Source organism: Pseudopodoces humilis, chromosome 20, assembly GCF_049639895.1.
Source record: "Pseudopodoces humilis isolate 2021_Gansu_Grassland_sample_001 chromosome 20, ASM4963989v1, whole genome shotgun sequence".
NCBI classification, from domain to species: Eukaryota; Metazoa; Chordata; class Aves; order Passeriformes; family Paridae; genus Pseudopodoces; species Pseudopodoces humilis.
This window is the reverse complement of record NC_142219.1, coordinates 1-70,777: the sequence shown is the minus strand read 5'-3', so window position 1 is coordinate 70,777 and position 70,777 is coordinate 1. Positions and strand designations below refer to the sequence as shown.

General features: G+C 46.3%; 2 protein-coding genes across 4 annotated transcripts; both read left to right on the top strand.

The window, feature by feature from the left end:
• The first annotated feature begins 21,879 nt into the window (after positions 1-21,879).
• On the top strand, positions 21,880-64,793 carry MMP17 (matrix metallopeptidase 17). 3 transcript variants are annotated; one of them, XR_015774279.1, is made up of 11 exons: positions 21,880-22,381; positions 42,222-42,354; positions 44,009-44,135; positions 50,129-50,412; positions 53,312-53,488; positions 53,621-53,720; positions 55,328-55,410; positions 58,940-59,092; positions 60,484-60,741; positions 61,960-63,371; positions 63,983-64,793. XR_015774279.1 is itself a non-coding variant. In XM_088065237.1 (11 exons), exons 1-11 carry the CDS (start codon positions 22,253-22,255, stop codon positions 62,338-62,340), a joined length of 1,692 nt encoding a protein of 563 aa, XP_087921363.1. In that variant the 5' UTR covers positions 21,880-22,252; the 3' UTR covers positions 62,341-64,793. The 3 variants fall into 3 exon arrangements, 2 of the variants coding, with proteins under 2 accessions (XP_087921363.1, XP_014109122.2); XM_088065237.1 differs by having other exon boundaries at positions 61,960-62,171; positions 62,305-64,793; XM_014253647.2 differs by having other exon boundaries at positions 61,960-64,793.
• A 5-nt stretch (positions 64,794-64,798) lies between these two features.
• Positions 64,799-69,143, top strand: LOC148182725 (nucleolar pre-ribosomal-associated protein 1-like; the record flags this gene model as incomplete). Its single annotated transcript, XM_088064900.1, has 3 exons — positions 64,799-65,191; positions 66,224-66,795; positions 68,964-69,143. Coding segments are annotated over exons 1-3 (1,032 nt in total), but the record flags the coding sequence as incomplete, so codon positions are not given.
• Between the last annotated feature and the right edge of the window lie 1,634 nt (positions 69,144-70,777).

The window sequence follows — 70,777 nt, the reverse complement described above, 5'->3', positions numbered from 1 at the left end:
CTTGGGTAGAAGCAATCCTGGTATGCAAGGCTGGAGGAGGGCAAGTGCTGATCTTCCCAGACAGCACAGAGTGGTAGATATGATGCCTCACTGCAGGGAAACTGCTGTTATCTGGGAATCTCAAGGTTTTTCTTTTCCTGTTTCCTGTAAAATAAATTCTAAGGATGGATTTTTCCAGGGAGAAGTTCCATATATGCTTATATTTCCTCTATTAAAATGTAAGAGGATTTGGGGTTTCTCTTTAAAATGCAATCCAAAGATGTGTATCTGCAACATTATTTATTAGGATATGTCAACTGGGGTGATTGTGGCACTCTAAGTTAAATTACTGCTTTGGCTTGTTATAACAGCTTTACTCCTCCAAAAAGGCTAAAGCTTGAAAAAAACCTACCCATAACTGATCAAGAAATAGAGGGTTTGCTATAACAAGAAAGGGAGCAAAATCTGTAACATTAGCTCCTCCTTTCTGAAACTAATTCATTTTCTAAGATAAAATGAAAAGTCAAAATTCATATTGTAAGGACTGATGAAAAGATGAGCATTTTTCTACCTTTAGTCAAATAAGTGAGAGGTGATATTTCAGCCTTAAGCTGTTGAGACACTCAAAAGTACACTGTCTGCAGGTCTTTGAGTTTTTTAGCTTATGCACAGTGAAGATGCATCACCAAGTACAGCGATTAAAAGTTTATCAGAATCATAAGGTGTTGCTTTAAAAAAATGGTGGGCTGGGTGAAGCCTGCGTTACAATGGTATCATTGCAGTTCTTTTTTGGTAAGATGTCTGTGCTTCAAGAGAAATTAGAGAGCTTTATTACCTTAACCTCAGCTGGAAACCTTCTCCCAGTGGATACTCAACACAGAGTGAAAAGACATCTACTCCAGAGATACAGTCCTATCTGTAGACCTCTTACTCCCTTGGAGTCTTACGGTAAAATGTGTGGGAATTAAGTGTAATGGTGTAATAATGACAGAAAGAGGAATGAAGGTTCTTTAGGTGCCCCAGTGTATTGTTTTATATTCCCAGAACAAAACACTTAATGTATTTGCATAATAAGAAGCCAGCAGTTTACTCATTTTAATCATGAGTTGTGAAAGCCTGTGAATTTGTAAGTTAATAGTTTTCTTGGAATTGTCATTGCAAGCAATAGATGATCTTGTGTGGCTTCCTTCTTCGTTTGGATTCACACTGGCCCTGAGAGTTGTGCTGCTGTTTATCAGTGGGGAGATATTTCCAGCTCATCTGTGTTCCCTCACAGGGCTCTGGATGCGGGAATAGACCTTAATAGTCCTGACCAGACTCTGTGAGACCTTTACCCACTGATCCCAGGTGCCCTTCCCAGGTTCACAGGGCTGTGCTCAGGCTGGAGAGGTCTCTGCCTTGCCACCTGCATTGCTGTGCTGAGCTCCCAGCTCCCTCCTCCAGGGCCCTCATGCTCTGTGACCCTTGTTGCTCGAGTCTAATTCACTGGCTGCTGTCATTGTCCACAGAGGGTCTGTTTGCTCCCATATGCATATCCTCAATGAAGCTGTCACCTTGTCTTTGGACAAGCTTAGCAGGGATATGTTAAGTCCCAAGCTGAATGCCCTGTATCTTACTACAACAGGCAATAGAAATTGTCTAGACAAAAACAGTAAATTTATGTAGCTTTTATTGAACTCATTCCCCTTCATAAAAGTTATATTTAGAAATAATATCCAGTGTAATCTGGGAAATCTCTTAGCTGAACACTGTCAGCTTTGTGATCCAATTAAAACACTCCCTGAATCCACACATCCCATTGCCAAAAATTTCTTATGCTTTAAACCTTTGTACATCACATAACAATTTGTCTTCAGTTGCATCTTCTATTTGTACTTCTGAAATTGGTATAAGCTTGCCTGACATTTTTTAATCAGGAAATGGTATAAATTGACAGCCTCAAGCTGTCACTGCACACAAAAACACTGAGACGTGTATCTCTTAATTCTGCAGAAGGAGCACGTTAAATTCCCACTGTTCATAATCTCCTGTTGGAACCAATACTGGCTAGTGGCTTTAATGGTATCACAGTTGGCAAAAATTAAACACATCTTTCATCCTTTCCTAAAGCTATTTCTGTTTCAAGGCAGTGTAGATAAGGAGACAAAGTTGACAAAGAGTGATATTATGTGTTGAACTTACGAGAATACGTAAAAATGAGTGAGCTACGCTGGCAAATCTGATGGAGGTTGTCCAATGTTTCTCCACTGGTAAAAAGTCATTCACTCAAGTCTGACAACCAAATGGTTTTGATGACATTGTGATAGTTTTTTGAGCTTGGGCACAATAAGGGGTGCTGAAAAGCTGTTGTTCTCATACTGTGACAGTGAAAGTTTAGTGGATTTTAAGGCCAGTGCAACTTTGCCAACAAATGAAGTCTTATATCTTCAGAGGCAGAAGCAATTCTGTGTTTTCTTCCCAGGATAATGACTACGTGGAGCTGTGGATAGCATGCAATCAGACTTTCTTTGCAGAAATGATGGAACTACTGGCATTCAGAATCATTGCACTTTTCTTTCTAACAATGCTTCCAGCCTAAGGCAGAGGTTCTGATTTAGGAAAGCTAGGAATATGCTTTCTGTAACATCTGAGTTAGGTAGGTTCTTTTTTGGCAAGGGCAAATAATTTGGATGCCATTTAGTAGGCAGGGGGTTGGTTTAATTTTCTGTGTCTCTATTTGAAGCAAGAAGCAGTTTAGTCTTGGTATGGGTAAGTGGTGACATCTCACAGAGAGACAGAAATAGAAGCAGATATTGAGGATGCAAGAGTGGATATGTATGAACAGGAAAATAAAGACAGTTATGACTATCCCCATAACAATTTATACCATTGTTACAACCGTCAAAAACTTACTGCCTGCTTGTTCTTACTCTTCTGAAAGTTAATTGTTTTCTGACAAAGCTCTTTATATGCATCATTCATGTAAGTCCAGCAGTCTGTGCTTATTTTACTCTTGCAGATCTTACTGGAACACTCCAGGGACATCCATTTATCAGGTCCAAAGCAAAGCTTTGTTTTTTCCTCTCTTTCCTGACTAAAAGCCATCAGTAGGTGCCAGTGTTCAGAATCTGATGTTCTCAGGACCCTGTTGTTCTGTCATATTCCTGACAGCTTTCAGTGAGTGACAAATGGCTGCCACCTTCATCTTCACATGTGTGTGATATTAACAGCAGATCTGGTGGCCCTCACATCTCTCAATGTGTCTCTCTAGAATTGAAGCAAAAGACACAATTTTTCCGGGAGAGAGACCAGATGAGCGACTCAGTGGAAAAGTCCACCCACTCCTCTGTACAAATACTTCCGTAGCTGCTGGTAAATTTACACAGGCCGATGAACTGAGAGCAGTGTGCCAGGACTGGAGCCTGATTCAGTGGTTTAAGCATTCTCCAAATGCTTCTGTCTGAGCAAAGACGACCTGGAACACCTAGCACATTCCTGGCCGCTGGAGGCAACCTGAGCAGTTCAAGTGCCTTTTTATGACACTTCCTTTTCTTGTAAAATAGATATCTGATTCTTTCTCAGTAATAAAATCCCCTCCAGAACTCCAGGGATTCACTGAAATTGCTGGCAGGTTTTCATGTGGCCAAAATTCTTGGGGAGTGGAAGCTGGTGGTGGTATGGCTGCAGTCCCTGCTGGGCTCCCCAGTAACATCCATCACATTTGTATTGAGACCCAGAGTGAGCCACTGATGGAGGGCTGGGAGGGAGCTAAGTTCCCAGATCTTTTTCTGCATGTATTTTGCAGCAGCAACAGTTGGGTTTCTTTCTGTATTATGAGATTTTGGGTGTGTAGGAGGGACATCAAGGCATGGTGATGCTCATAGGCGACTCTGCTGCTCATGCCAGCAGTCAGAACTGAGCTAAGGGGCTTGGTGTGGCAAGGGGGCAAGGACACTGAGTGGATGTGCAGTCTAGCCCAGTGTGTGAAGGCAGGGAGGGGAACTGTGGTGGTGCCTAATGGATTGTCCTTCAGAAATGCAGCATTTGCCTCTGGGAATGACAGTTGCACGGCTGAGCCAGGAGTACTTCAAGTGAATTAGGCTGTATAATTTCAGGTTGCCTGTGAGTCAAAGAAAGTTTTTGGAAATTCATTCTTTATTGATGTGTTTTCTTTTGATTCAGAGAAAGAAAAGGAAATTTCCGGCAAGATGGAAAAAAACCCAGTTTCCATCCTGCTTGTAAAAAGTGCCTCAAGGTTTTTACAAATTCTTCTTTACAGATTGCCAACAAAGTTAATTGAAAGACCAGACAAAAACCGAGATTTTTTTTTTAAATTTTTTTTTTAATCTGAATTCTTGCCGGTGCTTTGCCTAAGAGCACTCAGTGCCTGCACTATTGAATGTGTCCGTGTGCAAAATGAAAATGGCTTGCTGTTGGAAAGTTAAAGAAAAAAGCAACAAAAAGTAACCTTGAATTGCTCAAAATAATTTTTGCATTATATCTTGTTGGCTTAAGGCTGACAGTACCTCAGATGAGCAAAACCAACAATGCAGCCCTTCTTTCTCTGATAAATTGGAGAAGTAAGTGAAGAGAAGCTTTTGTTATGCCTTCGGTCCTGGATGGCAGTGAAGATGCCCATGTTCTGTGCTTCCCTATTGCTAATTGGGGTGGCCTCTTCCCGCTGGGGATCTGTTCCACACCAGCAGCAGGAAGTCCTGGAGCTTTTGAGAACCTTCCATGCCAGTTTGTGCCTGCATCTTCTCACAGCAGAGTGGCAAATTTATAGAGCACCTCTGCTGGGAAACCACTGGCCTTTCTTTTGGTCTGTCTCTCACAGTGCTGGAAGGAACAATGATCCGTGTTGAGAACAGGAGGGAACAGCTTCCAATGTGCTTTACTGTGTGAGAATGTCAATGGCACGGCAGCTGTTATCATTCACTGAGGGCTCAGAGGCTGGCTCCATGGAGGGACACCGCTGAGGTGAAATCTGCTCCATTATTTTCAATAAGAGATGTGCAGAGCATAAACAGGTCAGTATCTTTGACACGATCAGCAAAACAGTGCTGGATTAACTCCTGTGTAATGCCCTGCTTTATTGACAGCAGCTCTGGATGTGTGCTCATGTAACAAATGTCCCCACGTTTAAAAAGTGTCCCCACCTGCAGTGTGGCCAGTGGCCCTGACCTGCTCACACTGTGGCTGGGGAATCACAGGTACAGCAGTAAATTGGCATCATTCCTCAGGCTCCTCTCTTGGTTCATCCCAAGGTCTGTGCAATTGATGTCATCCTTTGTCAAACAGCTTCCACACCAATAAACCAGCAAAAATAACTCCTGTCTCCTGCCTGCTGGCTGATGAAGGTTTTTAGGGTCAGAATTCTCTCTTAGTAGCTGTCCTGTAATTGCTACAGTACAGTCTGGTCTTAATCAAGCCCTTTCAAGGCTGTTCCTGTACCAGTGAGTACAATCCAGGTTGGTTTGGGACTGGATGTTACCGTTATATCCCAGTCACATTCCTGAATGGCAGACAAGGTTCCCTGCCTGGTAAAGAAAATATATAGCAGTAAGTTTTATGACTTACTGAAGCTACAGATAGAATGCAAGGTGGCAAGTTTTTCATAAGTGTGCACTGCATTTTAAAGTAAAAAGATCATCAAATTTCCTTATGTGCTGGAAAGCACAGAGAATCAGAGGATATCTGAGTTGGAAAGGACCCATCAGAATCATTGAGTCCTACTTCTGGGCTTACACAGGACACCCCAAAAATACCACCATGTGCCTGAGTGCATTGTCCAAATGCTTCTTGAACTCAGGCCTGGTGCTTTGACCATTTTCATGGGGACCCTGTTCCAGAGGCTTCAAATCCCAGAAAGGGGTGTATTTTGTAGTGTGAGGCAACTCTCATCTTCTGCTGAGTGTCGCTGCCAGGGCTAACAGCTCACTGACTCACCTGCAGTTCAGCAGCCAGACCCTGTTAATGTGCCCAGCACACCCCGAGCTGCTCCTTCTCCCCCCAGGCAGCAAGGCTGCTGGCACGGCCTGGATGGAAGCCTGGGACCCCCATGGGGAGAGCACATTTGGAGGGAGGGGGAGAAGGAGGACACATGAAAGGTGGAGGGCTCAGTATCACAGTCCAGCAACCACAGGATTAATGCTCAGTTGCTTTTTGTCTTGCATGAAATACCCAAGAGATGGGGACTTAAGGGAACCGAGTGGTGACTGTGAGTGAGTGGTACTGACATGGTGAAATCAGTTGTGTCAGTGGTTTTTGAGCACGATTGGAGCCATCAGCTGGGTGCTGGGGAAAGGGCAGGGGAAGAAACATGGGTCTGATCATGCCCCTGGGGCCACTGCCCTGAGCCCTGTGCTGATGTGCACAGGCTGTGATGTGCAGGAGGCAGTCGAACAGGCACAGCCTGCCAGCACAGTGGCTTCAGAACATAGGGGCACCAGTGCCCAAGGACTAAAAGCCTCATGGTGGAACAATATCCAACCTGGACCCTACAGATACCACTGTCCTCTGTTATGGATCTGCTCATTTACCTCTGGGCTCGTGGTTTTGAGACAGCTTGGCCTGGACTGGACACACCAGATGAGCTGAAGTGCCTTGTTTGATATTAACATAGTTGGGTCTTGGAATAACTTCTGCCACACGTTCATCATCTGTGTGCTGATTGCTGATATTCTCTTTCCTTAGGCCCAAGCGAGTTGCAAGAAGCCTGTAATCCTTTTCTCTCAGCACGTTAGTGTAAAGCCTCATGAATCTCTATTAAATTTGAGAGAGAACATGAAGCTAGTTTGCAGATGCCTTGTTGATTTTGTATTTCCTCTCATTTCAGTGCCTTGCCATGAAGCTGAGAATTAAATGGCTAATAAGGCATCTGCTCCAAGCAGGAGTCTCAAGATTGTGACAAAAACAGCTTACATCAGGGTTTGGGTTATTGATTTTTCTTGCTATCATATAATCATGTTATTAAAATCATTAGGGATACCTGATTAGGGGTAGTGACTGTCAAAGGCAGCTTAGCTGGCAGAGCAGGTAAGCAGATGTCTTCCAGACTTAGCTGTGTGCTGGAGCTATGTCTGAGAGGTGGCTGGAGCTCTGGGGCTGGGCAGCATCCACAGGCAGAGGACTGGAGGCACAGAGGCCCAGCTGGCTGCTGCTCTCTGCATAATCTTTGATGGATAAGCTGAAATCGTTGAAGAAATGGACTCTGAAAGAAACACGAGTGTGCTCTGTTTTTGGGTGGCAGATAGAAAATGCACTAAAACACTAAACACCCCCCAGTCTTCATGTGGAATAGTTATGCCCAAAGGGAAAGGAACCCATTCTGGGAGCAGAAGGCAGTATCAGGGTCAGATTTACTGTCAGACAGGGAGTTGGCTGTGGGCCTGGGAAGTGGCAGCAGTCCTGTGGCATTCTGCACTCATCCCATAAGGACCCCCATGCTCTGCACAGACCTGAGTATGTCTTCTCATGGGCAGGGGATAAGGCTGAGCCAGCTGAACTGGGGACAGAGAGACTTACTAGCAAACCAGAGCTGATGGGGCAGGAATCACAAAGCCACTGCTCCAGTGATGGGCCTAGGAACGATAAAACTTTTTTTCTTGCTAATGAAATACAGAATATTTTCATTAGAATGTTTATTTTCTTTTTTTTTTTTTTTCTTTATGGAAATTTGTTGTAGACCAATAGCATTGGCCTACATTTTTAAAGACGAGGTGCAGGCACTGATGCACCCAACTGCCATTACAGGCCAAATGGACATTGGCTCATGGCTGTCAGAAATAGGGATGCTTTGGCTTTCTGTGTTAAAAAAAAACACATTAGCAACAGAGCAACGATCATCCCATGTGTGAAACACAGCTGGTTCCATTCTGCATTGTGGATGGTTTTGTACAAAGACCTGTCTGCTGGGGACTTCCAAACTTGGATGTTCCTTGTCATGTTTAACTCTCTTCCCAATGTCTTGGCTGTGGTACCCAGAGATGCCAAGATGTCCCTGCTGCTACAGGGGCCGTGCAGACAAACTTCACAGTCATTCTAGTGATTAAGTCTTCATGGAAGTTCACCTTTACCATCTTCAGCCCCTACTTTTTTTAGTACTGTTATAATTAACTCTTAAATGAAGACTTATCTCTAATAGGCAACTGTATTTGCTGGGTCTTTGGCTAAACTGGAATCAAACTGAAGCATATGGATATTTTTATTCTTTGCTTTCCCACCTCCTCAGGCTTAGCAGGCAGGCTCATCTCAAGTGTAATGTCACCAGTTTCAGGGATTAATTAAACTCACATTTTGTGGTATAGTTAAAATACTATTTTAAAAAGCAAACAAAAAACCCACAAATGAACAACAACAATAACAAAAATAAAACAACTCTGCAAGAGATTTTCTGCTCTGCTCTAAACCTCTAGTGTTGTGTGAATGATAGAGACACATTTGTACCAGCAAAGACAATTTGACAATTGACTGATGGATTGGTGTGATTTGGAACTTACTTGGTTTTTTTTATTTCTTCCCTGTAGATGAAGTTCACTCTTAAAATTAGGATTTGCTGTGTTAGAAATCATTCCAAGGCACAACCTTAGCCCCTGCTTTTGAATTTTTCCACATAAACACCAATAGACTAGTGGTGACTGATTTTGTGGAGGACTTGCCTGCCTTCTGGATCCTGCAGAAGGGTTCAATCCCTTCTGCTCTGTAGGTTCCTACTCCTCTTTCTCCCCTCTAGTAGTTACCACAGAATGATTAAGTGCTGTACATTTCACCTCTATAAAATGCTCAGGATGGAAAGAACAGTGTGCTTGTCCTCTCACAGCTACTCAAACACTATTGCCTCTGTTTGTGGCATGTTCCAACTCTTCCTCTGGGCTTTTCTTCCCCCTCTCCTTGGAAAGGGAGAGCTACTAAAATTTATAGAATTGTTTCCAGGATGTAGGAGATTGTAGGATCATTTCCAGAACACTTCAGAACAGGGGCTTCAGGTGAATTTTTTTGTCTCAAGCACCTTGGTATCAGCACCAAGCTGAGAACTTGTGCATGCTGGGCTTGTCCTCCCTTCATCTTCACTTGAGATAGTCCTGCCATAACCTGACCCTCAAATGCTACTTATGCAAATCCTCCTTTGCATCGCTAATGGCTGCTTATTGATGCTAAACTGACCAAAATAAGTCATTGCTTATTAAAACTGCATTGCCTTCCCCTGGCCTTGAATTTATCCTTGAAGACTAATTTTAAAAGATACTAAGAGTCCCTGAGTGACTGTTGTCTTGGCTCATAGTTTTCAAAGTGGCTACAAAGTTTTCCCAGTGACCTGACCATACTGTGCAAGCTGCTTTTGCTGGTTTTTTACTCTGAGTCTTCCATGAACATATTGCCACGTTTCTCATGCTACTGTTAACTCCACCAGACCAGTGGCTGTCCGTGTGTTCTCAGCCAAGAGTCTTCGTGCCGCAGTTGTGTTCTGGGAGATGGAGGCACATGTCTAAGACGTCCACACCCGCATGCCTGAAACAGGTACTCACTTCACTTCCATTTTAAACATCTAATTCTACCTCCAGCAAGGTTGGTCTTCACCCTTTCCCCTTTTCTCCCATCAAGTTAGTGTTAAACACCTTCCATGTCTTGTCCCTTTTGGTTTTAACATGCTCAGATTAACAATGACCATGTTCAGTGGGTAGGAAAGAATCTATCTATTCCACTTGACTTTGCTAGTGCTGTTGAGGTCAATAGGAAGAAATTTTTCTGGTGACAAAGGGAAAGGCCATTTAAAAATAAAGCTGTGACAGCCAGTGCTGCTAGCACATGAACTGAAAGGATGAGTTCATTTTGGGAATGTTACTTTCCCTCCTAAAATACTTCACTACCTGCTTCTAGTCACAGCAGGTACATTTGGCCCCAGCCAGCCTCAGAGAGCTGGGTGATGTTGATGCCCAACACAAAGAGCAATGGAGAGTCTCTAAAGATCAGGAGAACTCATTTTCCAGGTCTGCCACAAAACCCTGGGTTGATACCTCAGTTTGGAGGAGTCTTGTGTTCTGCAGGCAATGGCCCCAGGCAGGGAACATCTGGCTCAGGGGAACAGAGACTCCTGGAGCTGACCCTGATGTGTGGGCAGCCAAGACAAGACTGGGGCTGCAAAGGCTACTGGACACCTGTGGTGGGGCAAGAGTTGAGCTGCTTTACCCTGGTAAAGATGTAGCTTGTTCTTCTATTGCCATAAAGACAGATGATCTCCTCACAGAGTTTGAGATCACTTCCTTGTTGCTTCTTGCAGACATTTTTCTTTTCTCTTCCCCTCCCAACACCTACATTTTTGTGGGGTAGGATGTTAACGGAAAAGAAAATCATGACATGGCCGGACCAGAGGCAGCGACATTGGGACAAAACTCCCACAAAGGGCTGAAACCAGTGAAATTCTGCCTTGCTGGCCTTATGAGAACATCCTGACAGCATCAGGTGAGAGGAGAGAATCAAGTGAGGGATGAGTCATGTCAGGCATGACCAAGAGCCAGATATGGGGCTGACTTGAACTGGGACAAAATGCTCTGTGACCCTGGGGGGCAGTAGAATCAGGAGTCCTCTGCTCCACTGCATTGCTGTGATCTGCCCTCAGGTGTACTGGAGAAGACAGGAGAAAAGGCACAATTCAACCCTGCTCCATATCACTGGAACACTGTGGAAACAGCTGGAACAATGATAAAATGCCTGTCAGGAACACTTCTTGAACAGTATCGGGCGCAGGAGAGCTGCTGGATGCTGCAGTCTGCTTCATGCTGGGATAGGGACCGATTCCACTCCCTGCTGCACTGGAAAGTAGTTTGCTCAGGCTCTGCAAGGTGGCGATTGCCGGAGCTCTGCAATGTTGCAGCGGCTTGTAAAGGTCAAGACAAAATCTCTGAGCCCTGCGTTTGGTTTGCTTGTCACTGCCTGGGCTGCCAGGGCTGCCCTGCAACATGGGGATCTCTGTGTAACCCCCAGGATGGTGTCCTGGCTGTGCGTGCGAGCTGCACTGCTGTTTGACAGGGCAGAAGCTGAAACCCTTTTTTCAGAGGTACAAAACCTAGTTCGTAAAAACCCACACAGTCACGCCAAATCCCTATTAAGACCATAAAGCAAGACTAGAAGAACCCCCAACACAACTGACCTATACAGTTAAGCTTCATTTTTGCCTCACTGCCAGTGTTCAAGTTCAGCACAGTCGTTTCCTACAGCTCCACACTCATTGTTCACATTGGGAGCAGAGATGTTGCAGGACCTGGAAGATGCCCAGGATAACAAGATAGAAGAAGGTACCTCAGTATGAGGCCAGCTAAGAGTCCTGGGGGTCATCATACAATTAAATGAGACTTGTACCTTAAGCACCTGAAAGTCTCATCAAACAGAACCGGCTCATGAAGGATTTGCAATTTATGTTGAAGTCTCTGAATGTAGAAAGTCTTAAACTTTTGGGGATCAGCCTGATGTTCCCTCTAAGGATATCTCAACCACATGTCACATACTGCATTACAATAGGATTCAACAGGATTTAAATTAGCTTCAGCGCTATAATCATGTTGTTTCTATAACAGCAGCAAGATAACTCCCATTGGTTATGTAGCCTCTGAGGGAAAGAGATTTCAGATGTGTTCAGCAGAAATGCACCGTGTGAGCCACGGTTATAATTTCATTAACAGGATGCTACTCAGCTCCTACTGGGACTTGGAGGAGATTAGCATTATAATGGGGATCAGGCGCCATTCCTTGTGTTCACACCGATCTCCAGCCTGCAGGAGGATGAGCTGTTGTGATCCTCAGACCTCTAGCCCTGTATTTGACACAAACTTGAGGCTTCTCAGAACATGCTGAGCTCTGCACAGCCCCTGCCTGGGGAGGCAGTCCTGCTGCCAACTGGGGGTTGGGACGTTTGCTGTGCTAGCATCCCATGCTCCATGAGGGGTTGTTCCCATCCTCATGAGCTGGCAGCGAGGCCAGACTTACAGTAATGGTCAGGGCAGCTGGGGACTGGTTTCAGTGGGACATAGTGGGATGTTGTGTGGGAGGTGAGGAGCCAAGTACCAGCATGATGTGCCTGCCATCCCTCACTTCCTTGGAACTGCCTGTCCCATGGCAGAGGTTTGCTCCTCAAAGCCCAAGGCGCATCCCTTGCAGGACAAGGGATTTAGTAAAGCTTTAGTAAACACTCAGGCACATCCAGCTAGATTTGAGCTGCTTACAGAGTCAAGAAGCCTAGGGTGACTGTCCAGGTACCTCCAGCGTCCTGGAAACCTTCAGGTTGCCTCCTCCTTCCTAAGCTTGGGGACTGCAGTGCCCAGCTTTGGGGTTGAACAGGTGGTATCCATGCACTGAAAGGTCTGGAAGCTTGCCAAGGGAGACTTACAAGCACTGACATTTAACTCCCTGCCTGCTCTCTAGACAGGAAAATGTAGCCCCAGCGTACCTGAGCTGTACAAGGCTGACATTTCCAAAAGCCCTGAACACCTCTTGCTCAGATTATTGTGTTATCCCTGGCTGTGAACACTGTGCCGCACACTCAGCATGCATCCTGTGGGAAACCCAAAGAGCAGCTGGATTCGTTAGCATCACTGACTACACACATGGGAAATACACGCACAGCCCATGCTCAGCAGGCAGGAGAACTGGGACAGCTTAGCCGGGGTGGCCCCTTCCCAGAATCACCAGACTGGCAGCTTCCCACAGCCCAGGTCCCAGCCTTGCCACCAGCCTGGGCATACTGCAGACAGCAGTGGGAAGGAAAGGCCTATAGATGTCTCCTCTAACAGATCTGCACCAAAACTGGCACACAGTCGGCATGGGTTTCCACAGCTGCATTTAACCTTTGTAACACAGCAGTGACTGGCATCCCCACACACCTGCAGTCAGAATGGAGGCAGGAGTTTTCCAGGAGCTTTCAAGCAGTTCCTGAGCTTTTTCAAAGATCACAGCAGCCCAGTCCCAGCACAGGCTGTGCACATGTTTACACACAACCTCCACAGGAGCAGTGGGACTATGGGAGGGGACAGGGACATACAAGAATGGCAGCAGGCCCAGGGCACAAAGCTCTCTGTACCCCTATTCCTATTGCTTTTTTAAGTGGTCCAAGTTTAAACAAGGTTTCTGTGGGATTTCTCCTGGAATTCCACTGTTTCTCCATCTCTATGGCACCATCTCAAATCCTTTCATGTACAGGAGGCCCTGAGGCAGTTGGTTTTGCCGAGCAGATTTCTCACCTTATCACTTACTCCCATTTCCTCAGCTCCTTTTATGCATTACAGCTCAAAACACAAGATTTAATTCAACCTGTCAGTGTCAGGATCAGACCCAGCAGGTTCACCCCAGCTTGGGACTCTCTCTGGGAGCCATTATCCCAGGAAAGAGCTGGCACAGCTCCGCACCAACTGGAACACCAGGGCTGAGATATCCTTGGAGGCATTTCCTGTCTTTCAGCAGTGCTGGGCACAATGTGGTTCTTGACTTGGTCTTTGCATTTGAGATATTTAACTTTCTTCCCAGTCACCTCTGCTACTGGCTGCTCTGCACCTGATGGATGGGATCCCATCACAGCTGATGCCCCAGGTGCTGACCTCTTCAGCAATCCCCTGCTTGGGAGGTGCTTCTTTCCTCTCCCAGATGAAATCATTTAGAAAGCCAAACTTAAAAAAGAAAGTGATAAAGCTTGATTCAACTCTCTCATTTCTTTGGGGGAAAAAAAAATAAAAATTTAAATATAAATGTGCTCAGCATCTCAAACTTTGCGTGCTCTTGCCCTACCTGTACAGCTAGAGATGTAAGTTCAGAGATCATGATGGAGCCCAGCTGCTCTGGGGCAGAGGGAAAACACCCTGAGAATTCCCAGTAAACTGCTGAGAGCACATTATGTGCCTGGTGCTCTCTTCATTCTCTACCTTGACTGGTTAGACCCTGCACAACAGGAGAGGGGAGGCATGAAGCAGGTGTGGAAATGTGGGAGAACTTGTCTCAGGGAAATGGTAGAGGTGAAACTGAATATGTGTGTTGTTTAATTTTTACAGGTGTGTGAAGTGTGAGGGTCAGTGTGAAAGCAAGATGGGAAAGGGGAAAAGTGATCTGGAAGTGCAGTTATTAAGGGACCAGAAAATGAAGTAGCTCTAAGTAACTCTGTTTTTTAGGATGGACTATTTTTTTTCTAGATGTATGGGGTTGTCCTTTAAAGAAAATGATTAAGAAAATTACTAAAGCTTTAAAAAGTTTTTTGTTTGTTTGCTTGTTTGTTTTTTCCCAAAGGGGGTTTCTTCTCAAGCATCTAACACTCTCAGATAAAAAAAACCCAAAACTTTAAACTAGGTTCTTAGCATGTCAGGTACTTTTTTTCTGCAAACTCTGCACATGGTTTCACGGTTGTGTTTCCTGTTGTTTTGTCATTTGGTTCTTTCTGGCGCTGGTCACTGGCTGTTACGGTGGTGACACACCTGACAGCTCCTTCCCTGGAGCACTCCAGAACAGTGGAGCCTCTTCCCTCTCCGGGGATTAGGGTGCTTGAAGCAAGATGTATCTTGTTTGGGAACCAGGCAGAACTGTGCCTGGACTGGAGTGACAGGACCACAGCTCTGCCCAAGCAAAAGGACACCTGGGTGCTGAGAAGTTGCAGGAACCTTATTATTTCACCACTGCTTCCTCATCCAGTTCTGGTAAACTAGAAAAATCCTACAAGGGCAGCTTTTCTCATGCCATCAGGTGGTCTGGGGTGTTCCTAGGTATGTGACACAGGGTGTCCCCGAGTGTGTAACATGCTGCCTCCCTGACACCACTCTGGAGCAGCCAGTGCTGTGTCCCATTACCAGTCTGGGTAATTGCCATTTCTTTGGCTTCCTTAGGATGTCAGATCCCTTGCAGGCAGCTGGGAGGGAATGCCTGGTGCTGGCCGCATGGCGAGTCAGTCAACTGAGTTTGGGGTTTCTAAAGCCTCAGTGCTGAGTGATCCAGACCTGAACTCATCACACCTGAACAGCCAGAAGAGAGCTGCCAGTAGGCAGGAGGCTCAAAACTGCTCTGCTCATTACTGTCCCTATTTTGTTCTGGCAATGGGCAGCTACATGGTGTGGGAGCAGGGTGAAGGTGGCTGAGCAGGTGGCACTTTGGCTCAGAGATGTCATGTGAGATTGGGCACAACCAGCAGTGCCCAGTCACCTGAGTCTGACAGCAGCATCGTGTCTCCAAGTGGCTCCCTGAGGAAGATACAGGACAGAGGTCGAGATGTTCGGTTAACATGGTCTATGGGGAGGAAGAAGGCTGCTGCAGCAAAGGTCTGGGGTCTCACATCCACTGGCTTTCAGGAAACACCCTGGAACTCAACACCCCAGTGGATGATCGTGCTCTGCTCAGCTGGCCTGGGTGCGAGAGAAGCCAGAGTGTGCATGGACAGGGATGTGGGGGCTCAGTGGGGGGTGTGCTGCTTCCCAGCACCTCAACACACACCTTCTGCCCCACAGCATGCACATTGTCCCCAATACCGACCCCTGCCATAGCCATCCCTCAGGAGCTCTCGGCGAACACAAGTCCTCACCCGGGGGACAGGAGCAACTTTCCCTGCCCAGGACAAGTGGACAGTTTCCTGATAGTAAACCATACTAATTGCTGTCTGGTACAATTCAGCTTATTCTTACTTGTAATGCAATTTATGTGGGAATGCTGGCTCAGCACAGGAATTCACCTGCATTTGCGGCTCCTTCCACGAGTGGCACTTTGTAGTCACTCAGAGAGTGGCAGTGACACAGCTCTGTCTCATCCCTCCTGGAACAATGCTCCAAGGGCACAAGGAACCGGGACATGCCCAGCCCTGCCCTGGGGGGGATCTGCTCACAGTATTGGGGCAAGGCAGGACATTTGGGATAAGCCAGCTCTGCTATGGCCCTGCATGAAAATCTTTGAAATAAAGAGAAGCGGTTTATTTTATCTGATATAGAGAATTCCACAGAGAGCTGCTTGAGAGTAGTGTTGACAGATCAGAGTGTTAGACTTGGAAAAAGACCTCTGAAACAGGATTTGCTACGGGTACCTGCAGGAATGTGGCTGGCAGGGGAGCAGAGGAGGAGCAGGCTGGGAAGAACTGCATTTTTCAGCTGTTACATGAGAGAAATCTGCACGATTTAGACATTAGACTGAGTTAGAGAGGACTAAGCTGTGCTGATAGCGGGTGCTGGTGGAATAATGGTTAGTGCTGTCTCAGCCAGTAAGGCTGGAGCTGGCAGGTGGATATCCATGAGATCATGGAGGTTCTTTGTGCCAGTGTGTGATTACAGAGAGAACAAAAGTCCTGTGGCCAAGACCACTCACTGTGAGCATCTCTTCAGCATCTCTCCACTCCAGAGCCCTGGCCTGCAGGAAAACACTGGTTTCCATGCCCCTTCCAACTTTGGTTCCCCTCCTTTAGTATGAGCTATGAAAAAACATCACGTTGATTTTTCATTCAAAGGACAAGGAAGCAAAAATGGTGTATACTCCTAAGCCATCTGTAAACACTCTCATCCACTTTGGCTTTACTCAGGGAGAAGAAAAATTTCTAAACTTCCCATGACTAGTCTTAACATATGTGCAACTAGGTGTCTACAATTGGTCTTGGAAAAATAATTGCTTGCTTTTCCAATTTTATTAGTCACCCATCAGTCTTAAAAGTAGGAACACAAATAAACAGTTTCTGGATGATACTAATTACAAGCAAGCAAATTATACTCCAGCAACTGTTTTATCCCACGGCTACCAAAACTTCTAGAGAACAGCAGGATAATATCACAAATGTCCTCATTCTCAGACTTTGCAGGGACTGAGATTCACCACTTGGACTCGGGAGGAAGTCCTTGCTGCCCCTTGGGAATTCCATGTGTGCTGCTGGAGCAGCTGCTCACAGAGAGGGACAATGGCAGCAGTCTGGGCCCCAGTCTGCACAGCAGTTTCTGTCTCCCTGGTCGATAGGGCAGAAAATTCTCATTTCTTAACCTGCCAAAATACAAGCATCTGCAGTGATGTAACAGGGCAGGAAAAGTTGTATGGTATCTACTGATAAGAACTCCTGCATATTTAATGCAAAGGATATTTCCCATGTACTTGTGTAATTGGGAAATTAAATCATCTGGATGTTGTTATACATGCTAATTATGCTAAAGACACTGAGGAAAAATCTTCATCTTCCACACGTCATGTATAGCTAGAAGATAATGACATTTTAGATTCATACTTGTCATCTTGGTACATAAAGGTGAAAATATTTTAAGTATGTGCATTTGGCTGGAATGTATGTGGAAGGAAAATAAATTGTGTACTTGTTTACAGGTTTTTCCAAACACTGACAATAATGGGCAGATCAGGGAAATGTGAATTTGCGAATCAGCTTTACTAGCATTTCTTGTTTAGCATGAAAGTTTTGTGCTAAAACAGACCTTAGGCATCACCACAAATAGCTCTCTATTTGCTTGCTCTTATGTGGGAAATAGGAAAAATAAAAAACTCTCAGAAGCTGCATGAAAGCAGATCTCAGATTAGAAGAATGCAAGAATATAGACATGCGAGGACAAGAAAAAATAAGGCTGTGTTTTTGAGCCATGTAGAGATAGGTCTTAGAAAATATGGTGAGCAAGATAATAGAAAAATGTAAGTTTAATAATAAGGCTTTATCCATTGTGGTTAACCTATGACAAGCAGGCGTTGTTAGAGGCAAAATGTACATGTAATTTTAATAATTGGCTTAAGCAAACACTTGTAAGCTTTTAACATTATGCTATTGTCTAGAAAGTTTTTAAAAAGGCATTGTAACCAAGAAAGTTTGACTGCTGATGTAATGGCATGAGCTTTCAGCGTCTTCCGTGTCTTACCTTGTACTGATGAGGCTGATGCTGAATAAAAAGCTCAAGGAGTGCCTACCTGCAGCCCCATCCCGTTATTGATAAAACAAAGATCCAACACTCTTACTTACAGCTGCTTGCAGTTATCTCTATGTTGTTGTTATGTGAAGCAAATATTTAAATATTTTGGCTAAGACATGTTGAAATATTGTTTTAACCGAATAATTTATTTGCAATAAATGAAGTATAAAGAATGCATTTTGGAAACTACGCTTAACAGAATTAAAAACATCATGGTGTTCCTTCCTTAAATAAATTCTATTCAGCAACTCACCCGGGTAATAAATGGCATGAAAACTCCATCTACTGTCATACAGTTCTTATGACACGAGCACAGAGTTAAGCCTGTGCCATTGAAGTGGGTTTTTTTTGTTTACTGAAAAGGAAACAGAGAAAAAATATTCACAGTTCAGTTTGTTATAACCACGTCCTTTTTATTGCCCAGCTCTGCACTCTGTAGCTCTAAGGAGCTGATGGCATCCACACAATCTGCCTCACTATTTTGGGCACAGCTTCCACTTTCCCAGGGAGAGCTGCTCTTCTATTACATTCATTATGGTAAAGTGAAGTTAGTGTGATTACCCATATTCTTGAGTATACATACTATATATATTCAAATACAGGGTTTAGAGCATCTCTGATATTTCTTTGGACCTTGATGGTCAAGTATTTTATTAAAGGAGAGGACTCATGCAATAAAATTAAACTATTAAAGATTCTCTCCCAGCTCTTTGCACCTGGCATGGCTGTGGACTCTTTTGGCTTTGTAATTTATGGCAGAACTCTGCCATCTCGTCTCTTGTAAGTGCTTGCTACAAATGTTTATAAATATGTTTGGAATTACTTTCAGCAGAGTATGGACAAATCAACTACTCATCCAATGTAAGGAATCACTCACATTGCAGATTCTCATGGTGCAAGACAGATTGAGGTGCTGACACTGCACAGGTGCTAATAACAAATACCTGAGCAGATAGGGAAACAGGGCGTTGAGATCTGCAGGGGTTAGAGGTTGGGAAATTCAGTGATATTTGGCCCCCTATAAACTCTGAGGTTTTAGTGAGGTGAGAAACAACTGTGGAAATAATATTCTCTTGCAATATGCAAGTTTAGCACATTCTATGTTTGGTGAAAATGGGTATGCTCTTGCATTTAATGCCACAGGAAAGAATCTAAGAAGATCAAAGAAAGATGAATCTAAAGAATAAAAGAAGAAATAAAGAAGAAATCATCTAAAAGGATTAAAGCACATTTGACATGAACCAGCATCTTCCATTTGGCCTGCTGTCAATCCACTTAAAACACCTGCTCTGATAGAAACAGTGAAAATTTTTGTCCCTGATGTGCTGCTGGGAGAGTATGACCTAGGAGGGGAACATAAAATGGTAGCATGTGCCCTAAAATCTTGACCTCTTGAAGTTAAGAGCAAACTCTTCCAGCTGAAGTGGGCTCAAGCCTTTATCTTTGGTCCATCAGCTCCCTATGATGAACGTTTATTCTTCATTGCCCACTTTTGAAAAATGGGACGAAAGGTCAGTGTGAATCGTGCAGCATCTTTCAGAACTACAAGGGAGGCAGCTGAGGTAACCTTGCTGCTACAGCCTGATGTGAAAGGGGGCACTGTGGATGTGGGATAGAGCCAAGCCCTGGAGCTCCAGGCTGCCCCAGCACAGGGCCCAGCACAGACAAACTGTGCCCTGAAGAGGGGCAGAGCATGCTGAGTTTGTGCTGAGCAGCTCTCAGAGCACCCAAAATCCCTGGAAAGCATTTTAAGATGCTGCTGAAGCCTTTGTCAGTGGTAACCTCAAGCCCATGACATGTCAGCGAACTTGTCAAGACTGCCAGCACAGAAGCTGCTCATCCCGAGGTGAGGGCTGCAGGTTTGCCTGAAACTCGGGGATTCTGACACTGATACTGTGCACTCCTCCCAGCCCTGCCCAGCTATGCTCCCTTCTGCCTTCCTCCCGAGGATGGCTCTGATCTGCCCACAGTCCTGTCAACTGTCGAAAGAAATGATTCCTAATAAGAAGATATTCCAGAGCTGATTAGCAGGAAATTACTACGTGTGATGTTGCTAAGCAATCTCAGACTGGCTTGACTGCCTGGAAAAACGCTTCTCTGTTGGAAAACCCCGGAAAAGTTGAGCGGTGGTCGGTGGCTGCTGCTGTCTGCTCAGAGCAGAGGAGTCGGGAATAGGGCAAATAAAGGTCCTTGTCCTGTCGAGGCTAGTGTGACGGCTATTGGAAGTGAGAAAGAGCTCTCCCTCGAGAGCAGCAGCAGCTGCGGGATGGAGTGGAGGAGGCAGCAGGCGATGCACAGGGTGGAGCGAGTCCTGCAGACTGGAGGGGGGTGTAGAGCGACGGAGAGCCACTCCCTAGAGACAGGGCTTTGTGGCAAAGTGGCCACGAACATCCTTCCACGGTGAATTTAAATAGTTGTTGGAAATGATAACAAGTTTATCATTTTTTATATAACTTTAGCCGGGTTTTGTTTGCCTTTGCCTGGGGGAAAGGAATTGAAGTTTCTTTTCAAAGGACGGTTTCACTAGTGAGGCCTGATGACCTTAACATCTCAACAGGACTGGGAATAGCACAGAAGATGCACAAAAGATAACGACCATTAATGAACAATAACTCCAAACATCACCCCCGGCATGGTCGGAGACACCTGATCTGGGAAAAGAGAGTTAAGAGAACTAAGAAGGAGAACCTAATTACCATCAAAGGCAAAGGGAACAATAACCAGTAGGAAACAAAATACTAAGAACTGTGTAAACTGGGACCAATGAACATTGAACCGATTCATTTCTCTGGGTTTTGACTATATATGTGAAAAATCTAGTAAAGATCATGTGTGATGGAATTATTTTCTCTTCACAACATGGGCAAAGTATGGATTAAATTATTTCTGTTGCACATCCTAGCCAGACTAAAGTAATATCTTAATTCTCTAACATCAAAATGTTGTTGGAGAGTTTTTGCTTTCCCCGCAGTTTTGGTGACATGGTGAGTGGGAGCTGTTAACCCTGGAGTTTGGAAATCTCTCTGTGCATGTGGAACCAGAGGGTGGGCTTTGCTGGTCTGTTTAAGGAGCTGAACTTTGTTTTAGTATGGGGCAAAGCTCTCGAGATTAACAGCTCTTGAGCTACAGCAGGCAGCTGTTGGTGAGGATCTGAGCCCTGTAATTCAGTTGTTTTCCCTCCCTTTTGATTTCTCTGGTGCTGGAGCGGTAACTTCAGTCCAGCTCACCCACAAGAAGCAAGGTTTCCCTGCCGATTCTCTTTAACCAATTTCCTTCAGAAAAAGCAGCACCTAGAAGCAGTTTTTCATCTCTGTCCATTCTTTGTTATCTCCACTTATTATTTATCTTAAAACAGAAACTTCAATTTTATTTGTACAAACCTCAAATTTAAAAATCATTTGCAAAGCTGTTGAGTGTATTAACATGCCAGTAGGAACTGGGGAAGGCAGATGCTGAGTAGGAAGTACATGTTCATCCTGAACTAGCAGGAGCTAGAGTTGTCAGGATGTCCCCTGCCATCTGGCCTGTTGGAGCCTGTGGCAGATTCACAGCTCTCGAGGGAGGACACGCTGTAGAGGCCATAGGATATCATTATGCTGTTTATGGGGACAAGACAGACATTTGTCTCGATGAGACGGGATGTCAGTCGGGGATACTACAACCACGCGGTCTTTTCCATATCCCCTTAAAAACTCGGAGATGAAGCTGGTACTTACAGAAATGTTGATGTTTAGAAAAAAAAAAGCCGTGTCGGAACCCTGAGGGTTTTCAGCCAGATACCAAAACGCGAGGGAACTGAACCCGCTCCTGCCCGCGCGGCGCAGGGCGAGCGGGCCGGGATTGCCACCGGCGCTCGGCGCTGCGCCGCGACCAGACCGCGCTTGCGAGCCCCACGACGTCGGCGGAGCCCTGACACCGCCTCCCTCATTAGCATCCCCTCCTCCTCCGCCTCCGCCGGCCGGCCGCAGAGGGGTGCGTGGCAGCGGCGCCGGAGCCGTGGCGGCTCCCGGCAGCAGCAGCAGCTGCCACTGCCGAGCCGCGCTCTGCTCCGTGCCAGCGCCAGCAGCAACTTTGCCGCTCCGCAGGCTGCAGAAGCAGAGCGGTGTGACAGCGCACCCGGCAGCGGAGCCTCCCCGACAGCGCGAAGCAGTGCGGAGCGGAGTCTCTCCAGCCTCCCTCCCCGGTGGGGCGGAGCGGATCCCCCCCTCCTCCATCCTCGGCGGAGCAGCGCGGAACGGCGTGGAGCCCCCCCACCTCCGCCTCTCTTCCTCCTTCCCTGCCTTCTTTCCTCTTCAGCGGCGGCCGCAGCCCGGGGCGGAAGCGCGGATGCTGCGCGGAGCCCGGCGGAGCCCATCGAGGGGCCGGGGCCGGGGCCGGACGCCGCGAAGAGCGGGGGGATGCTGAGCCCCGCCGCCCGGCACCACGCCCGCCGCCGGGAGATGCTCCTCATGTTCGCGCTGTGGCTGGCGTGGCAAGAAGCGCCCGCGGCGCCGACCCCCGCGGAGGAGGACATCACACGGGGAGTTGTGAGTTACCGGCGGCCCCCGTTCCTCTCCGCTCCCCCCTGCTCCCCACTCCCCCGCCACCCGTCTCGCCGTGTTCTCCCCCACCTTCGGGCATCGCCGGCCCACGCGGCGCTGGGCAAGCTTCGGCTGCTGAATACATTCCCTGGCGCGCCCCGCTGCCCGGTACTCCCTTTGCCGCCAGTGCCTTCCATCCTGCTCCGGCTGATCGGGCCCTTTTACACCTAGTGCCCCCTCCAGCATTATCTACGTGGTGCCGCTCATTGCAGCTGGTGCCCCCCCGCGCAGATGGAAGGGTCTATTTATCCCCCCTGCACCCAGTGCTCCCCACCCCACACCCTCTGTACCGAGCCCTTTGGAAGTCAGAGTCCCCCTCCCTAGCACCCAGTGCATCCCACTGCACCCAGGGCATGGTGCCTTTCCTGCACCCCAGCCTGGTGACCCAACTTTCTCCCAGCCCATCATCTTAGGGTCATGGCCTCACCAGCTTTCATACACGGATGGTGATTTCTCAAGCGTTGAGAAAGGGCTGGCCTGTGTCAAGGGCTCCCTGCCTGCCGTGGAGCCACACAAACTCCAGCAGCAAGCAGGGTAAAACGGCACGTTTGGAGTCAGAGCGATCCTCTAGGACTGAGACATGCCTCCTGGATGTGTTAAGGGCTGCTCTGTGCCGGCAGCAGGTGGAGGGTTGCCTTCGTTGCGGGAGTCTGCATAGCGCGGGCATCCTTGTGGTCCTGCTTCTTCCCTCATAGGTGCCTGCTTAGTCTGCAGGTATATAACAGGTTTTAGCGGGCATGGAGAGCTTAGGTCATGTCTCTGCCAAGTCACGGTGCCAGCAGGTCTATAGAGCTTCACTCCCCTGAGAGAGAAGAAATTAAGGTTTTCCTCTTGGAGGGGTAAAAGTTTGTTGTAGCTTATACCAGTTGTAGCTCAGAGACACCCCACCACTACCTGCATCTCAGAAAGCTATAGCTGTGGCTGGGTGTGGGTGGAGGGTCCTGCGACTGGACCCGCCAGTTCGTAGAAATTCCCTGAAATTCAGTGAATTTCAAATGCTGCCATTGCACTGCTGTGAAGGTGGGAGGGAGGAAGGGTTTGCAGCAGGGCAGGGTTATCTAATGAGCAGGGCTCACTCAGAGCAGTGCACCAGGACATTGCCTCCACCACCGAGGCTCTAGCTCCGAGCGTGTGCTTCGTCTCAGACACCTGGCAGGGAGGACTAAGCCTATCGTTTCCCATCTGCTCCTAGGTGAATAGAAAACGTAGTGAATATAAAGTATACCCACATCATTATGATGCATTCACTTTCCTCTGTAACCAGATGTTAGAGCTGGAATTAATATTTCATGCAAACAGCACACAAATTGATGTTTTCTGCCCCAATCACTTTGTCTTTGACCTGCTTTTACCCTCGCTAGCAAATATGCTGCACTCAGCTTTTACAGGGTAAATGTTAATACTCAAGAGGCTTATTAGTTACTGATGACAACTTTCAGGCATTAAGGTTCCTTTTTAGTCCTGGAGTAGATTTGAGCACTCTTTCCAAACCCTGCTATAGAGCTGGGGCTGTTGGGCAAAGCAGAAGATGCTGGGGATGATGGTGATAGAGCAGAAGTGAATTGCAGGAGAAGGGCATTACATTAAACCAAGACTTATTTAGGCTGAGAATCCAATGTTTAGGGTGTATGATTGGTGTCAGGGTTCTGTCTCCTTCCTGTGGATGTGATTGCTGGGGCAAAGAATCTCTCCAGCTTGAGACAGCATTGGTAGGTTTCTAAAGGGATTGAATGTAAATCAGGTTTATGATTATGCACTCTACTAAGCAGCAGGGAGCACAGAAGCCAGATATTTTCAGAGGTTTTGTTAGAAAAACTATCCACTTTACAAAGCAACAACGAAATTAAAGATCTGCGAGGCATTTCAATCAAATATTTGAAATCTAAGTAACATGACACCGTGGCAAATAGAAAGGTCTGCTAACCTTGGAAAATTGTTTCCAGCAATTCTCTGCAGTAAGCAGAGCACAATGTCAACAGAGCTTTTATATCCCAAATGCTTGCCCCTTGCAACCTAGAGGTTTTCAGTGCTGAGCTGGACTGTGTCTCTGAGCTCTGTCCTCTGCTCCGCTCCTGCTTGAAGTTTGTTCTAAATGAAACAGTGGTGCTGAGCCAAATTAAAGTTCAGCACAATGAAAGAGGGCTATAACTCAAAGGCAGTTCTTGTTAGCATTTCTTGTTAGCTGCCCAGAGTAATATAACATGGAATGCTTCTCCAGATTTCATTACTAGTGGAATACCCTGCCCAGTGTATAAATCTAACTTGAATATTAATGTCTTTATTGTTCTCCATTAGCTGCCCTGTCAAAGAGAACGTAAAATAGCAGATGGAACAGAGCTTGAGTGATTCCTTTGAATTTTAGTACGCCACTTTTGAGATTTACGACTTTGCATTTTGCACTGGTGCCTTTACAGTAAACCCCCAACCCCTCCTCACCACAGCATTCACAAATTGCATCTTTTTACGGCTGTTGAGCTCGGACGTCTCAGGGGTGCAGGCAGCAAAAACTTCCTATACGCTAGTAGTAACTTGGTAACGAGAGCTCTCACTTCACTGGGCTTTGTACCAGGTCTGGGAGAAGGTCTGCCTTCAAGCTGTGCTTTTCAGAATAGCTGGCGTGTGTAGTCTGAGCACCAAAGGTGTTGACCTGGAGACTGGCTGCTTTGTAAGGGAGCCTGCTGTTCCTGCAGACAGCTCCTGCCCACTGGGCTGCATTGCTCTTGTGGGGACATGGCTATGCAGGGCAAAACCTGTGGCTTGGGATAGACTGACGCCTGAGGCTGGGCAAGCTTGGCCCCGAGGGAGATGCTTTGCCTTAGGGAGTTGCTTTGCCTGGCACAGAGGTTGCCAGACAGGAGTTGTCAGTGGGGTGGTGGTGGCAGCTTCACTGAGATCATCCTGTGTGGACATGGGCTCTGGCATCAGCAGCTGAAGGATGCAGGAGTGCCAGGAAAGTTTTAGTTTGGTTACAAGAGCATGGGTGAAAAAAAGAAGAAGGCTTCTTCTTGACTTTGTGGCCAGGGGTGAGAGGGAAAGTCTGTGTATGCCCTCAAGGCATTTATCCAGCTGGGGATTCCTGGGGGCTTGCGTATGCACAGCCTCCTGCTCACAAAGCCCTGTCTGTGTTGTTCCCAGAGAAGTTGCTCCCAAGGGTTGGAGGCATTTGCATTCATCGATGGAGACCAGGGATCTGCATCCCTCTCTGCCGTTTTCCCAAGGGGCTCTTTGTTTAGGGCAGGGCCCTCGCCTTTGTGGCCGCTTCTCATTTGAATGACAAGGATGCATTTGTGAGCAGAGCGAGAGAACCCTTCGAGGCTGTGCCCCACCCCTCACTCCCCCTTCCTCCTGGCTGGCTGTGGTGGGCCAGGGAAGAGACAGAGGTTCCTCTGTGTCCCCACATTAGGGAGCAGAGAGCAGAGGGACAGGAGGAACAGCAGTTTCCTATTAGTGTGTGCCCTACATCTCCCAAGTGCCAAATTTCAGAGTAGAAGCCAGCCCAAGACTCATCCTTGATGTTTCTGGAGTGCTTTCCCAGCCCTGACCAGGGTATGACCATCCTGGTGCTGTCACTGACAGCTGCCCACGTGCCACATCCTGGTCCAGCTGCCCTCCTGCTCCAACCTGCCCAGAGTCAGCCAAGAACTCCCCCAGACTTCTGCATTTAAGTACCCAGTGGGGCATGTCCCTGAGTGATGGCTTAGCTCCTGGTGCAACGCTTGGGGTAATCAGCCTCTTAAAATAAAATCGTTGTACAAATGTAGGTTGTTCCATGTATCAGGACAAAGTACCATACTTCTTCTGTTTCTGCTAATGGGGAAATTAAAAATTGATAATCCCAGTTGGAGCTTCATTCAGCCTTCTAAAATTGCAAGTCTTTAAGGACAGAATGCTTAACAGGTTCCCTAAGCTGCCTTGGAGAGAGGAGCTTTGCTTGGCCCCTCTGCCATTAAAGCACTTCATGCCTTCCCATATGGAGTAGTGCCCATCCCAGATCCACGAATTACCTTCAAGAAAGCTAAGCAACCATATTAAAAAAATAATAAAATAAAGTTGGTTACATTTTAAAATACCTCTTGAAGCCAAAGTACAATGCAAACTAAATTGACAAAAGGCTGTCTGTAAGCTTTCAAACAGCCAGGCTGCTGTGAAAGCATTTAATCTGGTATTAAAGCCCTGGTTGGTGTGAACCACTCTTTCCCTTTCAGATTTGAGACCTCCATGTACAGTAATGCAATTTCCTCCTGGGCTTGGTTGCTATTGTGGTGCCAGCCGTGGGAACTAGTCAGGGTAGTCAGGCCAAATTACCCGCTTTAATGAAATTCTGTCCTCGGGAAGTGTTCAGAGCCAGTGGGTGAAACCCTGCTGTGTCACCAGGGACTTCCCCACAGTTGGTGCTGGGATGGAGCAGTGAGCTCCTGCTCTGGCCTCACTCTTCATCCTTGGTGCTGTGTTGGGGGTAGTAGTTCCTGGCTAGCAAGTTCTCCCCGCTCCCTTCCCTGGGGGCAGCATGTAGTGAGGCTGTACCTCCATCCTCTCCTTTTGCCCCTAAAGTCTTCTGAGGCAAAGGGAGATTGCCACCTGTGTGATTCAGCCTGGATATTTTGTTATTCTTCCTCATTAAATTATACCTGCAAAAGAGGCAACACTAAATGCAATGAGTTCCCATCCCTGCCTGGCATCTGCCAGGGCCCTCCTAGTTTGGTGTTGGGTGTGACTCACCAGTGGGACTGTGTGTGTTGGCTCTGCAGAGGATAAGGGGTGACATGGGTGTGACATGGATGGTGTAGTCATGAGACTGGAGGACTTGGCTGTCCATGACAGCCCTGTTTGTCCTGGCAGGTTCATAACTGGCAGCGGCCGCTCACTGTGACTCATCATCAGCGCCATGCACTAATTTCTCATTATTCTCTCCTTGGCAAAAGTGCTGCAGGAATGGGGCTCTGTGGCTCCGGGAAAAGTCATGCTGTGGTTGAGGGAACCTTTATTTCTGGTGTGGGAGTAGCTGTGTATCCTGTGTGGGTCTTGTGTCCTGGCTGGCCCTGTGGAGGTGACAACATGAAAGGGAAAAGCCATCACATCTCAGCTGATTATGAGAACACGGCCCACCACATCGTCACTTTTTAAAGTGTCTTGCTCAGACAAGAGCACCACTTGAAAGCTTAGGGTTTGCTTTCAAAATAACCTGAAATCTGACAGCAACAGTTCTCAGAATTTTTTTCTTTAATCAAAATCACTTTAAATGGGTAGATTTGGGAGTTTCAGAATCTCTTGCTGCTGCACACGTGCCAGCTGCATCTTCTTTGTCCCAGATTTTTATGAGGATTGTCTCTGTTTTCTGGGTCAGAGAATTAAGAGATTTGATGTTATCACATATGCAAAGTTAAATCCAGTGCAAAACAAAGCAGACATGCAGGAGTAAGGGGAAGGAGCTGCTGGAGGACCAGAGAGTTTTAGATCAGAATGAGAAACTGCCTTTGGCAACGAGTTTGTTCCAGGAGAAGACCTGACATGGAATAAATGCTGACATTCACCGAGGAGGGTGGTCTTCAGATGGGATTCTGGCTTTTTAATTAGCCATGGTGATTTAATAAAAACAAAAACGGATTAAATATGAGGAACTTCCCGCATTGGAATACGCACAGAAAATTGTTCTTCCAAGAAATCAAGAAAAGACCTACAGTTCCAGGTGACAACAGTCCAAATACAGTGACTTGGGAAGTGGCAGTATATTCAGGATTTTCTTCATATTGTTTTTTTGAGATGGAGTTTCTGCCTGTTTCTGATGGTCAGTGGTCAGGCAGAGTTCTTCACACCAGCTCACATACTATTTAATCCTGACAATATTGATCTGTCGAGTGAACAAAAGCTATATTACCTGTGTCACAGGGCTCTTGCTCGAAGGTGATGTATGTATTTAGATTGTATTGTCTTGTTGTTTAACTAACCCCAACTGGCATCTCTGTGGTTCAGCTCCCAGCTGCTGAAGATCATCCAATAGTGCCAGTGCTGCTGCTGCACCCTGGGTATGCTCTGAAAGCCAAGTGTGTTCTACACAGCCTGCTACACACATCCTTCTTTAAGGATACAGGACAAAAGTCTTCCTCATCCAAAACCGAAGTGGGAGATAAGTGGACTGCTTTACCCACAGGTCTGTCTCTGTTTGTGGAGGTTGCCTGTCATGCACCATGGTGGTGGCATTTAACCCCCATGCAGCTTCCCCACAGCTCACACCAAAACCACCTGGCTCTGGATTTTTTCACTTTCCACCAGATGCCTATGGCTGGAGATGGCAGACTACCAAGAGATCCAAAGAAAACTTCAGGGGCTATTTGCAGATTTGGAGGATTTCACTGTCCAAGGGCTGAAGATCTGAGGATGGTGTTGGGACCAAGGGAGCAGCTGAACCCTGGAGGGGACCCAAATGGGATAAAAAGACTGGTGTGTGAAGAAGGGGTTCACACAGGATCACTTTTAAGAGGAAAACCTGAAAACACTTCTGAGAAAGCATCCACTTGATTGGCAGCTGTAGACTTTCCAAAATACTGCAGTTTCTAGGCTGTAGTGCTTGTTCTTGACTGTCTACGTATCAGTCAACCCTTCACAAAGAGTTGCTTTTCTCAGTGAGCTGCTGTCACACAGAAGTGCTACTGCTGATAGTATGGTTGAAGTACATCTCAGGAGACAGATTCCCCTGTTTTCTTCAAAATGGAAGCTGTGAGTTTGCTGAGCTGCTGGGTGATTCTGCTGGGCTCCTCCACAGCTATAGTTACCGAAAATTTGGATGACTGCTGGGATTAAAAATGTAACACAAAAAAATGCTCCTTTCGTCTTTATGTAGCTGCTGCGAAATTTAGTTACAGGATCCCAACAAAAGCACAAGGAGCAAAAAGATAACCATGACTGCTGGAGACAATTCCACCATGATCCCAGATCTAATTACCTGCAGCACTGGAGTTGATGTATTTGGTCTTTGGGAAAGGGTGTCAGGTCTCATTTATCACCAAGCAAGAAAAAAACAACAGTTTTTCATGCTTTTTCTGAGTCCATCGCATGCTGTCTCCTCTGGAGATACTACAGTCGTGTCCTGGCTGGTGATTGGTCAAAGCTGTGTCTTTGACAAGGTTTGTGGTGGGGAGCATGGGAGGTCCCACCAGCCCTTACGCTTGTTCCCACCTTGTTACTTGTGTTTACTTTGTCATTTCTGTCCCTCTGTCATGCTCACAGTGTCCCTCTGTTCATATCTGCCACAGCAGGACAATCAGCGATGATGCTCAAGAAGCATTTTTCTTCTTTGATAAACTCCCTGCATTAAGCTGGCTTTTATTTTTCTTTTATTTATTTTATATTCCTTTTCTTTTTATTTTGTTTGTTCTCCACTTGGCTGTTGTTTGGCAAATTCCCCATTGCTCCGTACTGAGCCATGATGTCTCTGCCTTTGCATCTTTCACATCAGAGATGCATTTTTGGTCAAAAGTGAGAGGAGGTTGGATTCACAAAAGGAAAATTCCTCACAGATACGCCTATGAAATGGCAACATGTTTTATATGAAGGCAGAGCTAAAGGGAGGTAGGTAGGTGGTTTGGGACTTTTGCCACTTTTTTTTTTTTTATGCTGCTGCTCCACACCTGATCAATGAGACTCCAAAATGAGGAATCTTGCCCTGCCCAAGCCGGCACTGAAGCATACAGCAATCCAGTCCTTTCTCCCAGGTGGGTTGCATGTCACATTTCATGACAGAATGACAGGCCTGTCAGACAATCTGTTGCTGTTTTGGCATTTCTGATACACCTTGTGCCTTGGTACACACTCAGCATCCAGAAAGATCAAAATAATCTAGGGGAAATCAACTGTCATGCACCAGGTCCTGTATGGGCAATGAAGAGGCCAACACTGATTTGTGCAGTCTCCTACACGCTCAGTGGAGTTAAAAACTTACCCAAGAACGTACCAGAATTTTCTCTGCCTAAAGTCCACAGCATCAAGTGCCTGGTCTGCCAGGTTCTGTGGCATGAGGTGTAGTTCCTGACCAAGCAGCTTCATTACTCCCTGAATGGTGACCTGAGCTCTGAGCTCCGGGTCTCAGAGTCAAAAGCTTCTTTTGTGAAGAAGCGTATCCAGTGCAGACTGGAGTTGGGTGGCTTTTGTGTGTTTCTCATTCGCATTTTTATTACTGGGGGAGGGAACAGGGGGTTACTTTCAATGGTCTATCTCTTCCCAGTAAAGTCTTTCCATGCATCAGGGTTTGCCTGGAGCCCAGCACACCTTTCAGCCTCTTTCCCCAGAGGAACAGCTTCAGAAGGTTCATACTCCCTGCCTGCTCTGTGCAGGGGGTTGTGGAGGCTGGAGAAAACAGGTGCCAGTGGGAGCCCCTCTGCAACCCCCGGGGAACGCGTGTGCCCCTCCCTGCAGCCCCTTGGTAGTCGCAGAGCTATTCCAGAAAATCGCTTTTTTGAGCGAAAGGAGTTTATTTCTGCAACAGCAAACGTCGTGGTGAGTCACGGCTCCAGAGTCGAGATCTCCTGGGAGCTGTGCGTCAGCCGCTTTCCTACTGCAGACAAAACCCTGGGCGAGACCCCGGCCCCAGCTCCGGCTCCGGCTCCCGCCGCTCCGGGAACAGAGGAGCGTCTCGTCGGTGTCGTGCCGATGCCCTCTTGTGGAAATTGGGAAAATAGCCGAGAAAATATGCTGGCGCTGGGCTGGGAGCAGTGGTTAGAAGCCCCCCCTCTGCTGCCCAGGACCCCCATTCCCATAGCTCCCCTGAGTTCAAGTTCTTCTTATCTTCTCCATGTTTCTCTTCTATTTAATTTATTACTATCCTTAAAAAGTTGCCTCTTTTAAATGTCTAAATAATTATAACTGTTAAAACCAACTTGTCTCTTGCATTTTCCAGACTTGGCAGCTCCTCTGCCTTCCATGCTTTCCTGGAAAGCAGTGTCTGTAAAAGCCCATCTGTGTTGGGTAGGTCACCAGTGCCAGCCCAAGACAGGGCTGTGCATCATCAGAGGTGAAAGGGAGCCAGAGGTCTGGGAATTTTGTGTGGAATTCATCCAGAGTCCTTGCGGTGACTCTCTGTCTGTCCTGCATCGTGCCTGTCTGTGTGATCACAGATACTCATTTTTGCTTGTGTGTTTAGAGAAATCAGTTCTTTGGGCAAGGACATCTGCTTTTTTTTTTGTAGCTCTGTGATCATCTCTCAGCCTGTGGGTTATCTAGGCCAATACTGTGGCTGAACCCTGACAGTCCTTTTAGTTAATTTCCTTTTGTGGAGGAGCAATAATGTATTTCTGATGTGTTGAGGAGCCAGACTTGTTCAGAGCCAGGCTTGAACAGGGACAAGGAGCTGAGTTCACATGCTCAGAGAGGCTCGGATCTTGTTCAGAGCCAAGATACACAGCTGCAGTAGTTAATTAATATTGCAAACTCTTTCAAAGCAGAGTTTCTGGCAAAATTGTCAGCTCTGCTGCGCAGCAGGTATGGATGCCTGAATGGCCTCCAAAGGGATCCATTACAGAATAACGAATGTTTCTTTACCTGGATGGTTGCAAGAACAGCAATCAGAGAAAATCGATATGGCATGCTCCCCATCCCCAGTGTAGCCTTGAACCCTAAAGAGCAAACTAATTGGCAGCCAGGTCCCCAGCACATCACCTTGGGATGCTCTAAAGGACTGGAAGTCGCTGGGTAGCAGCTGGGAGTGGGGTGATGCGTTGGCTTGGACAGCCTGGGGAAGGGTGCAGGGTCTCACTGCATCTGTGGGTGATGAAGCTGGGCTGGTGCAGAGGAGGAGATCTCAGTTTGCAAATAGGGAACAGATTGTTTATAGCAAAAAAAATAATAATTTAAAAAAAAAAAGTGACCACTGAAGCCATGACTGAGCCTGGAGAAACCGCAGTAATAAAGGCAGTGGCAGCTGGAGTAAAATATGACCCAGTGTGTTCCCTATGAGAATGAGGGCAGGGGGAATTGCTCTGTTAAGAAAATCAAAATACCTCAATTTTTCAAGGGCTTCAGGTGCCCATCCACATTGTTCTGGAGAAGGAACTCATTCCTGGGGCACTCAGTTGTGGGAGCAACAGCACTTTCTGCTCTTATGGTATTATCACAGTCCAGACAGGACATGCTCAAGCCATCCCAGAAGGAGTTGACCAGAACTGGCCCATCTTTGGTGACTGTGCAGAAACAGAGCTGCTCAGAGAGAAAAAAAAGACAAAAAGGAAAAATGAGGCAATAAACAGTCTCCAAATGACTGAATAGCAAGACCTCACAAACAAGATAGAGTAAGTCAGAGGAATCCATAATTTTGGTGTTGAAGGAAATGCCTTTTCCTGGATTTATTTTTCCTATAAGGGGTGCAGCTGTTCCCAAACAGGGCCTGCTTTCCTGGATTGTGGAACATGTGCTGCCAGTACCTGTGTAAAAGCAGCAGGGAAAGACAGAAGTTAGCCAAAGCATCTGGGAAGAAAGGGTTGGATCCAGCTCCACTGCAAAAGAGGCAGAAGTGAGTGGGTCCAGAGCCCAAAGACATCCCTCCCAATTTTCCTTGGGCTTCATTACTGGAAGAGCAGAGTGGCAATGACAGAAAGCCAAGTCGAGGTGGAACTCATGAGACACAGAAGCTCTGCTAGGGAGAGCATCACTGCTTCGGAAACCATTGTGTATTGGAAAGTATTTGCTTTATTATTTTTTTTTTTTCTCTCCTCGCTGCTCCTTGATATGGTTGGGCATTTTCTAAATCATTCCCATGTGAGTGGAGAGCTCGGGGGGCAGTATTTCACATTTCATAATCTGTATGACTTGATTAATTTGGCTGTATGTTCAAACCTCATGAAATTGGCCAGTTTTGCTGAGGTTTAAAATAGATGATATCCCTCTCCTACCATCAGTTTTGCAAATAACCACTTGTTGGCTTCTTAAAGTGTTACAGATAGAGGACAGGCTGTGCGCTGCCAAGGACAAGTCATATTTAAAAGAGATAGTATGTCTTCTGTGAGAGCTCAAATGAGGGAATGGATGTTTGTGAAACTCTTTAAAACATGGTTATGTCAAGAGCAAGAAGTTCGCCTTTGGTTTTCATTTGTATGCAAGGTGAAGAAAGGACAAGACTTCTTTTTCTCTTCCTCTGAACTCTTACGATCTTCCACCATAGAAATTGGTGATAATTGACCCAGCTGGGTCAAGGTGTAATTTTGAACCTTGAGTATTTTTCACTCTGCAAGCAATTTGAATGATTTGACTTTAACACCTTGGCAACCTATCACTGGAACAAACAAAAATCTGGTGAGTAGATGCCAGCGGAGAGCAGCATCGATCCAGGCTGTGGGAAAGGCCAGCAGCTGCCTTCCCCCATACGCAAGGGCCTTTTCCACTGATTCACATCTGTTTTGGTAATTGGCTTTTGCACATCAGACTGAGAAGTGCTCTACAAGCCGCTTCTTTTCTTCCCCCACTTCTTCTTTCTGGGAGATTTACTTAGGTTTGAAGAAAGAAAGGGTGAGTTTTGAGTTGCAGGGTGAAGATGAACTTTGAACAGCAGGGTGAGGGTCCTCAGACTGCGCTGGTACATAGGAGTGGGACAGGGCTCAGCAGCCTGGTGACCCTGCTCCTGGCACCAGCCATAGCCCTGGGGCTGGGACGGTGTGCTGTGGAGTGGGATGAGATTTCCTGTTGTATGTGTGCAGTCCCTAGTGTCACTGCTCACTACTGCTCTGCCATCCACCTCCCAGAAATGCCTGCTTAATTACTGTGGCTTTGATTTTGACAGCAGAAATTTCCCTCCCTGCCTTCCAACCTTCACAGTTTTCTGCCAGCAAAGATAAAGCCCCTTTGCAGAGGCTGTTTGCTCCTGTTTGCTCCCACACGAGGTAAAAGCAGGGAGAGGACCAGAGAGTGATGCCTGCCACAGCCACAGGACCTTTGCCTGAACGTCCCAAGGATGCCCAAACCAGGAGTTAACCCAGCCTGCAGCAACACCTCCTAGTTGTGTATAAAGGGGGCTGGAAAGACAGGGGCAGTGATTTGGGATATCCTTGGCAAAACCAGCCAGCCCTTTGTGTTTTGGGGCCGAGAAGTTTTCAGCAGGTAGGGGTGGAGCCTGCCCACAGCACCTAGAGCAGGACCCTGCCTGCAGGATGCAGAACTGGGCCATTCTGGAGCAGGCTGGCAGAGGCAGTGCGAGGGTGATCCAGAGCATTCCCCCTTACTGACATTAGCAAATGCTCTGCATTTATCTGTGGGAGGGATTTGGAGGAAACTCATCATCAGATGAAGGTCTTTCAGATGAAGTTTTGCCTGCAGTTCATTTGACGCCACTAGCTGCAAATGTTTTGTCACTGTGTTGCAGTACCAGTTTAGACTTTTTTTCTGCACTCTGTTTAATGCCAGCTGTGGTTTATTAGTATTACTGGCAAAACCCAATGGTATTTGGGAATACATCCTAGTTTCCCGTCTTACTGTAGAGCAGAAGGCTTGCCCATGCTCCCTGCACCACACACATGGAAAAGCAGCAAATCCAGAGTGATCCCACAGCAGGTGGATGCACTCGCCTCCCCTTTGCAGTGCCACAGAGCTGTCTCAGCAGCTCCTTTTACATTGCCCCTTACCTGAGCCCAAGACAGAGCACAAGGGCCATGGGGAAGGGTTGATGGAAGCAAGGGCTCAGAGAAGCTCTCCACATCTCTCCCCTTCCACTGAGTAATGCAAAAATTATCAGTTTAAGGAGGTGTTGCCTCAGTGATGGAGAAGCAAAAAGGTTTTCTGTGGTGGCAATTGGGCTGATCCAGTTTGGTGCCTTGAAAGCACTGATTCAGCAATCAGTAAAATATGCACTTGTCTTTGATAACAGCTAATTTCCAACTCCAGGTATCTGTTGTTTTAACCAATACCTTTTAAATACAGCTTCACTGGGGGCAATAAATGCAATGAAAAAGTAAAATGTAAAAATTAGCAAAGCTGGCAAATATAATTAGAAAAATTTGTCTGTTAAACAAACATCGATTGTGGGTGAGGTTAACTAGTGGTGTTTCCTCCAGGATGAGCTGGGAGGTGAGGGTCTCTCTTCAGCTCTCCCAGGCTTATTTTGCAGGGATGCTGGTACTCAGCAGCTGCTCTCAGTGCTCGAGAACTTCTTCGGTTGGTGTCATTTGATGTGCTGTAACAACTTCTCCATCCTAAATACAATGTTGCAGTGCCAAAGGGCTTTGATAGGGAAATGTTCCCACCCAGCCCAATCTTTGTAACTGGTTATGGGTCTCCAGGGCAGAGAGGATTCTGAAGTCCTCTGAGGAGAAAGGTTTCTTTCCTTTCACTCCGCAGCTCACAAGCTGGTGTTACAAACTCAGTGGCAGGCTCTCCTTGCATTGGTGCATGCCAAAGATTTCTCTTGTATTTTGATGATCACCAAGAGATGTTTTTCTTGCACAAGCTCCTCAGCTGCAGCTTCTAAATGAGCCTGTGTAGCTTGGAGGAGCTGTATATTGTTACCCTCTGGGTGCAATACTGCTGGTATGACATTAAAGTATCAGATGCTGAGAGAGTTTTCAGTGGCCTCATTCCAGGACTGCTGCTTTGATGAGAATTGGCGCCTTGTTGTGCATTAAATTATTTATAAATTTTTCTGTTAGCGACTGGATTTGAGAATTAAAATGCGTATGTGAGAAAAGGTTGTCAATAATGAAATAAGGTAACAAAAAGATATAGCCATTATATGCATAATTAAAATTATATATAACTGTATCTTCTTTATGTAGCTGCTTTAGCATCTCAACTAATCGGCCCCTGAATCCTCCCCCTGTCTGAGTTTGGCTCCTGCTGCTGCTAAAGATGCTGCAGAGCTGCCCTGAGTAGGGCCCTGGCTGGTTCCTTGGGGACAGTGGTCCCGTCTTCCCACTTTTCCTCAGTTTCCGGGCTTGAAGAGTGGGACATTATATGACAAGGCAGAAAGACAAAGTCTTCAATTTGCTCAATAAGCTGTTTTTATCATATCCCTTCATTAGTGTGTTCCTCTTTCAGGTGCCAAGATGCTCAGAGCCTTCTGAGGGTGCACTAAGTGGTTCAGACACCCCCTTATGAGAAGCAGTAAATCTTTTCTCCTTGTCTATTTCTTGGCATGATGTAGAGCTCAGACACTGAATCTGCAGGAGGCTAGATTGGGATTAATTTCCTTAAGATAGGGAGCTCTCCCTGCAGGCATGTAGTTGATGGGCAGTGGCTGTTGAGAGAACCTGGACCAAAAACCTCCTTAAACACTATTCTGGAGCATCCTGTACCTGTAATGGAAAAATGCAGTGTCCTGCTCCTGTGGGGCAGGTTTTCTGCAAGTGGTGAGAGAGGGAGGGATCATGGCCCTACAGGCGCCTTCCTTTGGTACAGAGCCCCAGGGAGTGTCTGACCACACTGTACGTGCTCAGCCCCTCTTAACAAACCAAGGGGACAGGGAAGGGCAATGCATGAGAATGTTGCTTTGATTTTCCCTGGGGTGCCTTGGAGACTCATGGCCAGTAAAGCCACAAAATGAGCTTGAATAACAGTGTAGTCAGACAGCTCTTTAATTAAAAAGCTATGGTTTCACCACTTCTTTAGCTGGTCCCAGCTGGGGCCAGCACTGTGGTAAGTGTGCAAATATAAAGAAATATAATTTCCTGCAACCTTTCTATTTTCCCTTGAAGCTCAAAGTCCTGCCTGTGGCAGACCCCATGTGGGCCTGCACTTCTGGCTTCCAGTACTTCAGGCTTTCACAAAGACTTGTTTTCACAATGTGTTCACAGAGAATAATTTAAGCGTTAACCTTTCATTACAAGATGTGTGTCCAAGAGGGCCTTCCTGTAAAGTCCACCCTTACGTAAAATTAACATGCACTTACTCACTGGGGTTCTGGGGAGAGCTCTTGTTCCTGGATGTTCCCCATTTACCCACTGCCTCCTTCCCCGCAGCTTCACATGCCCAAGTAGTGAGGAATTTTTGCTTTACCTCTGCTGTCCTCAGGTCCCTGGTGTTGTGATGGCTGATGCATGCTCAGATCTTGCCTTCATTGGCCAGGAGGGTGCTCAGTCCTGTTCACTGGGGCTGTGTGCAGGGAGCAAGTGGAGCTTCCAGCAGCAGAAGGAGGCTGAAGCCACACACTTAAATTATTTTTCTTGCTGTTCAGATGAAATACGTCTTGAATTTACTCTGCCTAAAGTTGTTTGAACTTTTCTTGTCCAAAGACCTTGTTTGCTTTCCCCTAGTAGTTTTACTTTGCCATAGTGGAGGATTTATTGTTGGAAATGCTTTGCTCGGCCTGCTCGAGTTGGCAGGGATCATCTCTAATGTTCTGGGCACAGGCGAGAGGACGGGTGTGGTGGGTGCAAAGAGCCACATGCCTGTGTGACAGTATCTGATCCCCGAGGGGAATCGTTGTGGGCTTGTGGGCAGGGTCGCCTTGGAGCGCTTGGCAAGCCAAGTGGGATGTGGGTGCTGCACATGGGCTGTTGCTGGTGGGGGAATAACTGCACCAGTGATGATCCTGGCTGGCACAGAACACCATGGGAAGACCCCAGGCTCTCACAACGTGCCTGCCCCTGCGTGCTGAAGGCTTGGGGCTTTGGAGGACAGCAAGAGGTAGTGGGTTTACACAGCCTTGGTAGCATCCATGGGGATGAGGCTTATCCCAGCACCAGTTCCTCTCCTCTCAGCTTGGTAAAAGGCTGGGTACGTTGAGGATAACAATCTCCATCGCTGAGCAAAAGGAATGTTTTGACCTCTGCGGGATTAGGGCTGTTTTCCTCAGAGAGAAAAAAACCATCCTGATTGTTTGGGCCTAAGCTTTAGCTAGATAGTCATTTTAGTACTACAATAGCAGGCAGAATTGTGGAGCTGGCTTGCTTATCCTGATTTCTGTTTTGCTGTTTATCCTGTTTATCCTCTCCTTGTCACCCTGAACTTGTTTGTCTTGTAAAGAACCAACCTACCATGCTTAAAAAGAAATCATCAGGAAGAAAACTTGCTGACTGAGTCTTTCCTTTGCCTGTGGCAGTTGAATAAGCTCATCATCTTATATAATATTAATATTTGTAAAAGCAGACCTACAGAGCTCATAAATCTTCCATAAAAGAGGGGCAATATCTATGTCTATTTTAAAATGAAGCAGGTAAGTAGGTTCCAGAACAAACGAATATTGATACAAAGGAGGTGGAGAGATGAAATAAATGAAATTGCCATTTTAGTCAGAATATTCTCTCTACATATGTAATACCAGAAGCCTCATTACTGTGGCAGCCAACACTTCACTCTGGGTGATCGCTTGATCCTGGAAAGATCCAGTGCCTGGCTGCTCCCTGGTATTCCATTCAAGTGGCTTTAGGAGCAAAAAAAAACCTCCAAAATTGAAGCAGAGCTTATTTGCAGAGGGGAGGACTGCATTACCATTTTTCTGAACTTTGTCCTTCTCCAAATGGGAAAAATAAAAGTGAAAAAAATCTGTAGTTTTGGGTTCTGTTAAACATCTTTTTAAGGCAAGAAGCAGGCTTTTCCCCATTACAGACAGGAACCCAGATGAGAAAAAAAAAAGTACAGTTTATTTTTAGCCAGTCAAGTGAGTAATCTGTCTCCAAACACACATGTGGAAGCTGCTCTGTGAAGGAACAACACCGTGGTGCTGCTAACAAGGTCCCTTTGGCAAAGGCAAAATCTGCTTTGGAGCAGTTGGTTTAAGACTGTAAATCTTCTGTTGGGAATCACCCATGGTAGAGGATGGTAAAATGAAAGGGTGAAGAGGCAGGGGAACATGGAAAAATTCCATTTTTTTCATTTTTCTTCACTTTTCTTAGTACTACTGCTGTGAGACAGTTGCAATGGCTTTTTCCCTCTGCTGCGATCATCGTGCAAGTCCCACCATCTGGAATAGGGCAAGGGCCCCAGAAGGGCCTCCAGCCCCTGGAAGGGACACTGTTTTGTCCCTAAACTTCCCAGCTGTGGTTTGTAGGCAACGTGTGTGCTGCTGCTCTGTGCTGAGCAGCACCAGGGCTCTTGCTGGCAGCTGTGTTTTGCTGGTGGAGAGGCGGGGCAGATGGGTGGGTGGTTTTGGACCTTTTTGCCAGGCATGCAGCTCTTTCTTTTTGCCTTTTGGTTTATTTTTTTTTGCTGGACCTGAGCCAGTGCAGAGCCTTTCATTCTGTATTTCTCAGTGGTAGATCTGGATCAGAAGATTAATTCTGGACTTGGCTCCCAGACCTATCTTTGCTGATGGTGATTCCCATAAAAATTGAACCAGGATCATGTGAGCCCCAGACCAAGGTACCTACCCTGGGGCATGGTTTGAGTCATGTAGCGCAGCCCCACTTGTTCCCATCTCCTCTCAGAGCCAGAAGATGGTTAGACATTGGCTTAATATGATTTTTTTGATGAAGCAATTTTTTTTTACTTTTGAAATAGTTCTTGAAGCTGAATATTCTCATGGGATTAGGTCGATTCATTTAGCACAGTACACTTTTAAGAAAAGTTTTTATCGTGCCAGCTGAGGCAAGAAATGTGTTCATAGAATTTTAGCATTCAGCTGAAATCGCTATTTCATTTAAACATTTCTTAATAAGAAATAAAAGATAATGAGAGCTGGCAATAAAAAAGTGCTTTTTTATTAAGGTGAAAATAAGAATGGGATGTGTTGAAGTTATCTCAAGGGAAAATGTTTTCATATTCTTCTTTATAGAAGTATGTAAGTTTAGCCTTTGTCATTATCAAGGACAAGAGAATATCTGAGAAGGGGACATGCAGACAATTAGCCAGACAACTTTTGCTCCTTCTTTCTCATCTCCAAGCTAGCTTCGGTTTCTCTTGAAATTTTCTGCCACAGCAAAGGTGGAATGCTAAAGTTCAATGTTATGAATCAGCTTTGCTACAAGGAGAGAGGAAACCAGCCAGAACCCCTACATGGAAAAGAGCTGAATGAGAGCAATATCACAAAGGTCTATAAAACTAAGGAGGATCTGACTAAAGCAGGATAAACTTGATGGTCTCGATGAAAAATCACATGAAGGGAGATCCATGCTTGCAAGGTAGATCAGGTGAAGGATTTGTGATCTCTGACCACTCATTCCATCTTTTACGTAGAGAGCCCCCAGTTTGCTTTGGGGTGTCCGTTTAAATTTGTGCTTTCTCTGTTCTTTGGGCTTAGGAAGGAAAGGAGACCCATGCGACTTTTGTTGGCTATCCCGCTGCTGTTTCTTTCCCCAGCCTTTTGCTGCTGCCTTCATCCCCAGGAGCTCCCAAGGACAGCTGAGTTTTGTCTGTCTCTAGTGTGGCAGTGTCTCCACTGTCATTAGAGGAGAAATGACATTGTCTCCATGGCCAAGGAAGAAACCAAATTAAATTCCACCATCCTCAGCAGTTGATGGGCCAGCTGCTGACCTCAGTGTCACAGCCAATTTCTCATGAAGAATCAAAGATTAATTGTATTGCTAAGTTCTGTCACAAATGGCTTGGCTATGCAAAGGGACAAACTGTAGCAGAGTAGAAGACGGGATGGCACTGGGCCTGGCCATCAGCCCCGTGGCAAGGAAGGGCTGTGACAATGCTCACACATTCCCAGCAAGGTGGTAGCTAATGGAGGTGCATTAAGCAACAAGAAACGTCCAGATAAGCTGTTTCCTGAGCGCACCATCTCACTGAAAGAAGGCAACTGTGAAGAAGGGTGTGGAAAGAAGTGAATTGCTGGTGAGAAACCCAGCACAGCAGGCCATGCTCCCCAATAGAGAGTCACACCAAGCCTGGGGAGATCTGTCATGAAGCTCTGTAAGTGTGAATTTGTCTAATTGGATTTTGCAGAGATGGGCTAGGGGTACTGTGGCATTCAGGGTGGCAGCTGCAGGTGACACCAAACTATGAGACATTCAGAGTGTAGCAATAAGCAGCTACTGGCTTCTGGCACTAATCTGGCTGCCATAAATTTGTGGTGAATTGACTGTAGTGGAAGTCTGGATCAATATCAGTCTTCATGAGGCTAAACAGATCAATATTTGATACAGATAAAGAAAATAGAGGGCAGGTGTTTATGGCATTCCCTGTGTGCAGTGTTATTATTCTTTGCTCATCCTTCTGCCGAGGGAATGGAGGGAGAGAGAAGGAAGGTAAGGAAAGACTTAGAAATGTCTCGTAATTCACGAGACATTTAAAAAGCAGTTGTAAGAAGGAGATTTATAGCATTTTTCCCATCAATTTTAGCCTGAAGAGAGAAAGAGAAAAATCTTCATAAAGATAGATTGTCCTTTGAGAGACAAATTCCGATTGAAATGTGGATTTGGGTTTAATGAGATGCCTGTGGCAAGGGGATCACTGGCACATGGCTGTGCTTGTCTAGGCTTTGGGAAAGAGGGACATTCAGGGGTTTCAGAGTCCCTTCTGCTTTCTAGTGGTAGAGAGACCCACACCTGGCTGTAAATACTTTAGGGCAACTGGCACAAAGGTGATTAAACCAGGGAGTGTGGAAATGCTGGAGAGGAGGGCTCAGCTTTGTGTCAATGCTGAGGTCAGCTGCCTCAGGTCTTGGATGACTGTGTGGCACAAAGAGGGCTCAGAGACTTCATGACTGAGCTTATTTCCAAACAAAATCCTGGTGTTGTGAAGGTCAGAGTAAAACAAGCCACCCTTACAGAATCATTTATGTTGGGAAAAACCCTTGAGATCGAGTCCAACCATTAAGCTAATGCCCTCAAACCATCAGGGTGCACTGAAGGGAGAGGACCTTCAGGGTGTATTTTCCCTGTGTCTGTATTGCCTTCCTTTCCTTTTCTCATTTCCCCTTCACCTTGTTTCACAGGACTGGCTGACAAAATTTGGGTATCTGCCTCCTCCGGACCCTGTCACGGGGCAGCTGCAGACACAGGAGGAGCTCACCAAGGCCATCACTGCCATGCAGAGGTTCGGGGGGCTTGAGGCCACAGGAGTCCTAGGTCAGTGGCTCATGACCCCTCTTTCTTCTTGGTGCAGAGCGAGGCAGGGATGGCTTTTTGCAGGTCTGTGGGGCAGAAGAGACTTGGTATTGTGTTCTGGAGCAGCATCAGGAAAAGCGCCACAAAAAGATCACATGGGTGGAGCATACGGCCCAGTTTGCAGCTGTAGGAGTAATTACATGGCTCAGGTGCTCTGTTGTCTTGTGTTTTCAAGAACCTGAGGCAAGCAATTATTTCAACAGACCCAGAGACCCTTGGGGTTCTTAGTGTGCTTAAAATAGCTCTTGGTGTGTTCCAACAAAAATAATTAAAAAAGACTAGGGGATAAAAAGGGAGAAAGTTGTCCTGTTTGAAACCTTACTTGCAGCATCAAATGGAATTGAACAGAAATCCTGATTAAGACTCTCAATTTGTATACATTTATATTTTGGGTTCTTTGGTGCTGGGGCACAGGCAGGGAAGGGAGAAGGATGGTATTGCATTACCCCAACTCTGTTTGCTCTTGCTCAAAGTGCATAGAGCCAGGAGGTTCTTCGGGGCTCTCCTGCGATCTCACTGTGCCACAGCAGCTCCAGCTACTCCCCAGTCATGCCCAGCCAGCCAGGAGCCCATCACCTGCTCCAGCAGCTCCGTTGGCCAGCAGGGGCAGGCAGTGGCATCTGTGTGGCAGGCACGTCTGCCTGGGAGGGAGCAGTCCAAGGGCAGGCTGAAGCAGCCTGAGTTCACCAGCGTGGCGTGGGTCATTTCTCTCAATGCCTTCACTGAGGGAAGGAGAAAGCCAGCATTATCCCGGCCCTCTGAAGGGTGCCTCTCTGTTCTCCTCCCCTCTGTTACCCTCCCACCACGGGGCCAGCGTACTTCTGCTGCTCAGGACACAATTAAGGAGAAGCAGCTAATTAGCAGGCGGGTCTCTATCCATCCCAACACCCCAGCACCTCTCCACTAGTCCTCTGAAGCCACGGCTGCATCCCAACACTTCCTTTCTCTGGTCTTAATTGAGCACATGCAATAATTTCTCTTCCACTACATCAGAAGCTGCAGGAGACCTCAGAACAAATTGCATTTTCAGAGGAGGCATTTGAAACGGGCCGGGGTGGGAGGGATGGCTGCCCTGGGGAGGTCATAGTTGTGGGTTTGTTTATGAAAACAGAGTTTAAGAGGTAAAGTCAGCTGGGAAATGAGTGAATGAAACAACTTTTTTGCATTTCAGCTGGTGAGAACAGACACTTCAAGCTTTCATTCATTTAAAATAATTAATAAGAAGGAATATGGACATTCTTCAAATGAGCTCCTAGCTGAAGAGAGATGGAGTTTATTTACATGTGACTGTTTCTCCTTGGCAGAGGAATACTGGGAAATTCATCAAGAGAGAACAAAACAGAATATTTAAAAAATGTTTTAAAACATAATCAAAGCTGGCCACAGGTGGGCTTCCAGCAGTAATTGCTGTCCAGTGGCGGAAGCAGCAGTGGAACATAGGGGCCCAGTGTTCCTTGGGTGTCACCACAACATGCTGGGCCTAGCCCAGTGGGCTCCTGAGTATTGACTTTTGCTCTTCTGGCTCATTCTTAGCATTTCATTTCCCATGTCTTTGTTCCCCTGGGATTTCTTAACCCACCAGTCCCATGATTTCTTGTTTTTTCTCTAACGCTAGATGAAGCCACCCTGGAGCTAATGAAGACCCCTCGCTGCTCTCTGCCCGACCTCACCACTGAAGAGACCAGGAGGAAGCGATTTGCCCAGACTGTGACCAAGTGGAGAAAAAGGAACTTGTCCTGGAGGTAGGAATTCATCAGTCCCTGCTGAAGTCTTGCAGCGAAAGACCAGTTCCACAGTCACCTTTGTTAAATGTGGCTTTGAGATGAGTTTTAGGGTGATGATTAAAACATGTCCCTCTCAGCTCCCAGGACCCCATAGACCATTTATTTTAACTCTTCTCCTGACAGTCTCAGCAGTGATTTCTTGGACACACTTGGCAGTGCCTGGGAATGGTGCAGATTTGGCTGTTGAATTAGCTGTCAGCTTTTTGCTGGGTTGCAATGGTTGTTAGAGCATCTTTTTTCTTGAGTTCATTCGGACTCTGTGCTTTCTCCGGCAGCAGCCAAGTCTGGAGCTTCTTCTCTTGCCCCACCTGAGTCCAAGGGTAGGAGCATTTTCTGGGTAATAAAGTCGCTTTTTTTCTCCTAATCCTTGATATATATACGGGTGAGTATTTTTCCCTCAGTGTCAGGGAGGGACAGATGTGGGTCCCTCTGCACCTGTGACACACACAGAAGTTCAGGTCCAGCTTTCAGAAGTATGCTGCAGGTCAGGATTGGCAAGCAAACTGATCCCTGTCTCACCAAGATTTGTGCTTTTTGGGACTCATTTTTCCTCCCTCAATTCCCATGTGCTGCACTGATTTTTTCTCTAAGAATAGTGTGCAGCATGAGGTGCTTGTAATGTCCTGAAAATACATGTGGATCTTATGGGAAGTTCTCCTTACTAATAATAAGTTTCTCTTTGATCCTGGCATAGCCCCTAGAGAGAGTCCTCTTCCCACTGCAGTAGTAAATCTCAGCTTGGCTGTTACTGTTGACACATGTTGAAACTATGGCCTTAGCAGATACTTTATGGTCCAGCAGATTCCTTTGAGACTTTATTTTGAGAAAAGATAAACAAAATTCAGCTTCAGTAAGAAACAATTTTGGTTCACAGATGGCTTCATGTCATAAAGTGACCCATGTTATCACACCTCAGCCTGTCTCCCTGTTGCCCAGACCTGACTTGATGGGGAAAGAAGAATAGACTCCACATTTCAGAAGGAAGAAAATCCTTTAGAGGTAAAAAACAAACCTGCCCTGGCATTCTGGGAGCTGCCAGAGCCAGTGCAGGTGCATGGCTTGTGCACAGCCTGACCCCAGCAGCTCCTGTCAAACCTGAGTGACAAGCCATGTCAGGGCAGGTGTGGTGGCTGGGCAGCACGTTTGCGGGACTGGCACTGCAGGTCCATCAGGAGTTTGGATGTGCTGACACAGTATCCTCAAATCCAGGATGGAGACAAATGTGGAGGCGAAATGGGGTCTGGCTGTTCTGGTGGATGCAGCCCTGGGATGTCTCTCACCCCCTCAGAAACTGATGCTGCAGCAAAGATTGCCATAAAAAGGGGTTTAGGTCTGAGACAATATTATATGTAAGGCATAAAAAAAATCCATTTCCTGACAAAGTAATTTCTGCTTCTTATTCTTTGATCTTTTCCAAAATCTTGGCTTTTGTCCAAGAAAGGGCTGTATTTTACAACTGTAGGTTGTAGCCAGCAGAACGCTAGAGCATTACAGAAATTCCAATGTAGTATTTGCATCCAGCACTTGAGATTAAACTGGGTTTTTGGAAAGTGCCGTGAAAATTGGCCAATAGAGACATAAAAGTTTTACTCTCTTACCTTTCACACATCGCTTCAAGATTTTAAAAGAGGAAAACAAAACTAAATGCTACCCTGACATGGATTTAAAAGTTGAAGAAAAACCTGAACAATTGAAAGGCTGGAAAAACAGGTGAGCGGAGCTGTAGGAAAGGATGGCCTCAAAATAAGCACGTGCACTGATTGAGAAGGCAGTTTTGGGCAAACAAAATTTTATAGATATACAGGTCATTCAGGTTTCTTCTTTTTACCTTAGAGTACAACTAACCTGTGGGACTGGAGGGCTCAGGGAGCAAACCAATGCAGGCTGCATTCTGCACAGCTCACAGTACAGCCTAGTAGCACCCTGGTACATCCTATTGCAACATCAGAAATAGAAGGTTTTCTGTGCTTCAGCTCCTTGTAGAGGTTCCTGGATATTACATCACGTACATTTTCTTTTCGCAGGATTGTTTTTGTTATAATTTTATTTTCCCTGCGCTCTCCCCAGGTGCCAAGGCAGAGAGTGCCGTGCTGTGGATGCCCTCTGCTGGCATCAGTGCTGGAGCTGCCACAGTCACTTCCCCCTCATGTTTGCAGCCTTGTTTATCACTTGCAGATTTTGTTTTATTGCTTCTGGTTAGTTTTGTTTTATTGCTTCTGCTTCCCAGAGAAGGGGAGTTCATAGCTGGCATCTCCATTTCTTCCCAGTGCTTGCTCTTTCCCCACAGTCCTGGGAAGTGCAGCAGCAGAGCCATGCCTCACCTTTGCATGCTTTGGGCTCCCTGGGGCAGGGGGAGCTGTGGAAGCTCAGCTTTTAAAATTTCCCCGTTTCTTTCTTTCAGTGCTGAACTGAACTGGCCTTCATCTGTCTCTAGTTAAGGAGTACTCCCTTGTGCCATCTCATCAGAGCTGCAGTGTTTGACACTGATGCTTAGGCACTGGGCTGCCGGAGCAAGAGCAGACCCCATTGGCAGAGGAGGAGTGACCCCAGACAGTCAGGGCCCACCATTGCTGTGAGTGTCCTGAGCCATCCCCTGAGCCGAGGTGCCACTGCCTGAACCCAAGTGTGGATTTGCTCAGGCATGGAGGGGCGGCAGTCAAGAGGAAGAGTGTGGTCTCCAGTTCTGTGCTCCCATCCCCACAACAGTCCTGACCCTCCTGCTTTTCTCCTTTAATCAGTGGCATCCTGCCATGGGGACCTCCCATCCAAAGCCCAGACTGCTTTGTCCCCCATGTCTGGTGGTGACAGGTGCCCAAGGGGGGCAGACTGTCACCTCTCAGCATCAAGCTGCCTTAGGTTATTGTGATGCCCTGTCACAGGCAACTGGGACCCTCATAGGAAAATCCCTGGGCAGCTGAAGCAGAGAGCAGGCCAGTGCATGGAAGCCACAGTGGCTTGGGGCTGACTGGCATTCTGTGTATAATAAAGGGCAGGAGAACAAAAAAACCTGAGCATTTTTGGGTGATAGTCTAAGTGCTGGGAGAGGATTGATGGAGGGCTCAAACACCCACTGCTTTCCTCCTGCAGACAATGCAGTGCTGCAACACTGCCAGGGTAGCACTGGATCAGGGCTGCTGTGCCATGGATGGCTCTGGGCAGCTGGAAAAGCTGGAAAAGTTGCCAAGGCAGCAAGCATCTACCCTTTCAACTATCCCCTCTTCCTCTCCTTCCAAGAAAAATCAGTGTGGGTTAAGGTGCAGCCCTTAGCCTGCCGTGTTTGGTAGTTCTCTGCATTTATTTTATTTGTCTGTAGTTTCAGGGCTGGGAAAGTGAAAGAGTGCTTTCATTAACAAGGTATTGATTTCTCATCCATCACTGATGCTCTCCCACTTTTGTCTTTGGGAGGACAAAAACCAACAAGGAGCCCAGAAATCAAAATAGGTGTGGGTGCCCCTGAATGGCAAATGGAGGCAGATCAGTCCTCTCTAGTCTCTACTTATTAACCATCCTAGATGCAAAGTCTGTTTGGGATGGGTCGAGCAAAGGAGGGGGACGCGTGAAGGACTGGCAGCACTGTGTGAGAATCAGCATTCATTTGTCTGCATGGTAGTGCTGCTGCCTGGCTGAGCTCTAAACACAGAGGGGAGATTTTCTCCTTGGCATCCAGTTGTGCCCCTCAGCACCACTCAGCAGCTACGAGTTGCAGCGTTGTGGAACTCGCAGCCCCATCTGCCACAGAGATGGACACTCCTCAGGATGTCTCAGAGTATGATTTGCAGAGGAATGCGACTGACCCTACAGCTCAGGGCAGTGTTGGTGGGGTGGCTGGAGAGACTGAGCAGCCTCAGTCCTCATCACCCTCCTGGCTGGCAGAGGCTGTCTGGGGCAGAGAGCTTTCTCTCCAATTACTCACATCAGGCTTTTGCCCAAGATCTGAGTTCTGTAAGAGGAGTCTCAGAAGGGATTTACATCCCAGGAGTGCTTTTCCCTACTGGAAACCTAAGCATCATTTACTACCTCTACTACTACTGCTCCTACTACTAGTACTAATAATAATAAATTAAGGTAGGAGGAAGCTTATTTATCTGCACGCTGTTAGAAATGGGCCTCCTTTTCAGTGAAATTGGGTGATGCAAGGCAAACAAGCATCCTATCAGCATAATAGTCTTTTCCTGATCTCATTGAAAACAATTAGCAGAGCTCCAGCAATCAAACCAAATGAAATCAAATGAAAAACTCTGATGGGATTCTCTTGAAAAATGACAGTGATAATGAATAAAGGATAAAGGACTTTTCACTTACACCTGCAGCATATTAATAAAATGTGGGTCAGCTCAGAGGTGTAGGACTTTTTATAAGAAGTAAAATAGGTATTGATATTGTTTCTGCCTTAATCTAATGTTTCTGGAGTCAGGTCTTGGGATGAATATTAATAATATTTGTTTCTTTAGACAGGGTTTTTTATCCACCATCCTTGTACAAGGGAGATCTGATTTATTATCCTCATTCCATGTCTGGAAAGAAAAGGAAAAGAAAACAGCTCATGTGGTGAGCATGGCTTGAGAAGGAAAGAGCAGATAAGGTCCCCAAATGTGATTCTGTGCCTTAGGCACCATGATCCTGGAGAAAGGTCATAATTCCCAGGCTAAACATGGTGTTACACATATAATGACTTATTCAGTAGAAATTAAAGCAGCAAATGGTTTACCTAAGTCCTGGGGAGTGTTACGAAAGATGAAGACAGCTAGTTAATGAATATCTGGAATGCAGGTGGCCTTTCTCTCTGTACTGTAGAGGATTACATCCAGACACAGTCTCTTCCATAAATTAAAAATTGCCTGAAAATTGTCTTTTCTAATCCCATGCTCGTATTGTTTATACCTCTATGCTGTCTCCTTTACAAATGTGTTTTCTTTGAAGTCCTACAATCACCTGGTGTTACGTGCATGTAACTCATTTAGATGAGTCAATAAGGTTTTCTTTGCCGGTCAAGGAATAGCAAAGGCAATGATAGGAATGATTTTTTGCTCATTTGGCTACAATGTGTTTTGCCTGATTCACCCACTCATTCCCACCGTCTCTAGGATGAGCTTCCCAAGTGCTTCAGAGGAACTGTTACTGACATTTCTGCTTACTGTCATGAGTCCTTTTTTGCTCTATTTGAGATTTATCCCTGACGGGTTTTGCCCTGGCCCGAATGTGGAGCCTACTTTGGGCTGCCTGTCTCTTGAGGGTGTGGGATGTGTTCCCAACGTCAGCAAGCAAGTTGTTCCTACTCCCCTTTTCACATCCATGGTATCTCCCAGCACTCAGATCACTACTCGGGAAGAGCTTGAGTGGTGTGGCAACCCCTTCTGACGCTTGTAATTACCTCTTGAAATTTAGTCAGGTCATCACTGCCCATTGGTGATGGGAAGCGGTGCGGTACCAAGTAATGCTGTCACGGCTGTATTATGCAGGAGGGTAAAGTGATGTAATCATAATTGTTGCTTCAGCCTTTAAAAATCAGTCAAACCATGAAAACACTCTGGCTGACATGCTGGTACACAAAAAAAAGTATCCGTTATTACTGGGGTAGAGATGGCCATCAAAACAGGCTTTTGTCAATAATCAATCAACAGTACATTTGCTTGAAAAGCATGTCTATTTGTGTCAAAATTGTCAACGAAGGATTATCTAAATATATTCCTTTAGGAAGCCAAGGTGTCTTGTTGCATCTTTGTCTCTTCCTCTCCTCTATTAACTCAACAACATTAGGAATCCTTTTTGAGAGTTGGGTTATACAGGGAGCATTGACTTTTCTTCCATTCCAGCTGGCCCCAAAAACTCAAAAAGCTCTGAAGGCCTCACTGTGGCTCTGATGCACCAGGCACCTGCAGAGCTAGTTCTGGTGGTTCTCGGAGATCTTTTATGCTACTGACCCATCCTCTTTTTTGTCCTCTTTATTTCAGAGTTCGCACCTTCCCAAAAGAGTCCCACCTGGGCCATGACACTGTCCGAGCCCTGATGTACTATGCCCTGAAGGTCTGGAGTGACATTACCCCGCTGAATTTCCATGAAGTGGCAGGAAACAATGCTGACATCCAGATAGACTTCTCCAAGGCAGATCACAATGATGGCTATCCCTTCGATGGGCCTGGTGGGACAGTGGCACATGCTTTCTTCCCTGGAGACCATCACACAGCAGGGGACACTCATTTTGACGATGATGAATATTGGACCTTCCGATCATCAGGTAGGTAGGTCTGGGTGGGAGAGCTGCAGCCAAGCACAGGGGCTCACAATTTCCCTCTTCTGCTCTCATGGCTGGAGTGGTTTAGCCTCTGCCACACCTTCACCCCAGGCTTCAGGATCCCTGAAGTCTTCTTCTACTGATTCCCATCTCAGCCTTGCTAGCAAAATCAACTAAGGCAGTGTTGAGGACACTCTTCTGTTCCTGGAAGCCTCAATGGCATCTCCATGATTCTCATTATCCTTCCAGCAATTGCAGAGCTCCCCATTGCCCAGCCTCATCTCTTCTGAGACCTGGAAGGTTGCAGGTTGGGTATGTTGCTGCTGTAGCTTTTGGATGGGGACTGCATTCTCTGACTTTGCCATCTTTTGGTTGCCTCCAATGCCATATTGTCACAGTTTCCTATTTTGAAAGTATGCTATTGACTGACCTACCTATAAAGGGCTCTGTGTTGTGCTGGAAAAAAGGCCTAGTTTTTTCCTGCCATCTCCTGTCTATTACCTGACATCAGGATGGTTACAAGATGCAGTTCTTTTTTTTCTTCATCTCAGGTGGCCGAGTTTTAATAAGAGAGAGCGCAGAGTTTTAATAAGCAGAGGGAGTATCAGAAGCGAGTGTTCCTCAGCTGCAAAACCATCTGTGGGGATCAGGTCCCCAGCCTTCGTGTCAGGTGTGTTTTGACAGAATGTCTTCCCTGCAGCCACCAGCTGCTAATTTACTTGTCATGCCACCTCCTCTGTCAGCCTCCTCATGGGATCCTGCTGCCTCAGCTTAATGACTTGTTAGATTGTTTAAACCTAACTGTCTTCTCTGAAACAAGCTAATACCTTCTTCCTGCCCTCCAGTTGACCTCCATCCATCCCCCTGAGTGTTCGTGGGCAGGAGTGTTCACCAGGGGTGCTGGAGGAGGTCTTGAGGTAAAGGTTAAAGGTCCAGACAGGCTGATCCTTCAGAATTACACCTGCTCTTTGTTTCATGTTGGTGTGCAGTCCCAACTGACGGCTCTTATCAGTAAGGGGGGGAAAAAAAGCAGCAGTTTTTACCTGCAGACATACAGGGCAGAGACAAGCGCTGTGGTCAATAGCTTGCCACAGCAAATGTGTTAGTGACGGACTCAGTTTTGCAGCTAGTGGTTGGGAGTGCTCATTGTGAAACAAACTCCTGTGAAGGAGAGAGCTCAGAGCCTGGATTCCCGCGGGGAGTGCCCCTCGAAGCACCACCGAAGGATGAGGGCATGAGGCTGCCAGCGAAAAGCTGCCCTCTGTTTTGATGATCTTGGAGCTATCCGAGCTTCATCTTTTATTTATTTTATTCTCTCTACTGATTGAAAAACAACAACTTGGTAGGTGATATAAAAATATCCCCAAGGTTGTTATTCTGGCTTTAAAATGTCAGAGAGCATATGTCTTGTTCTCTCTTAGTGCCAGGGAGAACAGCACAGGTTATAAAAATCTCACCTGCTTACAGAAATTGTAATAGTCATGGAGGAAAAGGCAGAATTCATCAATAGTTATCTCCCTGCTTCAACACCCCGAGCCTGGCAACGAGCAGGAAACACTGGACAGGATCAGCCATGGCTACTTTTGTGCAAAAATGTAGCCATCTCAGATGCCAAAGAAGCCGTCTGCCTCTCCAATCCTTCTCAGGGAACATGACACTCTGCTACGCTTCACAGGGATCTTTCCAACCTCGCTGCTTCTTTATTACAGTACTTTACATCTTGATCTTTATAAGAATCACACTTAAAATCATTGCTGCCCTCTGGTACTGCTCTGCAGAATATTGCTGTGCAGAGAAGGGCAGAAATTGCACAGGCATGTGGTCCAACCTGTCTGGAGCTGGGTAGTGGGAATGCACCAAGCAGGCTCAGTCCCATACAGCTCCTGGGTGGAGCTTCTCCTTTGCTTTGGTAGCAGCGCCATATGTTTGGAAATGAGCATTAACCCCTTCCATGAGTGTCTCAGGCTCTGGAGAGGATAGGATTGGTCTGTATGTGGGTGTGGTGTGAGGCACTGGGGGTTGGATTGCAAATTAGAAAATCTGGGGAAAGAGAATATGGTAGAGATAGCCTAGACTAAAGGAAGAAAGTCATCAAAGGACATACTGATGTTCGACAGTGTCTCCCTAATGTCCATTGTGTGTGAGGATCAAATTGTTTGCAAAAGGCAGCAGACAAAAGAGCTGCAACCCTTTCAGCACAAGGTGTGTAACAGAAGATGGTTAAGCCTCTAAAAACAAGCTGAACATAGTCACCTACTTGTGTCAGGGCAGCAGTGAGATGAGCAGGTTGGTGGCCGATAAGCAGATGAACAATCCTGTATTTGTGTGCATACAGGAAGGCTGAGGGATGGATTTGGCCGGGGCAGCAGGATGCAAGGCCAGGCAGGGAAAGCCCTGCAGAGCGCCCAGGGCAGGCAGGCACTCGTGGGTACATGGCTTGGCTCATTGTCAAGGATGTGATGAGCTCCTGGCTGGTGGCTGCAGAAATCTGATGTTCTGGGCAATGCAAAGTCTGCCTGCGTCACCAGCTGCAGCAGGCATGAGATGCAGGGAGTGACTGCTCTGGCCCAGCTTCTGCAGTGCCTCTGGTTGTGATATGAGTGCTGTCTCAGCCCTTTGTCCAGCTTTTTCTCAGATGCCAACAGTGATCTGGGAATAAGAGGGGTGATACCCAGGCTGGTGTAGGCTGAAGTCTGGCTTGCTTTCCATTCTCATATGATACGCTCCAGTCTCCAACTGGAAAAAAAATGTCTTTTTCAAACTTTACCTATTCCAAAGCTCTTGTTTCCAGTTTATCCACTATAAATGTACACTGTCTCTTATGACCCTTGCAGCTCACCAAAATCCCCCAATTACTATCAGAACTTAGTGACTTTTATTTCAATTTTGTCCTTATCTCCAGACACTCACGGGATGGACCTATTTGCTGTAGCTGTCCATGAGTTTGGCCATGCCATTGGCTTGACCCACATCTCTGCCATAGAGTCTATCATGAGACCCTACTACCAAGGTCCAGTGGGGGATCCTCTGAAGTACGACCTGCCTTACGAGGACAAAGTCCGGATCTGGCAACTCTATGGTAAGTTTGTGTCCCTCGTGTGGCTACAGCCTGTTCCTGCCGTGGCAGGACACACTGGAATAGCTATTTTCCGGGCTAAGAGGAGCTGGCGGGGAGGATGGTGTTCCCCATTACTGCTTCTTTTCTACACAGGAGTCAGGGAATCAGTGTCCCCCACAGCCAAGCCTGAAGTAAGCAAAACAGACGACCATCCAATCCTGCCAGAGCTGCCAGAGAACCGCTCCACTGTTCCGTAAGTCAAATGTCTTCCTTTCCTGCAAAGGATGTGTGGTAGTGAAGTTCTGCTTCATCAGTATCTTGCCTGCTCACTCTGGCTTTGGTATTTCTCTCTGGATCTCTGGATATTTTGCTAAAACTCAGATTTTTTACTCATAAAAAATTGTCACTCTCACCCTTCAATACATTCAGTACGTTTATCCTTGCTGGAATTTTAATCAAACTTCCTCAGCAGTATTCTGAATTACACAAGCATAACTTACCTAAATCACTCCACAGTAAGCACCTACCTAAGGCACCTGAGGGAGTGAATATTGGAACAAGTGGACTGATAGCCTGACTCCAATGCAGGTTAGCATTGGCAAAGGGCTGCTTACACTGAGTGTCATCAAGCAACCAGCATGGCCTCATTAAGGGAAGTGCAGGATAGAGCTCATTAATAAATGTTGACCAGGACAGCAGGACAGTTAAGAGAAGAAGGGGCACTGAACAAAAAGGCAGGAGGTGATGGTCACGCACATTTTTGCCAGACACCAAGAATGCCCCAAGTGAGAGAGGCAGAGATATGGAGCAGGTCACCTTCATGCTCCTCATGCTCCTTTTGTTTGAACATGCTGAATGCCACGTTTCTCTGTGCGTAGCTTCTAAAGGCATTTGTGCACCAGGCCCCTTATGGCCATGTTTGGACACAGAAATATAAGAGCCTTTCTCCCTGCTGTTGTGGGAGGCCAACATCTCACACCAGCAGCAGAAGCAGCAGGAAACTTGTTCATGCCATCCCCTTGTTCCTGCCTTGTATGCTGAGGCTGGATGGGGTTTGCCTCCGCATCTGTCATTTTGTGGCCAAAGAGGGCAGTGAAGCTGGTGCTGGCAGCTCAGCACAATTATTCTATCAGCAGAACAGATTTATGCTTCCCTGTCACCCACAGCAGCTTTTCTGTGCATTTCCCATCATCCTCTCCTTGTTTCTCCATCAGTCATCATTTCTTAAGAGGGCTTTGAGGCTCTCTCAGTCCTTTATACTCTGTGCCTTCCCCACCCACCTTGTCAAAGCAGCTCAGTGTCTCAGCTACCACTTGCCAGGTGGCTTTCACCAGTTCTCTCTCATTGGATATCACATGGCTCCTCCACAACCTTCTGTTTAGGCTCAGCTGCTTTCTGCTTTGCAGCTCTGTCACCTCTCACTGGCACTTTGGAGCTCAGCCCTGGAGCAGCAGCATCGTGAGCTGCTGGAGTGAGATGCTGCTTGGCTGTTTTTCATGTCCTGCTGCGCTGGGGCAACTGGCCAAGCCACACTGTGCCACTGGGAGTGGGAAGCCAGCTCAGCCCTCACCAGCTACACGAGCTGGTGGATGTAGTGCGTGTCCTTGCTCAACTTCCAGCGATGGCGTCTGGTGGCTCAGTGTTGTCAACCCAAGCTGTCTTCAGGCTGAGGTTTACCTGAGCTTGCTTTGGAATTCTCCGTGTACGTAGCTGGGCTTCGGCATGAGGAGTGACAGATGGGCACAGCCTGTAGTCTTCTCCAGGAGCAGGGGTGACTCAGTCTATGGGATAGGCGGTATCAGGGGGACACAGCCCCTCGCTGCCTGCCTGGGCCCTGCTCACCTGGGCATCTCTCCACAGGCTCAGGCGGGATGTGCCCGACAGGTGTAACACGCACTTCGATGCAGTGGCCCAGATCCGGGGAGAGGCTTTCTTCTTCAAAGGTGAGTGCCAGGGGTCTGTGCCTGTGTCACCCTGTGGTGGCTTTGGTGTGCCAGCATCAGAGGCAACGCAGTGTGGGACAGGCTAGAGTGGGTGGCAAGGATGAGCTGGCTGGGGTTTGTGGGCTACTCCATGCAGTTTTTACTCTGATCTGTCACACTGGACTGCTCAGGTGAAGAACTAAAATCTGATAGTTGTGCTACCAAAGTCAAAATCGAGGTCAAAACAAGATGAGCAGAGCAACAACAACGCTCCATTGCTTTCTTCCTGGATACTTCCAGCCTCCCTTTCCTCCCACGCTTCACCTTCCCTAATGCTGCTTGCCACGCATCTCTCAAAAACTGTGTACACAATTGGGAACCATCTGGTTTTGTACCATCAACCACTTGCTGGCAGTGTGTTCCCGAGGTGCCCAGCTTTTGACAAGGATCCATTGGTGCCTTCTCAGCTGAGCAGAGCCTGTGTAGGCTGGACTCTCTGGGCTTGCTTTCTCATCTTTCCAAGATGTAAAAATTCCCGTGGGCATTTCTTTGCATCTCTGACCACCATTTGGCCACCCCAAAGCCATCCACGGGGAAGCAGAAGTGTTTGTCCCAGGGATGAGCAGCAGCATCCCGGCATCTGGGTATCACAGTTTGAGTCTTGGTTCACAGGCATGAGCAGCAAAAGGGCTCCAGAGAATTTGGTGTTGCCTGTGCCCTGAGGGAAGCGCAATAAGAAGACTGTTCCACAACATTGTTCGTTCAGATGCCAGCTCCAAAAAGCCACAGTGAAGAAGGGAAACTCAGAGACATGAACTGGTGTCAGGATAAATGGCAGTCTGTCTCTCAGAGGGGAAAAACTGATGAAGTAAAGAGAAATCCATTTTGGTGTCTATTTTTGGATATATTTATTTCAGGCCAAAAAGTTGATGTAAAGAGCACAGGGTCAGTGGATGCCAGCTGCATGTCTGCCTCCAGACCCCAGCACTTTCCTTGCAGCCCCCATTGTTGCCCCCTGAATCATCCTGTGCATCAAGGAGGAGGGATGTCACCTCTGGGGCAGGATTTAAATGAGCTCTAGCGCTGAGCTTTGTCCCTCAATGGGCATTTTGTTCTGAGCTGGTCCTGCTGGTTCCCTAGATGGAAAGAAGCCACTGGGGCTGGAGGTCCCCAGACCACACAGGCCTGCTGTTTTGGAGGCAACGGTGGGCTTTCTGCTCTTTGGAATCACCGCTTGCTTCAATGTAGGTGCCTCACTACAGACTCCTGAAGTTTTAAATACCTTTGGCCTCTGTGTGTGTCTGTGTGTGTGTGTGTGTGTGTGTGCGTGCAAGGTGGGTGCAGCAGTCTTGCCAAAGGCAGCCAAAGTCTGGACAGCATGGAACACAGCTGGGATCAAAATTACCTGTAACTAAAGAAAGCAATTGCTTCAACCCATCAACCACATCTTGGTGGAGCAGGACCTCACACTTTGCTTTCATTGTGTTCAGTTTGCCAGCTCAGAGGAGGGTTTAAATTGAGCTTTTAAAAAAAATACAGGGTTGGGATTTTGTTTTTTCAATTATTTCTGCATGCTAATGACAGCAGTTCTCCTGCTGGCTTTGGATCCCTGGATCTGGCTTTGGCTGATGATCATCCACACAGGAGCAGCATTTTGGTGAGCAGGCTGGGCCATGGCAAAACATGAACCCAGGCAGACTGGGGCCATTACATTCACAATTCCTTGCTACCTAAGTGCTTTATTTTCTTTTGTTTTCCTGATAACTTACAAAAACCCAACCAAAGTAACCAACAGCTCAGGCTATTCCAGACTGGGGGTAGATTTAAGGTTTCCCTACTGCAGCTGCTCACCTGCTGAGCCCATCACTTGCAAATGGATGAAATGTCAAAAGTACTGAGGCTTCCCTTTGTGTGTCTGACAAGTCCAGGGCACTTCAAAGTTCAGATACTGATCTGCTGAAGAAGGAGTTTAGTTGAGCTGTATTTCTTTCTAAAAAAGTGAACATCTGACCTTGTCTAGTGCCTTGCTAATTACAGATGCAGAGATCATATTTAGTTAATTACGTTAATTTGCATTGATGCAAAACGGCCACCAAATTTGAATCCCTGGGTTTTTTTTATATTCTTAAAAAGAATCTGTAATTGTGTCAATTCCTACCATACTGACATATGAATGTATTATTCATTTATGTTTTAGTAAGATAGAGCAAATACGCAAACTGGAGCTGAAGAACAAGAATATGATAAAAATCCTTATAATTAGAATAAAACTCCCTCTCTGCAAATGTTAAAGTGCTAGAGTTTTGCGTCCTGCATTGTTAGGCTACGATCCAATTTCCATAAAATTTTAAAAGTTGGTGTCACAATCTTCTGGCTCTGGAGAAAGAGCTGAGTGTGTGAGGAATACAAATCTGAAGATGCATCTTTGGTTTCTATTGCTTATCTCCCCTCAGAAATTCATGCAAGAACAGATGCAAATAATGCACAGTAATTTCTAACAGTCAATAACCAATACCAGACAGTTGAGGGTTGCCTCTTAAACATCTTGCTCTGGCTCACGTCAATCTGTGGAGCTCTCTGGAGAAAACACAGCATGAAATGTGCTGCAAAAAGGGCTGAGAATCCCAGAGCCAACACAGAGCTTGGCTTGGAGTTGCCCCTGCAAGCCATTAAGACTCCTCGGGAAATCCCATATAAGGTTCTTTTAGCAGGAAAAAGTTTGTCATCCTTCACACAAAGGATAAATCTGTTCCCTTTTACATGATCAAAAATATTTCAGAAATCCCCAAAATACTCTTTCCTGGTTGGGGCAGTGCTGCTGCAGGTGTTGAAGTGTGTTTGCAGGCACCACCAATGCATTCATCCTGGAAGCTCCACAGGACTGCAGTCTCTGCTTAGTATCCTGCACCTCTAGATGCTACCAAAGTCCTTAACTGTGCCTCCTTCCCCACCTTAACCCTTCCAGATCTATTCAGATGGTTTCCTCCTCCTCCTCCTCCTCCTTTTTTTTCTCACTCCCTTTCTTCATTACAAAACAACACTTCTGGTATTTCTGTTTCATTGTAACATCCTAGACATTTCCAAACTTGATAGCAGCTGGACATCCTGTGTGCAGGAAGCTGTGGCTGCTCCAGGAGAGGAGGAACGAGGATGGTTTTTTATACACTCTTGCTTAAGGCTGTTGGCACCAGGTCCAATCAGCTCACAGGAGGTCCTGTGCAGAGAGGGAAGGAAGAGATGAAAAGCTCCTCTATGCTTCCCTGGCTCAGCAGCACAGCCTCACACTGTGGCCAGGAGTATAACAACTCCAGTGCAGTGTGCAGAGGATTATTTTAATCTGAAAAAGAAAAAAAAAAGGGGGGGGGGGGATTTCTTCTAATGACTGCCAGAAATAGGAAGCAGTCGCAGCTGCTGCTGGAAAGCAGGATGGCTCTAAATCATGTCTGCCATCTCACACACTTTGCTTCATGCTGCCGCTGCCCACCTGACACTCACCTCCCAGCAGAGAGGAGTTGAGTGTGGTTCAGTAATATCCAGTCTGTCCCTCCAGGCAAGTACTTCTGGAGACTGACTCGCAATAAGCACTTGGTGTCCCTCCAGCCGGCTCAGATTCACCGTTTCTGGCGGGGTTTGCCACTCAATCTGGACAGCCTGGACGCAGTCTATGAGAGAACCAGCGACCACAAAATTGTCTTCTTCAAAGGTGAGAGCAAACATGGTGCTGGAGGTATAGAATGTGGTGCTAGGCAGGAGACACCGGTGCCACATATTAAGCATCTGGAGGGCCAGTCTGAAATCTGTTGTCCATGAGCAAGACTAGGAGAAACAAACTGGCAGGGAGGGCAAGCAAAAGATAATGGTCTTGTTCCCCAGAAAATGAGGGAAATGTCATTGAAGATAAAGTTTGGCCAAATCTAACTAAAATCTGAGCTTTTCAAGAATGAAACACAAGCAGGAACCACCCCTACACACACTCACAGGTGATGTGTTCCTCCTCTGACCTTTTCTCTTTTTAGTATTTGTTTCTGAGAAAAGAAAGAGTCAGAGAGGAAATAAAAATGAAAGTGAAGACCTTCAGTTTTAATAATTATATTTTTGTTACTGTATTTTTTCTTAAAATAAGTGGTATAATTATCTTTTTTTTTTTTAATCTAAAAAGCTTGCAAGCTTTTATTTCAGAAGAGCTGGAGGAACAGTTTAACTCTTGGTTTCTATGCAAATCTCCGAGCTCCCCACAGACCGTCCACCTGTGCTGGTTAGATGCCACCCATGCACTCAATGTCACCCAAAATCCTGGCAAGCGCTGACTCCTTTTTCATCAAAGTTGTGCACTTGAAGTGCTAAATACATCCCAGCCCTCCATTCTTGCTGTTTGGAAATTGCTTTTTGTCTCCAGACTGTTCTGCTTGAAACATGGTGCAATTATCAGTTTCAGAAGTGCTGAACCAAGCACTTCTGGAAGCAGTAATTTGGTTTCAGTTCCCCCAGCCAGGCCACAGAGATGGCTCATGTCCCACACAAAGCCCCTACAATTGCAGAAGGCCTTTCCAAGTGCATCCAAAGCCCTCCTGGACTGCTGGCACACTGAGTCCTGCATCGCCACACCAAGCCCTGCATCTTCCTATGGAACAGCATATGGAAGGCTACACTTGTGGACTACACTTGGCTTCTCAAGAGCCAGATAGCCTGCAGAAAGTGCCCAGTTTGTCCACAAGAGCTGCCTGTAACTTTGTTTCTTTGGATACCAGGCAGAAATCCAAGGGACAGAAAACCAAATGCCTCCATCAAATACATAAAAGTGACAGCTGTACTGATTCTGTCAGTGCGTTCATGTCCTGGTGCATTCATGCTTTCTACAGCAAACAGGTGCTATGTCCATGGACAGCCTGACACAAAAGAGCAGCTATTCAAAGCCAGAGGTTCCCTCATGGGCTGACCCCTTCCTACTCTCATCCTTAAATCCCCAGAGCTCAACCTCGAGGCTTTGTCACCACAGTAGATAACAGAACATTAGCTCAGCTCATCTGTGGGGAAATACTGGTTTAGGCTGTGAAACAAACGTGATTTTATTCTGTGCTTGTTTTCTTTCCACAGGAGACAGATACTGGGTCTTCAAAGACAACAACGTGGAGGAAGGATACCCACGGCCAATTTCGGACTTTGGCCTGCCCCTGGGAGGAATCGATGCTGCTTTCTCCTGGGCTCACAATGACAAGACTTATTTCTTTAAGGACAATCTCTACTGGCGCTACGATGACCAGGAGCGGAGGATGGATCCCGGGTATCCTTTGGTGGCCGTCCTGTGGAAGGGGATACCCAGCCCTTTAGATGATGCCATGAGGTGGTCAGATGGTGAGTCCATATTGCGGTTTAAAAAAAATCACAGCAAAGAAAATCAGTTCTCTATTGAGCTGTAACCCCTTCTACCCTGCCTGCCAACACAAATGCTGAGGCCCTGATGGGATGTTCCTGGTGGCCGGAAGCTGAAGAGAGAAAGGTATGACTCCAGCCAGAGCTCCCTACACTGCTCACTAGAAGAAACAGGCAAAAAAAATATCATGGGGGCATAATTATATATATATATAAATATATAATACGTATATAATTATAATTATTGCACTTTATTAAGAGAACACAGTTGATGCTGGTTTGCAGTGATTTTTATCCTAGGATGGGCTGATTTGCTCCTCCCTGGTTTTGTTGTCATTGGATTTTTAGCTGGATATATGAGCTAAAACAGACAGAAAATATTTTTAAAGGTGTTTTCCCAGAGTTACAGCTTCTTTTCTGAGGATGATATTTCTCAGTGGTTTCTTCCCCCTGAAAAAACCACAAAAATTTTGTTACAGGAGATATTTACAATCAGCTATTCACTCACAACAAAGTGGCGCTTCCAGGGTTTATTTACTGGTGACCTAAAAGTGTAATAACAATCATTAAACCAGGCAGAGGGGAAGGCCACTTCCAGAGACTTCTCAAGCTGAATTTCCAAAGCTATTGAGAGTGACATTCCTATAGATAGGAGTCCTCCTGTGCATGGGGCCTGCTTAGAGAATTCACAACCTCCCAGTTCAGAACAGAAAAATGTACCCTAGGGCAGAAGGTTCCCAGGGCCCTGTCAAGCTTAGGTTATTTTTCTGAGCCCAGGGTCAGCAGCATACACCCCAGTTCACTAATGGATAGTGGAGTCTCCAGCTTTGCCATGCCCTATTATGAGAAGGAGAGCTTGTGTATGGTGTGTCCAGCTGTGGCTTCACAGGGCCTTGACCCTACACACCCACAGTACCAGGAGCTACATCTGCTCTAGGGCTCAGCACAGAAGAGGTGGCATCTCACCCTCCACCTCCAACTGCTGGTGGCTGATGTGAGAGATCCTGGCCAGGCACTGCACCTTCTGGAGCAGCCCTCCTGCAGCAACAGGGGATATTGACAACAAGCAGTGATATCTCATGTGCTTCCACGTTTGGGGTTCAGCTGGGGTGGGAACGCTCCTCTGCTACTCCAAGTGCTCTTCCTCTAGGACAGCACCCACCGCACTCACCTTGTGTTCGGGTTTTGGTCTCTTTGCAGGTGCAAGTTACTTCTTCAAGGGCAAGGAGTACTGGAAGGTGCTGGACAGTGAACTGGAGGTGCAGCCCGGGTACCCACAGTCCATCGCCAGGGACTGGCTGGTATGCAGTAACATGCAGGCCGATGCCCCCGAGACAGCCGGGAGCAGCAGGACTGGGGCGCGCTCCAGGCCGGGGCAGCACGACGAGAGCCGCTCGAAGAACGGCTACGAGGTCTGTTCCTGCACCTCTAGCACCCCATCCCTGCACCCGCACCCCATGCCCAAACTGACAGCCAGTCTCGTGCTGGCTGTGTGGACAGCAGCGCTGGTCTGTGCAACCCTCTGACAGTTCATCTCACCGCCAGGACAACACCATGGTGCTCCGGGATACAGCTCCATGATTGCTGACTGTTGCAAGCAGAAAAAAGAACATTCCTAGGAACATGCCAGTGAAGGGTTTGAATTCTCCATGAGAAATGAACAGTGATTTTGTTTCGGGGTTTTCTTTCTTTTTAATTTTAGTTTAAAGGTCTAAAAACAGAGTTGCATTCTGCACCTTCTTATTTCCCCATCCAGTTAAAGATGAGAGCAGTGTCATGTTGAAATTAGAAACGCTCCGTAGATGTATGTTGCTCTGGATGTTTAAACACAGCAAACAAGGGAGGATCCCCACAATCCCCTCCTGGGATGGAGTGGGGACAGAAGAGATGCTGCTGAGGTAGACAGCAACAGAAAGGCAGCTGGCAGGAGGTAGCAGTTATGTGCTGACACAGTGTACACATCCCATTGGATGTACCAGGTAGAAGAAACTGTGACTCCACTAAGATTAATGGCAAAATGATCATTATTTTACTGTCAAGCCTGCTGTAGTCACTGGTGTCTAACCTGTATCAGTTTCTATGGGTCAGAAACACCTTTGCCTTTCAGAAGGCACTGCAGCTTATCTTTGTATAAGAGTCATTGTAATTTAATGATTTCTCTAATAAACTTTGACCACCTACATGAGATCTCCCAGTCCTGTGCCAGATCAAGCCTGTCACCTGCAGCAAGGTACTGAGGCTCTGAGGCTCTTAGCAGCCTCAGGTCTAGATCAGGAGCAGTGCCGCCAAATGAGATGCAGTTACTACCACTGCCCCAGAATAATCTGTGAACACAAACTCCTGCTTTTAGAATTCCTGTGTCGGGTTGGCTTATGTTTTGGGAGGAATCAGGATGTGTTGCATTTGTATGTTATGCCATACCTACCTGGTTTTGCTGCAGAGGATGGGCTGGAGCAGGGAAGATGCTGCACGGTCAGCTCAAACTCCTTTTGATGCCTCTGACCGAAGTTTGGAGTGGCAGAAGCCAAGGTCGAGTGCTACGTTAGGATGCTTCTGTTTGGGTTTATTCCTCACTGTGGTATGATTTGGGCATCTGAGAGTCCTTGAAAATGGTGAGTAAGAACTGGGATGAGATGTCAAAGAAGTCTGCTGCTGTCAAGGGGTGTTACATGGGCAGATGCTGCTGGGACACACTCTTCTTCTCTGCCCTGCTTCTGCAAAGCTCCTGCACAAATGTCTTACTGCCCTGCTGGGGCCAGCTTCCCCGGGAAACATGGCAGCAGACAGTTGTCACCATGCTACCCAAGGCTGCTCCAGTGGCCCTGGTGCCAGGTGTAACATAAAGCCTTCTGTGGCACAGCAGGCAAGGCAGAAAAAGTGCAGTTGCATCCTGACAGAAAAAGAGGGTCACCTTGGCTTTCCTTCTGCTATTTCCATTTTTAAATAGTCCCAAGAATTCACAGGTTACAGCTGTTTTCAGCACAACCTGATTTTATGGGTCATAAGTCAATGAAACATGCCATTAAACCATTAAATAGGCTTTAAAAACATTCAAGCAAAAAAACCTCGGGCACAGCAGCTCCCTCTGCTGAGTAAAGCTGCTTCTGTTGTTCAGAGCAGCTCCCCATCCCACCTCTGCCAGCCAGGCCAAGCAGAGGCTGCTGGGGCTGTGGGAGATGTGACATTCTTTTGACTGATTCTCCTTGCATTTTTTTCTCTTTAGTCACGAAGACATGGATTTTAGTCCTTTAGTCTAAACGTCAGCACATTACAGACTCCTCTTGGAGCTGAAGCCAGGTAGAGGAAGACACCCTCTCTCCAATCCTGAAGTACTTGTTCGTTCATCTGTGTAGATTGGAAGAAATTAAATTCCCGGGGAATTACAGAACTACTGTAGCAATGTTGCATAAACTATTGGATGAACAATTGAGAGAATGAAGAAAAAATAGTGTAAAATTTACAGTGTGGCCATAAGAGCCTGCCTCAGACTTGGGCTTTTCACAACTGGCCAATTAAAGCCAAAAAACTATTTTAATTCTTTCATTTTGCTGTTGCAATAACACAAAGAAGAAGAAGGAGAATTTAAAAGCTACCATTTAAATGTAAAATAAAGCTCCTTAAAACTTTGTTTTTCAAATGAAGCTTTTCCAATGTGGGAATCACACATCATGAGCTGTTACATTATTGATGGACCCCTGCACACTGTATGACTCTTTCACCTTAGCAGGAAAAATGAGAATTAAAAAAATGCTAGCAGTCAAATACAGCAGAAAAACTGTTGAGAAACTTCTTTCTATTCAGTTCGTAAATTATTTTCTGTATGTTTTGGTCATGTTAACCAAACATATTTGGTAAGTGCTTTGATTTTTTTTTTGCTTTAGTTGGTTTGCATTTCATCCTCTATTCAGTTTGAACTTTATTAAGGCCAGGAGGATTTCTTTGTCACTGGTAGATGAATGCCTTTTTCAACTTCAGTTTGTGTGTTGAGTAGTGAATTTGGATGGGATTTCTTTGACAGGAGTATTTAGGTGTTTGAATACATGGGGAATAAAGTAAAATTTGATGCACTGTTGCTGTCAAGTCCTTTATTCCTGGCAATTCTGACAGTAAGGATTAAAACCTGTACTTACTGATTAGTGTGCAGGAAAATACATGGCACTTGTGTTTTCTTTTGACAGGACTTATGTCGATCTGGTCAAGCTGACAGAGTTCTTCAGCACCTTCAGCTCTGTGCTGGAATACTGTGCTGCTGTTGTTGTTGAGGCTGTTAGGGAGAAGGGGCATTTCACGGTCAACGACAGCATCCTCTCCAGCAGGGAGCTGCTGCTGCTGCTGCTGCTGCTGCACAAGTGGAGCCTTGTCAGCAAAGACCTGCAGCTGCAGGAGGACCTGCAGGCCCTGGCTCAGAAAAACCAAAACAAAGAATTGCTCAGTAAGTGCTAAAATACTTCAAATAAGGCATCTTTTGTTGCAGCTGTTACAGACCAACAGTAGAAGTGAGGCAAACTTCTCTGGAAATACGACTAATACCTTCTGTCAGACTGGTGTAGCTTGAGGGACAAGGAACGGAAATGGAAAGGCGTTTTTCAGATCTTCCTTTCCTAATCCTAAAATGATTTCTAACCTTTCTAACCTTAGCACAATGCCGAAGCTTCGGAGAAACACGGTTTGGAAAGGGAAAGAGCTCTAAAATGAAACTTAGTTGCAAATCTCATATCAGGCTTTGAAAAATGGTATTCTTTAATGAAATCTTAAAAGAAAAAAATGCCTGGAGGATTTTTGTGCAAAGGTTTGAGTTATTCTGAGTGCGGATGGGAGTCTGAAAATGATGTGTAAGTAAAAATAATAAATAAATAAAGCAAGTGAAAATTAAATAGTTGACTTTTCTTGTCATCAGTTTTGAAGAAGGGAAAAGTAGATCAGGACTTGTGTAACTTTGCTTGTTCTCTCTGTGAACAAAAAGTGCAAGGAACTTGGGCGTGGGAGATCTTAAAACTTTAACACTGGTTTCCTGCAGCAGCAACTGCTCTTGGTGCACATTAAAGCTTCTGTAGGTTTGTTTAAATGTTCTGTATCAGTTAAGAAAGCATCATGTATTTAAGGGATACTGTAAAAGCTTTAGCTTTTCTCAAGTTTTCCTCACCCTTTAAAATTCATCAGAAAGATATGAAGAGAGTTTTTGGAACTTACTGTCTTGTGCGGGTTGTGTGCTCCGGCCTTCAGGAGCTTCTCTCATCTCCAGGCTGGGTGATCCAGTTTGGAATAGGGTTCCAGCCTGGAGCGCCTGGGAGCTCCTGGAGCCCCTTGGAACAGCTCAGGCTCCGGGAGGCTGCCAAAGGAGGCTGGTGCTTGCAACTGTAACAGCTGAATAGAGGCAGGAGAGCACCTTACTTGCACGGTTCTGTAACAGGAAAATCCTTTGTAGTATCTGATGTTTATTTTGCTGGTGGTATGCTTCTTACAGAAAATACTGGAGACAAGAACAAACCTCAAGCCTTGTCTCATGCGTATCGTCACACTCAGAAAAAGAACAAGGTGGAAGATGACACTGCTGCAGACGTGGAAGTGTCTGAGCTGGAGAAATGCAGAGAACATCTGAATTCCATACTTGCCCATTGGGACCATGTTTTCCCAGCACCAGCCTCCACACAAGGAGGGGAGACCCTCAGACCCGGTGAACCTGGGGCTGAGGCAGTGGCTGTCACCTGTGCTCCCACTCACGTAGTCACAAAGTGGCTGCTGAGGTCCCTGGCTGGACAGAGCCTCCTCAGGGAGCAGGACGTGTCACCAGCGCTGAGGTGGCTGCGGAACCGTGTCCTACCGCACCTGGCAGCCACACAGGAGATGCTCAGGGATGAGACACCGAGGAACAACCTCTTCAAGCTTTACACCCGGCTCTGCCAGGCCAGCAGCACCTCAGCTGGGCTCTCCAGGGAGTTCGGGGTGCTCAGCTCCATCACGTGCCAGCTTATGGAGTGTTATAGATACATATTATATTATTGGCTTTTCACAAAAATTGAAGTGAATGTTAATAAGGTTAGAAAACTTTGTTCTATTAATATAGTTCCTTCTATTTCTGTTATTGATGAAACTTAGAAATACTGGTATAATACATATATATGTTAAGCTGTGGCCTGGTATTAAAATAAAAAACTACTTTGGTTTATGTAGCCCAGAGACTGAAAAGATAGTCAGAAACCCCCCTGAATTCTTAGATTATCTTATCCAGATGAAGACAGTGGTGACCAGTGCTCCAAGGAAGGAATTTATTGAACCTCTGTTATCAGGGACTGTAAGACTCAATGGAGCCAAGAAGATTGATCTATTGGGGAGGGGGCGAGTTGAGGCTAAACAAAAGAACATCTAAAACTTAAGAGGACTGTTTGAGAGTTTATGAATATGTAATAGGGTTCTGTTTTTAAGGGACAATCCTTTGCTGGTAAGGTGTGCTGTCTTGGCTGAATGCTGAGGCACCCGGCCGTATTTGTACATTTTACTTTATTTCTATCTCCTAATTGTCTTTCTATTAAACTTTTTAAATTTTATATAAAAAATATGTGAACCCCGTGTTTCACATGGAGGAACAGGGCCTGTCCAGCACCTTCCATGAGCTTGTGAAATCCCCGTGCCTGTCAGCAACGACGGAAGAGGATGCAGACTAGACAGGTGACTCGTTCTTGTCACTCGAGTTATGAGGCAGTGGTGGGAGGAACTAGAAAATTCCAGGGCTTTTTGAATCCATTTAACTGGTTTTCCCATATCCAGCGAGGCTCATGGCTTCCCAAGGTAGAAGCTGTGTCTTTAGTGGGATGGGGACAGGGATGGGCAGCACAGAACACCGTCACACTGTGAGGTTTTCTGCCACTACAACACTCACACTCCCTCTAAGAAACTTCTGTTTCAAGGGCTAAAATGGAACAAAAGGTATTAAAAAAAATATCATTCCAAGAGGGAAGATAGTCTGCAAAAAACAAATCCATGAGGGCCTGGCTGCTGATTCCTATTGCTGGTCAAGGATAGCATCTGGCAAATCAGATTTCCAACTGTTTTATTTAACAGGAAACCAGTTTGTTCCTTCTTGTGAGTAGGATCATTGGCCTTGAATGGGCAAAGGCACTCCAGATTTTCCATCTAGGAAAAGAGTTAGGGAACCATTTTAAAACGTAGTCCTGGAGGTAAACAGCTTGACTTGGTATTACGGTGTGGAAATAGAAGAATATCTGTTCTGATTTTTCTCTCATCTTTCTTCCACAGCTGTTTCTGTATTCCCAATTTCCATTTACATCGGGGGACACGTGTCTTGGAGCACAGGAGCCGGACACCTTTCTTACCCATGTCAGATTGGTCTGCACTAGTGCAGGTTATGAATTACAGGATGACTTGGGAACTCAAAAACAAGGAGAGGAAACAATTATGTCTCTTTGCAAAAAAAATTGGCTACGTCACGGCATTAATTAGGGGAACTAACACTTTAACATTCTGGGCTCTGCCATCATCACTGTGATCCATGAAAGCCTCCTGAGCTGTTCTCATACAGACCCAACTTGTTTGGTCAAAAAAAATATTATTTTATTACTGTGTGCAAACTCAGGGGGAAGATTTTATTCAACATCTCTCACTGGGACATTAAAGCTTCAATTCCCTTTTCTTGAACAGTCTGAACACAGTATTACTGCTATTGTTTTTATTACAGGCATTTTTAACTTTTTGAAGAACCAGAAAATGTGTTTGTGCATGCATGTGTCGTTAATATCCATCCTCATGCCAATATAGGATAGAAAAAAAAGGATGCAGAGCTTCCTCCAGTGGGGTGTAAGTGCAAATAATGAGGAGCCAGAGGTTTGGTCATGATGATTTACTATTTCTTGAAGAGCCTGGTTGCTTTTCAAAACCCATATGAATAGAAGCCTGAACTTGGAAATGGTGATGGTCTTCTTGGGTTTAAAAAACCTCAGTGGCTTTTAAAGACGTTTATATCAGACCTGGTTTATTTTTATCACCCTTTCTTTTAATTAAAAAAATAATAAAAAATGCCCTGATCCATCACTGCTGCCACAGTGTGTGACAGAAGCCCATCTTCCCTCCACTTGGAACAGGTGAGAGATGGAAATAAACCCCAAAAGATTTTCTGCTCGTTGATTATATGTGAGTTTTATTGGGAATTCCCTGTGAAATCTGATACATTGTTCTCGAATGTGGCCAAGAGGGTAGGTGAACATGCCAGCGCAGACCTGCAAATACGCAGTGCCAGCGCCGCCGTGGAGCCGGAGCGGAAGGTCGGTCTCCAAGCTCCCCGGCGAGTGCGGATGGTGAGCGCCGGTGCTGGCTGGGCACAGTCCCGGGGGAGTCGGGGGTTCCCGAGAAAGGCGCTGAGGACAAGGCCGGTAAAGGGCCCGGAGTGCTCGTGAGCCCCCGAGAGCCCCTGGAGCACTTCTTTGGGGTGGAATGTGCAAGCGGCTTATAGCCTAAGGGAGAGGGATTTCTCACAATAGACAAGGGGAAAGGCCTTAGGATGAAGGAAGGCGTGTTTAGATGAAATATCAGAAAGAAATCCTTCTCTGTGAAGGTGCAGAGGCCCTGGCACAGGTTGCCCAGAGAAGCTGTGGATTTCTGGGACCTGCCCCCCTTTCTTGTTGCAGCAGAGCTCCTTTTTTTTTGGGGGGGAGGGTCGGGTCTAGACCCGGAAAGGCTTCCAATAAAGCAAGGTGCTGCTGTCCAGGGCAGTTGGAGTTGTTCTGTGCCTTCTTTGGGGGTGAGGAGCAAAGGCTGAGGGGGACGGGGTGGAGACTGGGGGGCTCCCGTGTCCCTTGGGGCACGCCGAGGTCCCCGGCAGAGGGAGGCACACGCTGTGGCTGGAGAGGAGCAAGGTGAGCGGGGAATGGGGAGGGCTCGTGCTGGGTACCCTTGCCCAGAGGGGACCCCGAGCTGCCAGGAAATTGCCTGGGAGGGCTGGATGCAGAATCCAAAAACCTGTGGAGTTGTTCTGGTTTTTTTATAGGTATTGGCCCTCTAGTGTTATGATTTTGTTTTGTCAGTAACAGAAATAGGTTTGGTTTCCACATGTATTAATTGCGTGTAAATTAGTGTATAAAATACATGTATAAATCACATATTAAAGTCTACAGATTGAAATTTATATGTATAAATTCCATAGAGATTAGTGTATACTGCGTACCAGTGTTGACTAATGCTTTATATTTTTGTCATTCTGATGTGTTAGGTTAATGAATCTACGTAGTTTAAAATAACAACAAATAGAAATTTTAAAAAACCCATAAAAATAGAAAGATATAAAGAGAAATATATAAATTCATAATAAATTTATAATTTTAAAAATAGAAATACATATATCATAGAAAATCTATAATATAGACGTAGATAAATATGCACACAAAATATAAGTAGTATTATGTATGTTATTGTTATATTATATATAAGAATATGTATAAAATATAAATAACTATAAATATAAGTTTAAAAAAATTATTAAAATACAGTGCTTTAATATTAAAGGGCTGAGGTCAAGGGCAAAAGCTCAGTGATCAGGGGTCAATGGTTAAAGTGAAAAGTCAGGGATTCAAACTTCAGGGGTCACATGTGAATGGTCAGGGTTCAAAGATGAAGAGTAAAGGGTCCAAAGTCCAATGTTACGGGTTAATTTTCCAAGGTTGTGTGGTCCAAGGTCAATTATCAGGGAATCAAACTTCAAAGAGTAGAAGTCAAGAGTCAAAGGTCAAAATTCAGAGGTTAACAGTAAAAGGTCAAGGGTCAGGGTCAAAGGTGAAGGGTCCAAGGTTGGAGGTTGCCAGGGAGTTGCAGGGAAGAGGAGTATTTATAAACTTTATTCATATTTCCCTCTAATTCTGGATATTTGGATTTCCTTTGTGCTCGTCAGGATAAGCCATAAACAAGCCCCTGAACTCTGCATTGATGTGTCAAACACTTCCACAGAAAGGCAAGTCAGCAGTGATTCTAGAGGAAAAATTGGAGATGATGGCTTATGATCCATGGGGAATTA

Bases quoted from the DNA above. Each gene is read 5' to 3' on its own strand.
- MMP17 (XM_014253647.2), top strand. From the start codon at position 22,253: ATGCTGAGCCCCGCCGCCCGGCACCACGCCCGCCGCCGGGAGATGCTC. The intron at 50,413-53,311 runs GTAGGTAGGTCT...CCTTATCTCCAG, and splicing joins TTGGACCTTCCGATCATCAG to ACACTCACGGGATGGACCTA. The intron at 60,742-61,959 runs GTGAGTCCATAT...GTCTCTTTGCAG, and splicing joins TGCCATGAGGTGGTCAGATG to GTGCAAGTTACTTCTTCAAG.